This window comes from Anabrus simplex, chromosome 1 (genome assembly GCF_040414725.1).
Source record: "Anabrus simplex isolate iqAnaSimp1 chromosome 1, ASM4041472v1, whole genome shotgun sequence".
Taxonomy (NCBI): Eukaryota; Metazoa; Arthropoda; class Insecta; order Orthoptera; family Tettigoniidae; genus Anabrus; species Anabrus simplex.
The window spans coordinates 441,149,546-441,221,634 of record NC_090265.1 but is presented as its reverse complement, the minus strand read 5'-3'; the positions used below and the strand labels follow the sequence as shown (position 1 = coordinate 441,221,634).

General features: G+C 39.3%; 1 protein-coding gene across 1 annotated transcript; it reads left to right on the top strand.

The window, feature by feature from the left end:
• The first annotated feature begins 33,424 nt into the window (after positions 1 to 33,424).
• Positions 33,425 to 70,311, top strand: ND-B17 (NADH dehydrogenase (ubiquinone) B17 subunit). The gene is made up of 3 exons (XM_067144199.2): positions 33,425 to 33,843; positions 33,953 to 34,054; positions 70,064 to 70,311. The coding sequence occupies exons 1-3, from the start codon at positions 33,598 to 33,600 to the stop codon at positions 70,202 to 70,204; spliced, it is 489 nt and encodes a 162-aa protein (XP_067000300.1). The 5' UTR covers positions 33,425 to 33,597; the 3' UTR covers positions 70,205 to 70,311.
• The last annotated feature ends 1,778 nt before the right edge of the window (positions 70,312 to 72,089 follow it).

Sequence of the window (72,089 nt, the reverse complement as noted above, 5' to 3'; positions counted from 1 at the left end):
CCTGATGATGAGCAGAAAGCAAAGCGGCACACTCAGATACAGTTCCCACAGGTTCTAATCCCCGAACTCCCAGTTCATACAGCAACTCAGACTTGCGAAGATGATGAGGATAGATTACCGGTCGGGCCATCAAGAAAGACATATGAAACAAAAGCAATTCAAGGATGAGATAAGATGGTTGAACTTCTTTTACAGGAGCATTTTACACATTTTACCACACTGTTCTTCCTTCAATTAGTTAGCACCTGATACCAGACAGTAAATAAAAGATCAAGAGCATACAATCAACCAACGGGTAGATACGAGCCAATGGTACACGAATCAGATAACCACACAGCTCTGTCTAGCACTTTACTGTTCGGTTACGCAGACAAACACACAACCACTAGGATAACGGCAGTAAAATTAATGAACTAAACTAGCTGGTACACAAATGAGCTAGTTTCAAAAGGCTAAACAGGAAGCGTAAGCAGACACCCACAAACATCATCAAAACAAACTAGAAAGAAACTTACCTGAACTGATGGAAGAGTGTCTCATCAAAACCCGTGGAAATTTATAAAAGTAGGCCTACCTGGTATCAAATTGCCAACTATTTAAAAGAAGAACAACATATCTTTTGAAAAGAAAGTAAATAGGATATATTTAGTAAATAAAATTATTAGAAAAAGTAACAGGGAACGCGTCAACGCAGGAAAATTAAAAAAGTCAAAATTAAGTTAAGTTAGCATATCAAGGAAAAGTTTAATATGATATATCGTGGTCGACCACCGCAAAAGGAAAATGAACTAATCATAGCATAAATTAGGCCTCAACATACCAGAGAAAATGGGAAATAAAATAATAATACTTGTTTATTATTTTTCTTTGTAATTACTTTCGTAACCACAGAGTTGTCACCAAGGGGAAGGGTTACCGGCAGTCCAGACAGAATAAACACAGCGACTCTTCACACCGGTAGCAATTAAAACAGAATATTAAAATAAAATAGCTCCAATGCGGGCTCAAAATTTCATTAAAGTAAGGGGAAAACAAACAATAATTAGAATCGTCACACAAAATAGGAAGTCTCCGAGAAAGCAGAAAACATCATCCTCCTTCACTTTATTTATCATCAACAATCCTAATAATCACCCGTCGTCATAGTAACGCACAAACGCCATGTACCAAGCATAACCAAAGGTTACCACAGAAACAGTAGCCCGAACAAGGAAGGAGAAAAGCCATAATATTACACCAAAAGAACAAGAATGAACCAAGAAAATTAAAATAAGGACAGAGAAAAAATTAAATAAAATTACCGTCCTCTTGGTTAGAACCACTGTTCTCTATACATGGATCGCTGATGGCAGGTCTCCGCTGCAGGAGAAAGTACGCCAAGTTGAACGCGCGGTTCGCCATGTTGGCGTACCAAACCTCGAGCTCTCCTTATGGGGAAGCAATGATAATATAGTCAATTTTAAGTCGCAATTAATGGCGCATTGGAATAATTAAAAATATAGAGACATGTTCACTCAAAGCATAAGGACATTGGGATCACTGACACGTCATTCCGACGTCAGTAAATCTCCGGGAGAGCAATAAAAATGAGTGTATAATAACGGTCGGCAAATATTAACTTAGGTGCTGAATACATGCAATTAGCGATCAGTAACACAATACGAGTGAAAACCAGTTTCTGGAAACATTGCTGTAAATTGTATATATGTAAGCCACGAAATTATGCATTCTTAAAATGATGTACCTATAAACGTAGGTCAATATACAGGCCTAGATTCGACATATCGTAATCGGTGCTTGATAATTAATTTCTGTTTACTGTTTCCAAGAAATAACGCGCATATTATCAAATTAAAATATCATTGAAGCAAATGTACACATTTATAAAACCAGCAAATATTCAAAACTAGTCAATATATCACATTACCTGCAGCTTAATGTACTATTACAGACCTCTAATTAAATTCAGCTAGCAAAGCGATATTGATAGTCATCATCAGAAATATGTAACACCAGTTAAAAGAGTCCCAAATACCACGAATAGTATAATGGAATAGCCCCAAACACCCACCACTCCAGTGTCTGAAACCCATAATTATTACTGATGTAAATAAGGTCTAGAATTCCTCCAGACTTCATTTTCTAAGATTGTTATAAGGTCACGTCAATTATTTCATCGAAACCGTCAGTTTAATTATGAGAAATAAAAAAAGTAAATCTTTACTTGCAGTTAATGTTCAGCAAAATTGAAAATAGTTGGCTGTACATCACTTCTAAGGTGTACAGTTTGTCCATTTCTATCAAAACAGTCTTCCTCTAAGTGATCCGAGCAGAGAACAGCTGTTTTAGAAGGCTCCCAATTCTCCCGCCTGATACTCCTAATCGATGATCTTAGATGTTCGGGTATCGAGAAAGGAAACTTACAAAAATTAATTGCCATTTTGCTCCCGGAATATGCGAAATAAGATACAATAAACCTAAAAGTCAAAACACTACCCTAGGAAGATTCTTATGTACAGTATAAAACTCCCCGAGCCGGGCTGAGTGGCTCAGACGGTTAAGGCGCTGGCCTTCTAACCACAACTTGGCAGGTTCGATCCTGGCTCAGTCCGGTGGTATTTGAAGGTGCTCAAATACGACAGCCCCGTGTCGGTAGATTTACTGGCACGTAAAAGAACTCCTGCGGGACTAAATTCCTGCGCCTCGGCGTCTCCGAAGACCTTAAAAAAATAGTTAGTGGGACGTAAAGCAAATAACATTATTATTAAAGCTCCCCGATGAAATGATTTCTCCTTCTGCTGATCGGTTCTGTTTGTACATCCATAAGCTGAATACTGCGGTATGTTAATACCCCGTAGAATGTTTCTTCATTCATATTTCAGATAAACACATACATATTTAAATTTAATCTTGTAATTCACAAGCATACTACAAGGCAACGAACCTAAATTCATAAAATACACTACTATTTACTTTGCAATAACACAGCACAGAACACTCGTGAAACTACAATCAAGAGGCCTGGCGTCACTGAACTAAGCATAAACAAAGCAAGCGCGCTCCTCGTGGTCTATTGCACCATGCGCTCGCTGCCATCTTACGACGCCAGTCATCTTCTATTCGGCTTACTGCTACCCAAGCTACCAGCCATCCAGGTATAGAGATCAGTGGTTAGAACTCAAATGGTTTAAAACTCAACCTAGTTGGGGTGATTTGATAAAGATAAATAATTTAAACATTACAAGGTCTTCAAAAATTTTCTACATGATTAATTTGATAGTTTAGCTTCACCCCAGATCTATATAGAAAACAATAAATCAATAACCCGAAATGTTACATTGTCAGTATTAATTCAGTTTTTTTGAAAAGCCGATATCATTACGACGGAAAGCAACTTAATAGTCCAACACGCCACCCAATAGTTTCTCAAAATTGATGAAAGCTGACAGGAGACCAAGTTCTTTAAGGTGCCGAAAAAATTCCACTGGATAGAGGTGACGCCATAGCGCCATTTTATTACTCACATAGATGAAGAATCTTAAAGAAAAATGTCAAAAACGTACAGTCTGGCGACGCTCCCAAGATGAAGATTACATGAAAAACATTTTGAAGGCAAGAGAAGGATCGCTTCCACTGTTTCCTTCAGCCGTAGTCCATGACGCACGCCGAAATCCTGCCGATCATGAGACACGCGGAACACAGGTCCATTTCCTACTACTCACAACACTATAATGGCCGCTCTCACCCTGAACAACGATCGACAAGGAAAAGCCTGCTCGGCAGAGAGCTCTAATTGGTTAGGGGGCGGAGCATCGTAGTACGAACACTCCGTGTAGAGTTCAGCACGTACAAGGTCCTTTACTTCCCGTAGGTTCAATGAATCTAATGAGCGCAATGCTCAAAGTACATGCGTTTTAAATTAAACAGGAGTGGGAAAGCAAAGGAAATGAAGAGTTTGACACTAATTTCAGCGGCGGTTAGCCCACAACCAAAACGTTGGGAGGAGGGGAAGTAGAATAAATAAGGACACCACGGGGTCAGCACTCATAAATAAGTCGAACTCAATCACTAGCAGTATGACTCACACGATCATAAACCAGGGTCTCGCGTAGGACAGAGCAGCGTCAATGGCGCGCACAATTACCAGCAGGATAATACAGACTCAGTAGTCACACATAAAAACCATCATCTCACGCGCTGCGTACAACACGAATAGATCTCCGCGTCGACACGCAGGGTGTGCATTCATCGACGGCTAGACACAATACCATGAAGTGCACGAAAATAATCAACCAGAGACCCAGTTATTAGTACATCGCAGTCACATCAACCACAGACACACGGCCTATTCATGCAGTAGAGCACAAGGATGCACATCAACCGGCCGTCATTACTAAAAGGCGAAGGGCACAATTTAGGCATAGTAATAATATAAATACAAGGTGTACGGTACCTGCCATATCAATACTCAAAATATCAAGAAGACAGGTAGTACGGATCAAGATTAAATCTGTTAAAGATCCATTTGTGGCACAAAAACGCCACTCCAATAGGCATGGGGGTCCATGTTTACATTTCACGCTCGTAACAAGGCAAGGTAGACCTGCAAAGAGATAGAACTACTCTCTCGCCGAAAGAATGATCTCCCGTGCTCACGACCGAGGGAGCTGCCCTCTCTGATACAAACATGGAAACACTTAAGTGAATTGAGGCAAGGGCGATACAAGTTCTTTGTAATACGGGAAACAAGGTCTCAATGAACATGCTATATTAGCATGGTTTATATTCTAGTATTCTTTGGTTCTCATTTAGTCAACATCTGGGGCCTGTTTCAGAAATTTACAAGTCTACACGCGTACAAATTGTAGTTACAAATGGATGTACCTACACTTGTAGGAAATTTTTATTTCATAAACCAAATTTCTACAATTGTAAGGTTGGCACATTTCACAACAAGTCTTACAAGTCAGCTGACTTCTGTGAGATAGCCAAGTGGAATCAAATATAAATAATCATAAACAGCAACAATTTGCAAATAAAATGTTAATCCTGAATAAAATCAGGGATGAAAGGAAATTTTGTTTGGAGCTTTCTCCACTTCACCCACGAAAGAGGAAAAAGTTAAAGGGTGGAGGAATATTAATAACATTGCCTTAATTCTGGAAGAGAATTTTCCTTGAGGCTTCAGCTCACCCCACGGATTATCTGGAAATTGAAAGGAGAAAAAATGTAGCCCTTCAGAATGAACTGTTGGAAGTAAAATTTATAAATCAAAATCGGAAGGTTTGAAACTTGAGAGACTTGCGCCTACCCAAGCCTCAGTACACAAAGAACCTTACAAAGTGTGATGAGAATGTAAAAGTCGGGGAGGTATATTATATTTTAAGAAATTAAGTGGCTGAGAATTTAATGTAAGAGTTTGATTTCATATTTCATTATTTTCGCTGTATATTAAACATTAACATTAACGGAGTTTGTCTGTGTAAATAACTGACTTTTATATGACACCAGGAAATGTACCCGTGTTTCGCTACGGTATTCTACATTGTATACGGATATCGAAGTAAATTACTGTACATGAAGTGCATAATATTTTTAAATTGCTTCTTGGCGTTATCCGAGAAACTGCACAGGGAGATCAACAGGCGATGTTTCAGATCTAAAGTGCAACTTGAGGAGTTGTGATGATAACGGCAGGTCCACTTGTCTACTGCAATTCACAAAGGAATTGAGAATTTTCACTTAACGGCAGGCCCCATTGCCTACTGCGCGGCCACAATCGATTTGGGGAGTTTTCGTTACAATGGGAGGCCCCATTTCCTACTTTCAGACAGATTATAGTGGAGGAATTTTATTATAATGGCAGGCACCTTCTCCACTGACAGTCGAAATTGAGCTGTGTTGTTATCAATATATTGACAGACCAGTTTTCCTAATGCCAGTCTGCTTACTGCCAGTCACGCCTATTTGGTGAGATTCCATTACAGTAGCAGGCACCTATGCTTAACGTCAGTCACATTTTGGATGGGTACTTTTGTTTATAATGGGAGACACCCTTGCCTACTGACAAATATAATCCGGTAAAGCTGTTTTCAAAAAATGCACATTCCCTTGCCTTCTGCTAGTCAAATCGAGACGAAACTTTTTCATTATAATTGTACACACGACTTGCAGAGGACCCTATTCCTACTGCTAGTCATTGTCAATATAGGGAGTACTGATTAAAATAGCAGACGCCCTTCTGCTGACAATCACGATCGATTTGTAAAGTATTAATTACAATGGCAGACACACCCTTTCTGGATCGCTACAAATCGACTTCTATTAATAAATATCGATCGACATACTGAAGTATTAGGATGTTTCCCATCAACCACCATAACTCATGGGACCATTTGACAACGAAAAACTACCCCGACTGGGTCATGAACACATGGGAAAACGCGAAAAAGAGATCAACAGTTAAGGGACCTTTTCTATCTAGTGACAAATGCCACCTCATCTGGATTGAAACGAGTAATCCGAACTCATGAAATAACAAACGCCCTTACAAGAGTGCGAAGTCAACCGCACCTCTTCGGTTCTGAGGTGCGAGCACAAGCCTCCCAGGGCCACAGGTCGTCCGTGGCTACCAAATATAACAAACTTAAATCTAGCTTACAGACATAAATAAACGGAAGAGATTAGGATGCATTCTTAGCAAATGAAAATGAAAACCTACGACCTGTTTTCCAGTCATTGACTGGGTCAGGGATGGAATGAATGAAACAGATATAGGCTATTAGTACGATGGGGTCGCCACTCCCAAAGTGATTTATTAATGACTAATAGATGCTATGAAATGATAATGGAGACTGTTGCTGGAATGAAAGATGACAGGGAAAACCGGAGTACCCGGAGAAAAACCTGTCCCACCTCCGCTTTGTCCAGCACAAATCTCACATGGAGAGACCGGGATTTGAACCACGGTATCCAGTGGTGAGAAGCCGACGCGCTGCCGTCTGAGCCACGGAGGCTCTTCTTAGCAAATATTAGCAAAACATAAAGTTTTAACCGGTTTAATTAACTCTCGTTAAAACACATAATCGAAATTTTATAACCCTGATAAATAAAGTACATTAATTTAAATATTTTTAACACTCAATGGAGCAACGGAGGGCCAACTCCGTGCTATCAAAACCAGATAAAGTACAGATGGCACCTTCACGAATGTCCTTACTTGGATTATTAAGTTCATGGTTTCAACAATCAATTAACTATGGAATAATCCACTCATTCGTTAATTATGTACATGACTGTTTCTTCTTTCAATTATAACTGATAAGAAAAAGTTGAAATGCTTTTCAAGTTCAAATGTCAAATATAGCGCAATAAAATTATACACAAAACGTAAGGTAAAAGAAAAGATAAAAACACACCCCATATGATTACGATATATAATTCACGAATAACACAAATAAACTGAAACACGGTGAATAAAATAACCACGTCTGATGACCAACTGTACAAAAGTCAAGAGGATCATAACCTCTTCACATCAACAAAACTATAAATGAATCTCACGAAGCCTAATTTCAACAAAGAAATATTTATATTTTAAAAATACACAGACACGTATAACACCTGGAAAAGAAAACACATTACACAAACATTGGCTGTATTCTTGTATTAACTCGTTGCTGTGTGACTGGTAATCCTCATGTGCCATGGTATTCGAACTAGTGGCCTCGATATCACCATCAGTAAGGAATCCTGAAAAACCCTAGCTATTGCCTCAATGGGGGTAATAAATAGTTATTCAGACATTAATTTAATCATATCTTGTTACAAATACGGAAACCAAGTGGAATTGCATCTCATGCTAAGAGCTGGAAATTGTGTGTAGGAACGCGGCCTCTTAACAACAATACCTTCACGAATGTCCTTACTTGGATTATTAAGTTCATGGTTTCAACAATCAATTAGCTATGGATTAATACATTCATTCGTTAATTATGTACATGACTGTTTCTTCTTTCAATTATAACTGATAAGAAAAAGTAGAAATGCTTTTCAAGTTCATATTGTCAAATATAGCGCAATAAAATTATACACAAAACGTAAGATAAAGAAAAAGATAAAAACACATCCCATGTGATTACGATATATAATCCACGAATAATACAAATAAACTGAATCACGGTGAATAAATATCACCACGTTTGATGACCAACAGTACAAAAGTCAAGAGGATCATAAACTCTTCACATCAACAAAACTATAAATGAATCTCACGAAGCCTAACACCTTGTTCGCTTGACAATTTCTTCGCCAAATCTCCTAGTTCACCAGGCCATCGGCCATAAATCCTTGCCTGGCCGCGCCTATGGCACGAGCGAGATTCGTTACTTCAAATCAAGCTTCTATACAAATAAATACATTTTCAATGCATCTTCCGCGGCTAACTATTCAATACAATAACATTGATGCATCTCTCAAAATGCTCAAATCAGCTCGTGCGTCTACTACACTCTTAAAATATCTCTCAGTATCATGCCGTTATATCATTTTGAATCACCTCAAATTCACATACGGCCGGGGTTCAGACACATCGGAGAGTTAACTACGGTTTCCCCTTGTCCACAAGCTAAAAATGTATCATTACCTCTAACAAAGGTATGAGTCTGTAAAAATGAAACGAAATGAATATTCTTTAAATAAAATACAGCATCTAATCTCAAATAAATAAAATACACACGGGCCTAGCTACTTTTGGGACGACGGACATTCGAATCCAGGCACGTCGTCTTCTTCACACAAAGGTTATATAGCCTTTACTTAATCTATCATGCAATGCACACTACACATTTATATTATGAATAGAGTGCCTTTTGTATCTCCGCATTTAAGATACTGTCTACAGCCAGAGGTGAAGACTCTGTTGTCATGATATCCTGAATCACCTTCAAAAATTATCTCGGAGGAAAGCTACTACATTAAACTAACACCAATATCCTGAACAATTTTCTTGCTCTTGTATGTTCCTTCCTTGTTATTTACTTGAAGTTTTATTGATAATGGTTACGTAATTTGTTCCTCAAATTAGGTGGATGGCATGTTGGTGATGCGATCTGAGACTGATACATGTCCTTTGGATTGTTTTTTATTTTATATGCATCTTGTTATTCTTATGTTTTACGTGAAAATATACACGTCTCTGCATAAAAAAACCTGGCATTCTTGAAGTATTTCTCCCCATACACTAAAATTATCCACAATTTCCTCGACATGAGAAAATATAAATAATTAATTCGATGGGTAAATGAGATAGTTGAGTGAGTTATTATATTCTGGTGGACTTGTTAGGACTGTAAACGGACTGCCTTTTTCCTCTTGTGTATTAAATAAAATGGCGTGTGGCTTTTAGTGTCGGGAGTGTCCTAGGACAAGTTGGCTCGCCAGATGTAGTTATTTTGATTTGACACTCGTAAGGTGACCTGTGCGTCGTGATGATGATGAAAAGACGACGCATACACCCAGACTCCGTGCCAGCGAAATTAACCAATTCTGGTTAATTTTCTGCCGGGAAAAGAACCCGCGACCCCAGTGACCAAAGGTCACCACTCCTCTGTATTTTTTTGCAGAGAACCAAGACATGCTGTAAAATCTGTCACTTTGCTTGCAATATCCCCACAGAAGGGATGAATAACATTAATTTTTGAACTCGTGAATGGTAATATCTGTTCATCTGCGCAACTTGATAATAGTGGCTGATCAGAGGTAAGTTTCCTGTGGTTTTCCTGAGCTGTACTTATGATTTTGGCATTCTCACTGAGAACTGCTTTTGCCATGGCTCTAATCTGACTGAAAAATAATGTTAAGGGTACTACCACTTAAAGGCAGATCTTGACGTGAGATAGCCTTCGATCACTTTGAGAATAGAGTGGGAACTTTTGGAAGTGAAAAAAAAGTTTTTAATTCGAATGTTTATCGTCACCCGACTTGCAACCCGGGACATAGGAAATTGTAGGCAAATTCACATGCGTTATTAAATTGACGCATATGCCAAAGTATACGTCCTACTTCTCAGGTGCTTAATCTTTTTCACTTTTCAGGACACGAAAAGAAATTTTGCTCGTATAAAACGGAAGAACGTATAAAAGTACCGAAAAAGACCACAAACTGTTTACATAATTCCACATTAAGCCGACAAAAAGCTCGTACTTGGACTTTCATTGGACGGCAGCGATGCAGGTGGCGGAGAACATGTATACCGAATCTGTTAACATGTGATTCAGAGCATCGCCTTCTTCTATGACTGCAGTCATAGTAGAGGGCGATGGTCAGAGGGAGTCGTCATACTATTCAGTTCTATTGGTCCTGCCCTAGTGCTGAATCGGTAGACCTCGGCAGTCTTCGAGATTCATACTGGCAACCTTTTTAATACAAATTATATATCGCGTGTGCATGGCTGTGCGACATCTGGCGTACACTCTATGGACTATTACTGTTGTTTACACAGGAAAGCCAAAACCCAAATTACAGAATTCATGCTAGGAACAAGATTCGTATCGAGAAATGTTATATAATATTATATTAATCTGTGTGTGACATAGTTGTTGGCGTAAGGTAATAACGGTTTAGAAATTTCATCTCGATCGACCATGTTATCGATTCAGAATCATTTTCTTTTCTGTCGTATTTTACTTGCCGATCGTTTTCCCTTAGGATTTTAGGGTGTGTTCCTACGGATGTTTTCTCTTTAAGTTCTCGCGAATCACACCGCTCAGATTTAGTTTTGTTTAGTGTCTTCTCGTGTTTTCATAAGAGATTGATTTGTTCGGCATCTGTTTCCTGGGGTGGTAGGAGTTTGTTATTATTGGTATCATGGATTTCTCCTATGGTTCCGAGCAATCTTGTTCCTTGCGTTACACACTTTTCATTTAAAATAACATTTATCCCTCCACCAATCTTTGAATCAAGCTGCGAGTTAAAATATTTAAGACGTAATTCTATCTTTTGGTCAATTTCAGTTTCTATTTGAGTCCCAGTTTTCTCATCTTCCTTATTTGTTTATTTCAAACTGTTTTTCAGGTCTTTAGCATCCGTATTTATGAGTGTCTTGCACTGAATACACAACCACAACAGACAGCACGATTTTCGTTTTAAAATGTCTAATTTGCCATTGGATATCCCAGCACAATCCTTATGAAACCATGAGTTACATGGTCCATTGCATCCTACAACGATCTCTGTCTCTTTCAGGTCTTTCTTGCAAACTCCACAGTGTGTGTCGTTGTCAGCGCTGCTGTTTTGCTTGCATGGTCAGGTGGGTGAAGGTATATTTGGAGACGCTTTACGCGCTCTCTTTATTTAATGATACGATGAATAAATCTTCACTGTGCTAATCTGGGTTGTATATCTTATCTCTCATGACACATGCCGTATTTCACCATCTGGATTATTTGAAATTACTTTCGCTGAGTTCGCACACGAGTAATTCTATTGTAGGATGGGTTCCTCACTTGTGTTTCGTGCGAGTAATCTTTTACTACTGCTTTCTCGGTTAAGATACAGTAAACTGTAACTCGCTGAAGAGAGAAAAAATAAGTAATTACTGAAAAGAAATGTCACTCTGATTTCCTAATAAACTGTTTAATTGAGGGCTATACTAAACTTAAGTTTATACCAAGATCGACAAAATTATAGAACTCAAAACGAAACAAATTATTAGAGGAAATTGATAGATGGCTGTTGTTTACTGTCAAGCAAAGAAAATTATTCTTTCTTTCTACGTACATAAAATACCATCAGTGAAAAGTACTTGACTAGCAGAGATCTTTCCAACGCTTTTCAATCCTTCGATGTTCCATGGTAGGACGGTCAGCTTTTGGATTGTACCCATTTTATTATCCTCTGATGAGCGGGACACCGTGATGTTGTGAGGGGAGAATTCGATATCTTCGCACTGTGACGTCTTTTGGCCAGAAGGAGGGTTCATGAGCTTTTTCCTTTTCCTGAACGCTGCGCACAACGGTGCAAGTGCCATAGATCTAGTGTTTATCAAGGGAAGATCACTAAGCTCTCTATCACAAGGTGGACTCTGCTTGTCGGCCAACATACCGCTCAGGAAGCACATTCCCTTTAAGGCATGAATTGAAATTAAATCAACAGTAAAGGAAACACCAAAGACCAACACGGCACCCACACTGGCGAGAAAAATATCTGAAAACAGGACGGAGAACTTACGGAAGGGTGCGGAGGAAACGGTGCACCCCCTTAAAACCAACAACCTGGATCTGGCTGTAAAAACCATAGAAGACAGAATTCGGCAGTCACTATCCCCTATAAGAAAAAAACGCGAAGCCATGGTTTGACAGGGAATGCTATGAACTAAGACGTATAACACTGCCAGCCCTCCATAAAGCGAGACATAGCGAAGAAACAGAGGACATTAAACAATACTCAATGAAACGAAAAAAGTACCAACTCACCCTAAAAGATAAAAAACGGCATCATCAGGAACAAGAAGCAGAAACATTAGTTGAAGAGGCGAACAGAGACACGTTCGTTGTCTTAAAAACGGAACAAAATCCAGCAAACCGCGGCAATACAAATGGACGTGTGGGAAATCCATTTCAATAACATCCTCAACCTGAAGTGCACCACTGCAACCACAAGTATATCAACACGAACAGGAAGTCAATCAAAGTTGCACCCAATCCCAATAACGACTCATGAGGTGAAACAAGCCATATCAAAAGCCAAAATTAGGAAAGCTGATGGTCCTGAAGGGATCTACAATGAACTTATCACGGCAACCGAAAACGTACTCCTAGAAGTGTGGACTGAGTTATTTAACGCGTGTCTATACACCGCACAAATACCTGAATCTTGAAGGAGGACCATGATAAAAATAATCTATAAAGGAAAAGGAGACAACATGGACCAAATCTCATTTCGAGGCATCGTCCTAGAAAACAATGCTTTCAAGATCTTTATGACAATAATCACGGACCGATTAGTGAGGGAAACCGATCAACTTCCCCCTGAATGTCAGTATGGCTTCAGAAATCATCACTTGGCACTGTAGGCAATAACGAACCTAGTAAGTGAAATAGAACGGGCCTTAAGATTTCCAAAAGGAAAATACTACGCGGTATTCATCGACTACACATAAGCCTTCGACACCCTAAACAGAAAAGTAGTGATTGAGAAACTAGCACAAATGATTGGAGAAAAACACTGCATTACAGTCCTTCTTAATAACATCCTAGAATACAACATAGTTAACATATGTGATGGCATCTCTCTTTCTCAAGATATTTACCAGACCAATGGAGTAATGCAGGGAGACCCAATTAGTCCAATACTATTCAACATTGCAACTGCAGACGTATCGAAAATAGTAGAATTCAGTGAAACAGTATCACAACACATATATGCTGACGACATCGTAATTGGGTCATCCAATCTGGAAGACCTTCAGGAAGTAGTGAACAAGCTGGAAACATGGGCAGAAGAAAGTGATCTGCAGATAAACGAATCAAAGACAGTAATGATGATCTTCAGAAAAGGAGGAAGAGCTGCAACAAAGGACAAATGTAAACTTCAGAACAGAAACCGAAACATAACGAATTCCTTCAAATACCTTGGAATAACCTGTCAAACGACAATCAACTCCTACAGAATGCACATAAAGGAAAGGGTAACAACAGCCATCAAAGCGATATACAGAATTAAATACTTCGAAAAACTTTATTTTAAACAGCATTGGAGCTATTTCATGCTGCAATAAGCAAAATTGCCTCCTATGGCATTAAAATTATTTGAGAAAAGTTATCTCTGGCTGACCTTAGAGCTCTACAGGAACTAAAAGCCAGATTTCTAAAGCGAGTATTAGGTGTGCCTACGTACACGAAGTCCAGACTAATGTACGAACTTTGTAAAGAGCGATTTTTTATTGAGGATCTAAGAATCAATCTAGTTCTGCCATTCACAAGACAAAGTGCAAAGATAATTGAAGTGAGAAGAATGAAACAAGCCCAAATTGAGCTCAAATTCTATGACACCAACGCCATGCCGGAGTGAAAATGGACAGAAGCGAACTACCAACAGCGACATGTAGTTACAAGAATGGTAGTTCATGGCTGCCACCATAAGCTGTGTGCGACTAAGCGATTCCATGAGTTGATCGCCGAGTGTGTGTGCTCTCTATGCGAGGATGTGCGTGATCGCTACCACATACTTAAGGGCAAAAAAACAACATCAATCAACGAGTACAGTGAAGACAAATTGCTATTAAACTCTTTGCACAATTGTGCGCATTTCACTTATTATTTTATTATCGATTCAATGGGAGACAATCGTTGCTTTACGTCCGTAGGTATAACCTTAAATTACTTTAACCTTAATTGGTTAATTCCAATGGCACGGGGACTGGTGTGTGTGCTGTCTTCATCATCATTTCAACCTCATCACGACGCGCAGGTCACCTACGGGTGTCAAATAGAAAGACCTGCACCTGGCGAGCCGAACCCGTCCTGGGATATCCCGGCACTAAAAGCCATACGACATTTCATTTCACCTTAAATTACCCTACATGTGTATCCAGGGTGGTGCTAAGTTAGCAACGAAATTGGCTGCTGGACCTTAAGCTCTGCTTAACGGACATCCCAGCAAATAGAGGATACATTAAAGTTCGACTATAATGACGGAAAATTATTCCAATTAAAACGGCTCTTTTCAGAGCCAAACAAAGGACATAGGGCCCACTTTTAAGGTCCTACAACTGAATGTTGAGCGTATAAGCCGAAGCAAAAGCGACTACCTCTTAAAACTTCTTAACGACAACCATGTAGATGTCATACTACTTCAAGAAACACATTGCGAGAATGAAAAACAACTTCACTTCAGATGTAAACTACCAGGATTCAATAGTGTTGCAGCTACTTTCCATAAAACCCATGGCATCTCTACGCACATTCCAAATAATATTGAGCTGGTCAAATTTCTTGACATTAGCTCTGATAACATTTTCACCACCAGGATTAAAGTTGCATTTACAAACCACCGTCTCAACCTTGGTCTCATGAAGCCATCAAGGATGTAAGCCATCCGGCAGCCATCATGGGAGATTTCAACAGTAGGAATACTTCCTGGGGGTATGAAGATACTAATTCAGATGGTCTTGGTGTATTAGAATGGTCTGAAACAGAAGATGTTTTCCTTATGTACGATGCAAAAGAGAGAGGTTCCTTTCACTCAGGAAGATGGAAGAGGGACACCAACCCAGACCTCTGTTTTGTTTCAAGGAACGAGCACGGAAGACCTTTACAGTGCAGCAGGAAAGTACTGAACAATTTTCCCCGATTCAGCATAGACGAATTCTTCTAAAAATTGGCATTGAAGTCCCAATAATAAGATCAAAACCAGTACCTCGCTGGAATTTTGAAAGAGCAAAATGGGAAGCGTTTACTAATGAGTTGGATCACAATATCCAGTGGATTCCACCCAAACTGGACAACTATAAGCGATTTGTTAGTTTAACATGCTCCATAGCAAAGAAACACAATCCTAGAGGATTTAGAAAATAATATATCCCCGGATGGAATAGAAGATGTGATGAGCTGTACAAAGAATACCGAATCAGCAATAGAGCAGAAGTCGCTTATGAAGTATTGCTCTGCCTAGATTCTGCCAGAAAAGACAAATGGAACTCATTGACAGCAAGCATGAATTTCCAATACTCAAGCCGAAAGGCATGGCCTCTTCTTAGATAAATTGGTAGTTGTACTCCCAAATATATTAATAAGAGCTCAGAGGTATCTCCAGTAGATGTAGCTAAAAGAATCATCAAACTATCCAAAATACCAGAAAATGTCAATAAAGATGAATAAAAAACTCAAGAAAGAGCTAAAAACTTGGCTATCCTCGACTGAATCAAGCCCCCTATTCTCAGGGGAATTCACAACTGCATAAATCTCAACAGTCCTAAAAGAAATAAAACCTGGCAAAGCAGCAGGAGTGAATGGTGCAGCGTTATTTACAAAATACGCTCGTTATGGCATATACTTTGAACAATCAACTGTCTACACGACACTTATTAAATTGTGTGATCTATCCGCACAAGTGACAGTTTGTAGATTAAGCATCTTACTGTTGGACACTGCTTTATTGCTAATGTGCCGATATCGCCATTGATAATTTTGTCATTATCTATTTGGAACTGGAATTCTACACCATTTGTAGTATGGGATGACTAAAACCTTGTATCTGGTAAACTTGGGTTAATTAATTCATGACCGCTCTGAACTGTTTGAATATTGGTCATCTATTCTATCTAATCCTGGCAATGGTGACTTTTCGTCACGTAGTTTTCTGTTTGTGTAGCGCTTATACAAGGTATCATTACAAGGTGTACAGATACATGGACCTCCGTGCCATCTATGAGTGTGCTTAGCCACTTCTCTGTGTGGTTCGGGGGTCTCCGCCAGAGCGTGTAGCAATGTTGAGACTGTGTCGCGCCATGTGGCCTAGTATGAAGTGTATCTTTTGGCTGTGGGACTTGCTCGAGACTGGAAGCTAATCGCCATGGCTAACGGGTACGCTGCTACTCAAATTATTATTATGACTGAACCGATTGGAATCGGTTAATAAAGGAGGGCATACCTCGCCTGGCGAGGAAGACTAATATTGTGTACAGTATTTTAATAATATTTGTGTTTATTATGTAAGTTTTTTCTTATTTTTATTTGTGGGTGCAGTAGTAATTAGGTATAACACGAGTAGGTTACCTGAGCATAATTGATCACCACGAAGGTAAGCCATTGGTTTAATTACTGTGTACGGTATATAACTTTCTTGGTGTGATTTATTGTATTCTATAAGTGTTTATATTGTAAGTGAAATTAGGCCACTGTTGTGTGATGGCGTTCATACTTGAAGTGTGTGAAGTGTAAAGGCGTAGTGCATTATTTGCTCTAGGTAACCGTCAAAATTCGTTCTTGCTTTTTCCAAATTTTGTATTTCACTGTGGTTTATTCTAATTTCTGGTGTATCTGCGCGTGTTTTCCCTGTGTTTTTGGTACGTGTGCTGTTTCTATTTGTATATTTCATGTTCATATTGCGGTGTTCATTGTGGTGCACATTATCGCCTTTTCTCTGATGTTGCGATTCTCATATTATTGTTTGGTGCTTTGTTTCATGTTCGTTTCGGCCTCCTGTTACTCGTGTTTCTGACCGAATTACTACCTTTGCACTGAACACCACCCCTTTCTTAAAACTATGTTATTATTATTATTATTAGTTGAATATTTCGTAGATTATTATTCGATTGATACGTATAGTTAGGGAATACGATTGTATATTTCTGCATTACTGCGGGTGGTTTAATTTGATTATTACCTTATGATATGGGGATAGCCACATTTATTTCGAAGATGTAATTTCTTAACAATGTATAGTTTGGAGTTTTAACTGAGGGTTCTGGGGACCCCTAGTGTGGAGCGATCGTAGCTTGTTTGCGAACACTTAGTAGTAACTTGTTGTTGCTTATCTTATCGTCGTGTGGCAGTTACGCAACTGAAATTGGGCATTATTGCCTCGTGGGGTTTGTGTACGCCGGTGTATGCCGCTGTGAATATTATGAGGAATTGTTTTGCGGTATTGAGACGAGATCGTATGTTTGCTTTCTTGTGATGTGTGTCCTGCCTCATTACATTATGTATTTCGGCTCGTGTTTTTGTTAATTACCACATCTACTATGTGGGGTGATTTAATTCATAAATTATTAGTGCTGATATTATTCTAATTTCTTTGCGATATGTGTTTTCTTATTGGTCTGTTGTTGTGTGGAGTTCCTTTATTTTTTCGTGCATTGTTTGATTTTTGTTATGTGGGTTTTTCGGGGAATGATCCTTCCACTAGTGTGTGTCGGAAGCCTTCTATTAAATAATTTGTTGTTAATTTTATTAAAATTTTAAGTTTGTTTGCGAACACTTAGTAGTAACTTGTTAAGAGTAAGCTGTCTGGTGCACAAGGATTTTCTTTTTAAAATGAGGAAACCATTTTATTTTAAAGAATACTAATTATATTTATATCTAGATTATTTATTTTACCCAATTTTCATGGGTGCCATTTTGATTTTCATTCCTTATTATTCATTTTATTTATCGGGGTCTAAAGAGTTCTCTTGTTTGATAATATGTAAAAATGAATTTGCTTTCAAGTATATATTTACTTTATGAAATTTTAATGTTGGTGTCATTTGAGCGATGTCCGTCTCAATTCCTTGTGATCCCCTCCTCTAATCTCATTTAATGGGTGAGGTCCTGCACTCTTCCTTATTTCCTTTCTTCCTTATTTACATTTTGAGGTGTTATTTACTGTTTTTCTTCCTTTGTTCCTTTGTTTTTATTTTGACTTGTTCGCACTTCCCTATGGCGTTCTCTTCAGAACGTTATTCACCCATCATTATTAGTGGTTGTTGCAATGGGATATATCCAGAATGTCTAAAACATTGCGGACCTAGAACTCTGCACTGGTTACTTACGTTCTTTAATAAAACCAGGCAAAGCAGCAGGAGTGAATGGGATATATCCAGAATGTCTGAAACATTGTAGACCTAGAACTCTACACTGGTTACTTATGTTTTTTAATGACATCTTAATAAGTGGTAGGCTTCCATCCTTGGTTAAGAGAACTAAAATAGTAGCCATTCTAAAGGACGGAAAAAAGTGGAGATTGTCCTGAAGATTACAGGCGAATAGCACTCTTAAGTATTTGCTACAAGTTAATGGAAAGAATGATTTACAACAGAATCTCAACCACAGCCTTCCAACACATATCAACTGAACAAGCAGAATTCCGACCAAACCGAAGCTGCTGTGACCAGGTCTTGGCACGCACCAGCCACACCGAGAACGGATTTCAAGACAAGAAGAAGACCATCGCTGTTTTTGTGGACTTGACATCAGCTTATTACACAGTATGGCGACAAGGGTGTATTTTGAAATTCTTGAAGATCATTCCCTGCAAGAAGCTTTCAACACTGCTGAACAACATCCTATGCAGTAGAGTGTTCGAAATACATTTAAACGGCAATAAGAGTAAGCCCTATATACTAAACGATGGTTTACCCCAAGGATCAGTTCTTGCTCTTCTACTGTTCAGCATCTATACTGCAGATATTCCAGAAACTACTTCCAGGAAATTCATATACACAGATGACATAGCTCTGGCTGCCCAATCGAGTGACTTCAAATCAGCAGAAGCTACACTCACAAAGGATCTCCATAACCTGAACAAATATTTCAGTACATGGCGACTCAAACCTAACTTGAACAAAACTGAAGTAATTTGCTTCAACCTAGACAACCAAAAAGCCAACTATATGCCTCAGGTCGATTTCAAAGGCCAAAAACTTAAGTATAACCCATATTCAAAGTAACTGGGCGTCACAATGGATCAGACACTTTCATACAAGCAACACCTCTCTAACACTGCAGCCAAAAAAAAAACAAGGAACAACCTATTACACAAGCTCAGTGGAACAGGTTGGGAGCAAACGCGACAGGACTACGGACATCAGCTCTTGCCTTGATCTATCCAGTTGCAGAATACTTCTGCCCTGTGTGGCTTAACAGTGTATATACTTCAAAAGTTGATACACAACTGCATGATACCATGAGGACAATATCAGACACCATCAAATCGACACTCTTAAAATGGTTACCTGTTTTTTTTTCAACATCAATCCCCCTCATATACGAAGAGAACTGGCTATTGTAAGAGAGGCAGAAATGTCGCAGTAATCCTCAACTGCCCTTATATCATGAGTGCAACCCTCAGAAACCGCAGAGATTAAAGTCCAGAAACCCATCATGGAAGATGGGCGAGAAGCTCCTGGAAACACATTTTGGTCCTGATGAGATCTGGCATGAAGAATGGACTTCCTCAAATCCTGACCACCTGGGTTTAATCCACCATCCTTGTGGAGCTCCACCTGGTTTCAACTTACCGAGAATGGAATTGACATCTCTAAACAGAATCAGGACAAACCATGGAAGGTGTAAATTCTGGCTTCACAAGGGGGGAAAATCTGAAGACCCATTCTGCGACTGTGATAATGTGCTTCAGACCATCCAGCACGCTGTTATGGTCTGCCCAAAGAGAAGATTCAATGGGTCTGTTCAAGAATTACATAGTGCCTCTACAGAAGCAGTGGACTGGCTGAAAAGTCTGGACATTATGTTTTGAATGCTGACCTGTAAATTACGTACCGGTACTTATTTAAGAAAGTGCTCCAGGACACAATCCTTGAGGGCGGTAGAGGTGTGATCCCTCACTGAGTCCGAGGGAAAACCGACCCTGGAAGGTGACCGGATGAAGAAAGAAGAAAATTAAATTCGTTCTGACTGTCTGTTAGGTCATCAGCCCAGAGGCTGGTTGGATCATCAAATAGCATCACCAAAAGCTATGCAGTTATAGGGAAACCATAAAAACCAATGGCAGTACCAAATGAGGCGTACTAGGCAAGACAAAGAGTGAGGTAGTTTGCCATTGCTTTCCTCACTGGGCCAGACAGTGCTATTGTAGCACAACTAACCCTATGAGCAACACCTTTCATGACACTCAGACACACTGGTTGTGCTCTGAATGTCATTAATCAGCACCACCCATACCCCAGCAGCTTCCATATTGTCACAGCCATGGATGAGACTGGGACTTCAGTGGAAGCTACACATTGCTCTGGCCGTTGCCAAGAGATGGATGCAAAAGTATTGTAACCATCAAGAAATGACAGCAGGCAGAAATTCGTTCTAACAGGAATAAAGCTCCTAAATGACCAATTTTAGCATGCTTTTCAATTTTGTTCGCTTTTTTTTGGTCAAGTTCAGATACCGTAAACTTTTTTTTTCTTATTTCATTACCCGTATCCTACTTCTAAATTTACAGATTGCTTTTCTGTAATCTGGTATTTAATTTTCTCATCCGTATATATATATTTTTTAGATTTAACAGAGATACTCGTAGACTTTCCTGATATTGAAACGAGACTTGTACACCTTTTTCGTTTGTGGCTGACGTATGAAGATATGATATGTTAATCGTGATCTGAATCGGAACTTTTACTAAATTTTGAAGAACCGCTCGAGTTGGCCGTGCGGTTAGGGGCGCGCGTCTGTGAGCTTGCATCCGGGAGATAGTGGGTTCGAATCCCACTGTCGGCAGCCCTGAAGATGGTTTTCCGTGGTTTACCATTTTCACAGCAGCCATAAGACCTATCTGTGTCGGTGCGACGTAAAGCCACTAGCAAAAAAAAATTATGGTAATACATCATTCTTGGGAGATGGACGCTTCCTGCGTTTGACATTTTCCTGTTTGTGAACAGGATACACAATGAAAACCAGTAGCGTAGCCAGGATTTCAGTTTGGGGGGCCCATTAATCCTGAATTTTATTTTGATAGGTGTCCAAACTTCCATAGTTTAGGTGGTGTAGAATACCGAAAAAGGAAATGGGTGTCCTTGGATCCAAGTAAGAGTGGTGAATTCGTGCGGATTCCGGAAGCTAATAGTAATTTTCTTCTTCTTGCTCCTCTTCTTCTTTTCCCACATAATATAGTAGGTATGATATTATCACCTTGCCTAGAAATGGTTTGCTTCCATTTCCGCAGTAAACCGCACTCGGAAGGGAAACTATGGAACGTCAATTTTCATGCTTTTTAGTGTCATCCGAAATACAGAGAGGTACACAACAGTGCACCTACTTCTCAACCTCACAGACACTTACCGACAGAAACAATATCTATATATATAAAATAAGAGTTTTGTCTGTACATTATTCAGAATTTGAAAAAAATGGTATTCCTGTATCGTTCATGTCCACAGTAACAAGGAAACGCACTTTTTTCTTTTTCCGTAATTTCTGTCTGTCTGTCTGTCTGTCTGTCTGTATGTACGTATGTATGTACACGCATCACTTGAAAACGGCTGAAGAGAATTTAATGAAAATCGGTATGTAAAGTCGGGGGATGAGCCACTACAATCTAGGCTATAAATCATTTTATTCACGCTGAGTAAAATAGTAGTAATGGGGAAGGCCTAAAATTCAATTCTGAAATATTTATATTTTAAGTGGTCCTGTCGATAAATACTACATAACTAAAGTTACATAGAATTAAATTTCCGATCATTTATGTCATACAATTTTACCGTACCGGCTATGATAACACAGATATTCATGAATTTCGATTTTTGTTGCTAAGTCCACATCAACGCCGAGCCACGAGATAATGGGTGAACAGAATTTAATGAAAATCGGTATATGGAGTCGGGAAAGAAAAAACTGTAGTCTAAGCTATAAACAATTTTACTGAACCTGGGTGAAATGGTAGTTTAGTGGTAGGCGCCTGGAAAATTTTTAAATACCTTCTTTATTGCTTCTACATAAAAGTACTACATAACAAAAGTTATAGAGAATACAATTTCCGATCATTTACGTTTTATTCAGTTTTACCGTACCGACTGTGTTAAGAGTAGTATTTTAAAGGCGGAAGAAAACTAAATGCGAAGGCCTACAATACGGAGAGTGCATGACATTAATCAACAATAACATTACATTGACCATTGTTTGTTGTGATGTACTTTGCCTCTTATCGTGCCCTCAACTCCGATAGATGGGATTACTGTTGCGTACCGAGTATAACAGCCTGACTCAATATTGGCGGGAAAGAGCTGGGGAGTTAGAAGACTGTTTTCTTTAGTATGCCATTCCTCTGGTTCATACATTGTCTGATACTGCTGGTACGTAACACACTGGTTCATCAGTATTCCAGTTATTCGCTCCCTACTCTGACGCGCTGTTTTGAATGAGCAGTTTCCAGATTTGGCAGAAGCTCACTTAGTAATAGTAGTATGACCTAGTCTGGAATTACAATTTAAGCCTATTCCAAATTATAGCACTACAATTCATTAGAATTTTCAAAATTCAACCCTAAAAATGGACGTTACTTAAGAAAAGCCCTCTTCACTTTTATTAAATTTACATTCATTTTGTTCCAAATTAGCAGTGAAGGGGGGTTTTCTCCTCTGGCTTCGAAAAAAATTAGCAAACGGGCATAGATTTGTCCTCCTGGGACTCTCCACTATTCGACACTCCTCCCCCCCCCCGACGAGAAAAGACGAAGAGTGTTCACGGATCAAGGCTGTGCGGCTTGGCCATTCCAGCTCTGGAACTTTGGACTGTTAGATCGCCAGCGTAGTACTGTTCGTAAAAAATGAGAAAATGTGTGGTTTTTCATTTGATCGAGTATTTCATATTGCTTTTAATCGCGCCATTCCTACTGACGTCATTGTAATGACATATGTTCATTTCACTTGAGAAAATCACTAAGGCAGTCTTTCTGAGAATGTAAAAAAGCAGGTGGAGAGTGAGTGTCTGCCATTATAATGAAAACTCCCCAACGTGATTGTGACAGGATAGGCAAGCAGACCTACAATCACAATGAAAATTCCCTAACCCAGTCTTCATATGAGAAAAGACGTTTGGTGACTTCCCCGTCGTGTTTGCAGGGTAACGTTGCTATGCAATATAATACAATCTTGCTCACAAGGTGTACACTACTTAATATAGAATTCTGTATACAATGTAGAATTCCGCAGCGAAGCATGGGTACACCAGCTAGTTCACAATAAATTGCACAAAATCAACACAGCATCACAATTACTCCGCATATCAGAATGTTAAAGTCCGCCAGGAACAGAACGGAAACCTGACATCTAGCGGCCAAACTGTGAACACGGTCGGGCCGCTTTTTCAGCAACAAATTAGTAGCTATGTCCCGGGCTAGTACATCTCGTAGGCACCGCCGTCTCAATCCTCGTCTCAATCCTATATACTGCCTGCTCTATGCTATGCGGTTAACAAGCTTCTCAGCGTGAGCTCTTAGTGTCACGAACCTCCGCTAGGGGCGCCAGCTAACGCACCCAACTTATCTCCGTAATCACGTTATTGTGTTCCAGTGCTTTTGCATCGAGCATTTATGTGTTTGTCTCTGGTTGCAAAATAATGAATTGTTGTGTTCCTCTCTGGATATCATAGCAAGGAATCCAAATTCTTCAGGTGTGAGGATTTCTGAAATCCCCTTCGAATTTCCTCCATTATCTTTAAACCACAAAAATAGCTCCACAAAAGACCAGACAGAGACAAGATATTTCTTCGGAAGAAATCTGTGATGAAACAAGCTCTTCATCTGCAGGAAATACATTGGATGACGAGTACGAAATTCATTTGAACAACGATGTATAAATCCAAGTCAATAATCGAACGGGTAAAAATGACAGCAGTGATCAGAAAATCAGACATTAGAGGCTCCGATCACGAATTCTGAGACTGCGATAACAGCTGATGACTAACCCTCATGAAGTTAAAAGGCTACAGAGGAAATTCAAAGACAACACAGAAATTGATCGTCTGAATAAAGTAAAGGAAGCAACCAAATATAAAGGAATAAACGACCGTTTTTAAAAATCAAATCCACAATTTTCGCAAGACAAAATCCGGGCAGTCAGAACAACTCACGCGGTACTATCTGGCGTGGGAAATAGTATACCGAACGATTACGAATATTGCAGGACTCCTGGTCTAGTGTCAGCTCCGTCACAACGTACTCTGGACAGGTAGCTAAATGGAAAATGTTGATAGTGTTTGTCGAGATCTCTCAATTAGTGAAGGAAAGACTTCGATCTGAATGTACAGAAAACTCTCAGACCAACAGAGAGGAGAATAGCCGAATAAATGCTAATTAAGTACGGCTCCTCTACGAACCAGTGACAAGTACGTTTGCGTGGTCAATCTTGAAGGTGTATGCGGCTCAGGTATAGTAAAATCTCCTGCTCTCGCGAATAAACTGTTGTGTTTTCTTGTAATCTGACTTTCAAAAAAGTTCTCTTGTCCTGCTGCCTACTTCCTCGTTAAGGCTTAGAAGTCTCCGATCTATCCCTTTTAGTTCAGAAATTATTACTGTAATGCCTTTCGGCAAAAACAATCCAGATTTTGTGCATTTCTATTTACTAGCAGATAAAATACTTACAATGGTTGAATGATGATTTCATCGAGTACGTTAAAATAATTCGGTTGGAATCAAAACGTGAAAAACTGAAGTGTCTGACGGCAGATGCTGTCTCGCTAACTGCGAAATCTATAGTGGAATGTGCGTCTTATCTGTTACAAAATCGGTTATTTTATGTTCTCACTAGATGATTTTCTGGAGACGCATTAGAAGCTCTGTTTAGTGCAGTGAGATTGGGTGGTGTATTTAATGACATGACGAACGTATCCTGAAAACTGGTCATGAATAAAAGGGCCAGCGAAATAGTGATAGAAATATTTTGACGTCCACCACTGGTAAATAACAGTAAGAAAAGGACTCAAAAGGTTCACCGTTACTCGTGTCGAGACAATTCTGAAATTTGTATGTTCCACGCAGCAGTTGGGATGATCCTAATGTATCTACTGTAAGTGGTGAGATTTTATACATTTTATGTATCTATATCTTAAGCCAAACTCACATGTGAAATGTAAGTCTCTTTATGTGCATTATCTTCTCAATTAGTAACATTTTAATGATTATTTTTCATTCGATATTGGTGTTACGGACCAACTCTCATTTAACCAACATGTGCTCTGGGTGCGGTAAGTGCTGCCATCTGCAATGTCGCCGTAAACGCAATTCTTGCGGGACAGAGCAGGCAGTATATAGAGATTGAGACGGTGGTGCTCGTAGGCCAGGGGGGTGTATTCCGGCTTCCCGCGCATTTGAAGGCCAACGAGTCAATTCTAAAGTGACGTCCTTGGGAAGATGCGGTGAGCCCTCGTACGCAACGCTAATACTTACGAGGAGAAAGAGAAGTAGAGTCTGTCTCCCCATTTAAACCTAATATTATTCGTAGTCATGTGTTACCATACTAATCTGTGTCATATGACGTGATTCAATATACTCCTACTATTATTTATTCTAAAGAATCATCCTTTGCTATGCTCCCTTACCGGCTTTCATATTTTTCTCTATATTCTAAAAAGGTTCGTATCTCACCCACTAATGCATGTACCAACATTTATACTGATGGATCCAAAAATTCTTGTGGTGTTGGAGCTGCTTTTTACTACGAACAAACTCAGTATGCTGAATTATTTCATTTATCGTCACATTTTTCTATTTTTTCTGCAGAACTCCTTGCCATACGACAAACATTACTGTACATAAAAAAAAGTCATCCATACAATCTGCTAATATATTTACTGACTCTCTCCCCGTGCTCCAAACACTAAAATCTAACAAGTTTACGCTGAACTGGTATGTATATAACGTAAAGCACATCCTACTTACTTTAAACCAATTAGGTGTCCAAGTTACACTAATTTGGATACCGGCACATAAAAATATACCGGGTAATGAAAAGGTTGATAGATTAGCGAAAGAGGCTTCACTATTATCTACAAACCCAGCTACATTTTCTGTTCCCGCAACCAATTTCATATCTCTGTTAAAATCACAACAAAAACAATGATGGCAACACACATGGACAACATCTGCACGTGAGAAGGGCAATTTCTATCATAATCTACAACCACTATTACCTACTACTTTCTGGTATCAACACGCAACCTACACTCGTCGGCATAGCATCAATATCTTACGCCTTCGCTTTAATCATGCTCTTACACCACTCTATAATTTTAGATTTCGTTTACAACAACATCCCTTATGTCATTGTGGATCCCTAGATGCCGATATCAATCATCTCTTTTTCAATGTCCGCTGTGTAACTCCTCTAGACCCTGCTTGTACTCAAGGTTAATTCATTTCAATTTTTTTCCCCACGTCAATTGCATGTCTCGTATACAAGCCCTCTCACACAATAATAAATATATTAAACCAGTTCTTAGATCACTCTAATTTACAACTCTAATCCCTCATTACCACAATACATTGACATCACTTCATAATATTCTCATTTGACTCACGTCCTCTCTACCACCTGCTTTTAAATCAAGCCACATAGCTACCGTATATTATCATCTATCCCCCTCCACCTATCGCGGATAGTCTTTCATTGCCGTCATATCATCACACTGTCACGCTTCTTAGTTTTTTGTTTACGATCTCAATAACACTTTCCGCTCTCTAAGTCCCCCATATACGTTGATCAGATATTAACTTCCCTCTGTCCAAAGTCCCACATTCTCATATATCTTCACCCCTCAGTAGTTCCACTGCACTGGCCGATATGCGAGACCACGTGACCCCCCGAAGGGGGGTCGCGTGGTTTTTGTTTTGATCTTTTTGGGACCGCCGACCTTCTCAGGTCCTTTGTCCCATGCCTACTGGGGTGTAATTGTGCTTGGTGCAACTTGATTGTCTTTTACTTATTTTAATTTTATTCGCTCGTTATTGAGCATGTTTCAACAGTTATATTTTGTGTATTAGTTTGCTGGGTATGTGTAGTCCAACTGGTCTTTACTTTAACTAATTGACTTAACTAAATATTATATTTACAGGATTAATACTAGTTTTGTCTATTTACATTTATATTTACATTATGTACATTTCTTACTAGTGATCTACAGAGGATCTTGTCTTATATGTTTGCCCTTGTTACACACATACGTGCGTCCGTTCCGATTTAGTGTAATAGTAATGTCTTCGGGTGTTTGATTTTATAGTAAACCTGTTCATCCATATCGTGGATCTCCTGGATGAGTGGGTTATTAATTCCTGCCTGTTTGGCGTAGAACTGTTTAGCTGCCTTTTGGATTTCTTCTTTGAGTGTGGGTGTGCTTAACATTTGTCTAATAGTCCCGTTACTGATATGATATGGGACATCGGCTATCATCGTTAGTAGTTTATTTTGCTGTATTTGTAGTTTTTCCAGGTATGTGTCCCGCACTGTTCCCCAGGCCGGGGCAGCATACATTGTCACGCTCCTGATGAGTGTTTTATATAACAAGAGTTTATTTGTTCTGTTTAATTTGGATTTACGGGACAGCAGACATTATAGAGGTTGAGCTGCCTGCTTTGTTTTGGTTATGACTGATTCTACTTGGCTCTTGAAGGTCAGTTTTTTGTCCAGTATGACGCCAAGATACTTTCCTTCAAGTGACCATGGTATTTCAGTTCCGCTGAGCTGAATGTTAACTGTTTGTTTATGGTCATATCGTAGCGTATGTAGTACGGCTACCGTCTTGCTAGCGTTTAGTTTGATTCGCCATGTTTCCATCCAGTCATGGACTTTGTTGAGTGCTCCTTGCACTTTAGCCACTGCGATTTCTACTTTAAAGGAATCTGCCGTAATTAATTTGTCATCTGCGTAAAGTGCAATTTTCGTTCCTTCCGTGTGTGGAATATCGGCTGTAAATAGGACATAGAGCAGGGGGCCTAAGATACTGCCCTGTGGCACGCCTGCCCTGATGTCCTTATGCATCGAATTTTTCCCGTTTAGGGAGACGAAGAATTTCCTGCTAGTGAGGTAATCCGCTAGGAGCCTCCAGTACGTGTCATCTAGGTTTAGCCTTCGTAGTTTTAAGAGTAGTCCTGCAATCCATACCCTATCGAAGGCTTCGGCTACGTCAAGGTATACCACTGGCCTAGCTCTCCTGTGGTTTAGTGATTTAGTGATAATGTTAATTATTCTGATTAGTTGCTGTACCGTGGAATGTTCTGCTCTGAATCCAAACTGTTCATTTGGGATGGCCTTCCTGATACTTTCGGTTTCTAGTAGTCTGAGTTGTATGAGTTTTTCGAATAGCTTAGCTAATGCATCCAACAGGCTAATGGGTCGATAGTTGTCTGGGTTGCTGTGATCCTTATTTGGTTTAGCAAGCGTGATGACTTTCGCTAGTTTCCACTTAGTTGGGAAATAGCCTATTTGTAATGCTGCATTGTATATATCTACTAAATGCTGTAGCGCTGTTATAGGAAGCTCCTTCAGCGCTCTGTTTGCGATCTGGTCAGGGCCTGGGGCTTTCTGATTTTTCAGTTTTTGAATGATGTTACTGATTTCTGTGATCGTGGTGAGTCGAGGCGTTCCTTGAAGGTTTTTGTTATAATGTAGCTTCATATCGTTTTCCACTTGTTGGTCATATTCGACTTTTTGTGGATGTGAGGGGTTAGGTTGGAACCTGTGTTCTAGAGTGGCCGCTAGCAGTTCTGCTTTCTCTTGGTCTGTTTGTGCGACCTGGTTATTTTTCTTAAGTACTGGGATGTTATGACTGCTTCTTTTTAGAGCTCTCGTCATTTCCCATATACTTTTGTCCTGGGTCTGCAGTGTTTTTATTTTATCTTCCCAAGTCTTGTTGCTATGGGCTCTGATTTCTTCTGTACAGCGCTTTGCGAGCCTGTTATATTCTGTTTTGTCAGCTTGTAGGCGGTACGTTTGCCATCTTTTCCTCACTTGCCGTTTGAGTTTTAATAGGTCCTTAATCTGGTCCGGTATGTCCGTAGAAGGGCGTGCTTCAGGAGGCAGTCTAGCATGTTTAGCTGCCGACACTATACTTGCAGTTAAATTTTCTATGGCTTGGTCTATTTCATCAGCCGTATTAGGTTTAGTCGGGGGGTTGCTATAGTATTCCTCCATGATGTCCCTGTACTTTTTCCAATCCACACTTCTCCAATTAATGGTCTGTGCATGGTGTTTGGTTGTCTTGTCTCCTATGGTGAGAAGTACCGGGTTGTGGTCCGAGTCTGTGGCTACCACAGTATCGATTTCGACCGAGCAGCTGATATCTTTACATATGGCAATGTCAAGTACGTCAGGCTGGTGGTTGTCATTTTCTGGTATATGTGTCGGTTCTGTGGGTCCAATGGCATAGACGTTATTATTATTCACATAGTCTAGGAGTACTCTGCCTGCCGGGTTTTCAACTCTTGAATTCCAGGTCCCGTGTTTGCTATTTAAGTCCCCAGCTATTATTATTGGTGTTCTATAGCTGAGTAGCAGGTCCAGGTCACCTGTTTTAAGAGGCTTTTTTGGTGACTTGTATACTGATATTAAGGTCAACGGTCCATTATGCGTGAAGGCTTTTACTGCTGTGGCCTCGAGTACTTCAAGCGCTGGTGTGGCCATTTGTTCGTGTTTGATGTGCTTTTTGATTATGATTGCCGTTCCTCCCCTGACACCTTGGCGGTCAGTTCTGTAGACCACGTACCCTGGAATCCGGAGCTTGTGGTGTGGTTTTAAAAAGGTTTCCTGGAGAAGTACAATATCTATATTGTATTCCTCTAGTAGATAGTTCAGTTCTAGTAGTTTAGGCCTTAGGCCTTGTGCATTCCAGACAAAGCAACGTGTACTGCGGGGTACATGTAAATTATTCTGTCTGTTGTTGGCCATGGTCAATCATGATGTATTCGAGTGCTACTTGGAGCGCTGTCTGTCCTTCCTTGGGGTATAAGATATTAAAAAGCATATTATTAATTTGTGCTGCAATACCTGATGTGTGCAATTTTTCTGATAGTAGGTGAAACTGTTCATGCGTTGGCAGTTTGCTTAACTGACGAGCGGCTTCAGACCTGTCTTCTGACAGTGTGATATTTCTGCGGGCAGGTATTAGGGTCTGCGTGGAATGTGGCCTTTTCACTGTCACTCTGGTGTCATTTTGAGTAACAGCTACTGGGTCTACCACATTTTCTTCTGACTGGGGGAGCGGGGGGAAGTCAGTCCTGCTGTTTATGTTAATGGCAGGTTGCGTGGCCTCCTTTCTCTTCTGTTCCCTTTGTTTTGCTTTGGCTTTGGCCGTCTTAAGGGTTTCGCATCCTCTGTAGTTTGCTGTATGCGTGCCACTGCAGTTATAGCATTTGAAGTCTTTCCAGGTGTTGATGGGACACTCCTCAGTTGCGTGTCGGCAGGGCATTTGACGCATCTGGGTGCCAGGTGGCAATTCTTTTGTGTATGGCCCGGCCTTTGGCACCTTTTACATTGTGGTGGCCCGGCCGGCCTCCTGTAGCGTTCTACAGTAATGAAATGGCCTAGGATATTCGTTTCGTTGTGTACGTTCTTTCCTGCTGCAGTATTGTCAAGTGTTACTACATACAATGGTATTGGACGTCTCACCCTCTCTGGTGGCTCCTCAGGATTTGCACTTTCTACTGGGTAGGGCTTAGCCAATTGAATGACAGCTCTAACTGGGTAGCCCTTTTCCCTTAGTGCTGCATGTAGTTCTTCGGTTGGCGTGTCAATAGGTAGTTTTCTTATAACTACCTGTATGGTTTTAGGTGGGTCCGTGCTATACGTGTAATATTTAACATCTTCTTTGCTGAGCAGTTCTATGAGGTTCCTATAGTCCCTCATCGTATTTAAAAAATATTTGATTGCTCCCTTGGGTAGCAGGCGAGCAGTGTAGTTGTCTTTTACGTGTTTCTGCAGGAATTTTCGCCTCTCAGATGACGTGATCGGGTCCTTCTGGATTGTTATTGGTGGAGGTCGCACCCTCGTCTCAGAATTGGTCGCGGCGTTCCTCTCCTCAGTCAGTACCCGGTACTGGTTTGTTGTAGGTACCTGTGCACTAGGCTGGGAGGTGGGTACCTTGGCAGCGTGCTTTTTTCCGACAGGAATAAATCCTTCGTCATCTTCTTGTTTCTTTGTCTTCTTGTCGATTTGTTTTTCCCTCGATGGCGGGGTGAGATTTTCTGCCGTTCTCTTTGGAGTTTGAGATTTTACTGTAGTGGGGGTTCCCTCAACTTCCTTACGGTACTGCTTATTGGCAAGTCTTGGGTCCTTCGGGTAGGCCTTGTTGATGAGTTCCTCGGCTGATGTCCTTTCTTGTGGAGTGATAATGCTGGCTGCAGCGGTGTAATTCTTCGCAGGTAGTTTCTGCTCGGGTAGTTTTGTACCCGTGTCCTTCCTCTTCGGCAATTTTTCTTCCAGATTTTTCAATGTGTTCTTTTTCTGGAATGACGTTTTGCTACTACCCTGGGTAGGGTTGTGAGTGCCTGAACCTTCCCCGTCCGAAGCTACTCGATCCACCCCAGAACGGTTGGATTCAGGCATAGGGCGTGTGTGAGTGCCGTTACTTGACATGGCGGCAGTGTTTACTTGTGTGTGTGTGTGTGTGCCCAGGGGTGTGTCAGACATGTGTGCCCTACCTACCTAGCTGCACCAAGCTATACAAGCCAAGGGCCCGAAGGCCGGCCGATGGGGTAGGGGGGTAGGTCTAACGCCCGTAGGCGGACCGCCGAACGAGGTTTGGGGTCCCAGCACACAGGTACCATTGCTTTAGGCGTACGTTTTTTAAGTGGTGCCTCCCACGGCAGAAAGCAAGCGAGTAGTCTGGGTGAGGGTTGGTCCGATGGACGGCGGACCGGCAGGACAAATTTGCTCTCCAAATGTTCCAGGTGACACACCGAGAAACAGTGTACCGACCCAGTAGTAGGAGTGTTGGCCCCTACCAGGAGTCAGTGCTTCCTCGCCGCTGGTGAGTAGTCCGCGCTCCCCGTGAGCGCTCCCAAGATGTCGCCGGGACCGTACTGTGCCCAGGCTAGGCTAGCCAGTGCGGGCGCAGTGAGCGATGTTCCGTTGATATGCCTAGCCTTGCCAGTGCGATGAGTCAGAGCTGCTGCGCTTCTTCGCTCTCCCTTCTCCTCTCTCTCCAAGCGTGCTGCTCCGTGGACTGCCGACGAGTGTGTTCGTGTTCGAGTGTGACCTCAGTAGTTCCACTGCCCTCTCCTACTTACCCCTTATATGTTGACCCGGTGTTGTTTGTTTTGTAGAAGTCGTTGAGACGGATCACTCTAGCGTGAAGATTAGTATACCTTGTGTCCCTGTGCTTTTCCTATATCACCTAGGCCCGGTTTCTTCAACGAATGTTAAGTGTTGACTCTGCTGTTAAGGAGACTTAACACATCATTTAACAAAATTGTCGTCTCACCAAGAATTGTTAACTGTAACAAATTTTTAATCATCATCATAATCATCATCATCTGTTTACTCTCCAGGTTCGGCTTTTCCCTCGGACTCAGCGAGGGATGCCACCTCTACCGCCTCAAGTGCAGTGTCCTGGAGCTTCAGACTCTTGGTCGGGGATACAACTGGGGAGAATGACCAGTACCTCGCCCTCAAATTAATATATAGTCCGCCTCGGTGGTGTAGTGGTTAGCGTGATTAGCTGCCATCCCCGTGGTCCGGGTTCGATTCCTGGCTCTGCCACGAAACTCATTTTAAACATATCACCATGTTAAGTCACTGGTAACTACCTATCTAGAGATAACTGTCATTTCAGAAACCGGCCATCAGTCTTCAAGTACTTATCAATCAGAGCAAATTGCGAACTGCATTGGTGTCCTACTTTATCGGAATTGTGTGCGAGTGTAGAACTAGTACAAATAAAGTATCGTGTCTGGGTGAAATAACGAGCCCAAATCCACTTCAAGGACAAGAACAAGAAGTAATAAGAAGAATTGCAGTTGGGTCTTCTGGCAGGGTACTGGTGGAGTACATTCTGTTTGGTGGAGTACGTTAGTACGGATTGGTACTTCGCAGCAATATAGTAAAATTTCAGTTGGGAGAACGGGAGAAGTGTTGCGAATAGAGGCTCATTATTTGGTAGCCACTTGCCCGTAAAAATGGCTTCAGATACAAGTGGAGTTAAGCCTATGGCCATTGAGGGCCGGATGGCTCGAGAAAGGGAAAGACTTCTTGGTATGACAGATGCTGAACGAGCGTGGAGGAAACAATGGCTAAAGGATTTGGAATTGGCACCTAATGAACCGAAACATGTCCCAGAATATTACAAAGAGCGCCTTAATCCTATAAGGAGGGCTTATCGCTTTCCTTTGGATGTGACTTTTAAAGCTTTAGAGCCAGTTTTGGTAATGGTTCTTAATTTGGGCATTTCTTTTAAATTTTTTTTTTTTTTTTTTAAATATGTTATGTGTTTGATGTTATGGTGTTGTGCAGTAAAGAAACTTTTCGTTACAGGGTGAACGAAGAGCATTCGTAGCCCGTTACCTCACTGGAAAATTTTTGATGATTGCAGCTGGAATCTATGGAATGACTTACTATTTCAAGTATAGTGCTAATGTAAGTTACAGCAGCTATAACTCACACAACGTTCCCTCATTTATTTAAATCTTGCGGTTTTAAGGCTATGCCTGAAGTATGTAACTTGGACTGACCTTAGTTGGCTTAGGATTTGAATTTCTGCCCATGATTTAGCCAATTTCCAATATAGTTGTTCCTATTTTATTTTTTTCTTCCCAGAGGGTGTACCATACATAGGAAGGGCAAAGGTTGCATCAATTTCACATTGGTTGGTGTATTAAAAGTAGGCCTATAAAGAAACTGTCCAACCTATATTAGATTTGGAAACTGAACCTTCTTTGTATTATTTAAAAACCACCACCACCACCTTTTTTTCTCTTTCTTTGATTGGTTGTTTTTTTGCACTGGATATTGAGAAAATTCTGTGTGTGGTGCACCCGGTATTCTCCTGAAGCTGCCCATCTCGACCAACAGTTACTGCACACACTAGTGTTAGTGAAATTCTATGCTTAATAGGGTCTTAAGTAGATCATAATGGTTTTAAGCTATATAAGCTATTTGGACAGAAAACATGATGTATTTACATCCCCATTACTATTTTGCTGCACACACTTGATTTATTCACTGGCTCTGCCCTTTAACTTTTTATCTTTTGAGATTCTGGGCTCGTATAAAAGAATATCTACAAAGTCTATCTTGGCACTTCCTGGCTGAGTGTGTCAGACGGTTGAGACGCTGGCCTTCTAACACCATCTTGTCATTTTCGATCTGGCTCAGTCTGATGGTATTTGAAGGTGCTGAAATATGTCAGCTCATGTCTGTAGATTTATTGGCATGTAAAAGAACTCGTGCGGGACTAAATTCCGGCACCCCGGCTTCTCCAAAGACCGTAAAAGTAGTTAATGGACGTAAAGCAAATAACATACTATCTGCGCACTTTTAGTGATAGATTTACACCCTAGTGCTGAAGTGGTCGACTTCGGTTATCTTCGAGATTCGTATTGGCAACCTTTGAAACACAAACTAAGAATCGCTTATCGCTGTGTGACATCTGGCGTACACTTTAAGTACTCATACTGTTGTTGTTTACACAGCAAAGCCAAACTATAGAATTCATGCTAGGAACACGTTTCGCAACGGGAAATGTTATATAGTATTACATATTGTGTGTGTGACACAGTTGTTTGCTTAAAATAATAAAGGTTTATAAAATTCATATCGATCGATCATATTATCGATTCAATTCAGATTTCATTTCCATTCAGTTGGCAGTATTAACGGAACCCTTCTTACTTCTCCAACGAGTACAAAAATCTATCACTAAAAAGTGCGCAGATAGCAATTATCTTGGCACTGTGCTTTGTGTCGTCTTTTGTTTCGTGCTGAGGTCCAGGGCTTTTGCAAAAGAATGTGGAGTATTGTGTCTGTGAAGTCTGAATATCTTTGGTGGCATTATGCAAAGCTGTGTACTTTGGGTGCAGTGGGGGGCAAGTTTCACCATTCACACAAAAGACTAATCCGCAGCAGAAATGTAATCTACCTGATTACTGGTGCTTGGATGACCAGCCAAGCTGAAGGCTGCTCGTTAAGGCTTAAACTCTAAGCGAAGGGGATGGGAGTAATGAACTCTAAATTGCACCCCGAAATACATCAATGAATTCACGTGGCTCAGAAAAAAAAAGTGGCCTGGACCAATAGTACGAGTAATTAACAAATTATAGATAGCCCTGGACCAATAATTTTAGTAGTTAACATATTATGGCTAGCTCTGGAACAGTATGAGCAATTAAATTATGGGTATGTCCTATTAAAGGGGCCGATGACTGAAATTTCATGATTTCCTTTCAGAAAAATTAATTTTTATAATAATATTGTTAAATATAACACTATCATCATTTCCAATTATCCAACTGTTGACGGGTAGGGGCAAATACAGTTCGTCTCCACTTTCTTCTGTCTTTCCACCACTCCTCCAACACTGTGTCCCAGTCCAGGTTTATTTCTCTAACACTGCACTGGATTGTGTCCTTCCATCTTGGTCATGGTCGTCCGCGGTCTCTCCTTCCTTGCATTTGCATTTCTATCACTTTTTTTTTTTTTTTGGCATTCTTTCATTACTCATTCGCTTTATGTGCCCAAATCATCTTGACCGGCTCTTCTCTATTCTATCATTAATTTTTTTCCACTCCAATTTCTTCCTAAATTTTCTCATTCCTTATTTAGTCTCTTCTACTCCTCTGTATTATACACCTCAAGAACTTCATTTCGGCTGCCTGTATTCGACTCTCATCCTTCTTCGTCATTGTCCAAGTTTCTGCTCTGTAAGTTGTTATGGGTACGTAATTCATCTTGTACATAGTTTCCTTTGCTTCCAATGGCACATCTTTATCCCATACGTATTTCGTACACTATGATATAAGCAACTTCCAGCTTGAATCCTCTTACTAATTTCAGCATCCAGCCGAGCATTCTCCATTAATTCACTCCTCAGGTATTCAAACGTCTCCACTACGTCCAGGGGCATGTCTGCAAGTGTAATCTGACCTTTCCCTTTGTTCTCCCCTCTAGTCATAACAAGAGTTTTACTCTTTTCTATAGTTATTTTCAATCCACATTCTTCGATCTTCCCATTCACCACATCCAACTGTTCTTGAACATCCATGTTGTCTTCTCCCCAAATCACAATATCATCTGCAAATAACATGATGTTCATTTCTCTTCCTCCGTATGGTGCTCTTGCTGTTTTCATGGTGTCATCCATTACTATTGTAAACAGGATTGATGATAGAACACTTCCCTCTCTCAGCCCACTAGTGATTTTGAACCAACTTGTCCTGCCAACTTGTGTTTGCACGCAACTACAACATTCCAATCCTTCTGTATTCAGAAAATGGCAGAATATTTCAAGGTCTGCCATTTTTAAGGTTGTACAGACATTTTAATGGGCCACGCCCACCTCACACTTGTGGCACTTTACCGCATATCTTGCCGTTTCCGTTTGAATTTGGCTCCAATGTTTGACGAATGACAGTGGTATGGTGTCAGCGCTTTACAGTGTTCCACTGTTTACCTCATAATCTTCAAAAAATAACAAGTGCATCCAAAACTTCTGACGCCTTTTTCTCACCTTTCATTTTTTCATATCTTTGCTTCATGTGAAAAGCTCCATGTGCTGCAGTTCTTGTTTGATTGGTATGAAAATTTATGGAGTTATAGTAATATCTTCAATTAACAAGACATACTTATAAATAATTTTATTTGTTTGTTGGAAGCAGTGTTACATGCTCTTGAATACGACAGTATATTATTTTCCTATAGAAATCAGCAAACCAGAAATTCGAAAATTTCTAGGCTGATACATATTTCAGGAGAAATACATTTTTAAGTAAGTTTATATATATATATAAACACAATTCTCAAATTTTGAAATCATGGAAACGGAAATTTTTTCAGTAACTCATAACTATCAAAAAAATAATTGAAGAATCACGAACCTACTACGCTGGCGTAGCAGAGGGAGAGGTGATACTCCCATGTGGTGCGTCCAATGTTGCGGATAGAGGGGTCCTAACCGGCTTGCTGGCGGATTTGGGGGAAATAAAATACCTCTCGCGAACCAAACACACAACCTCCTGTGGGCGGGGGACGCAGACGAAGAATACACCCAGGGTATCCCCTGCCTGTCGTAAGAGGCAACTAAAAGGGGCGACCAAGGGATGATTGTATTGGAACCATGAAACTGCTTGTGATTAGTACCACCACATGGGGAACACCATGGGTCGCTTTTACTAGCGCGTAGTACCACTATGTTCGATACCAAATAGGTTTGTGATTAGTATCAAAAAGTGCGCTGCCGACTCTTACAGTACCTGTGATTAGTACCCACTATATGAGGAACACCACGGGATAGTGAGAGTCCGTGTGGTTAGTACACTTATGTGATGAACCTCATAGGTTTGCGTTGCCAGTAAATGGCACCACAATGTGCGAAACACCATAGGTCTGTATTACATGTATGAATTTCATTACCTGTAAGTAGTACCATAATGTGTGGAATACCGCGAGTCTACGCTACTTTTGATTAGTAACGCAACATGACAAATAAGGTGGTTCTTCTTTCTTAGTGATAAGTACCATTATTTATAAATTAATAGGAAAAGTACCCAAAAGGGCATATACAATATGATTGCATCAAATTTGAAATTATTCTTTGCTAATTTGCATGATGCTTTTGGTCCTTTTTGAACATAACACAATATGGTATTTTTCGCAGCACTTTCCACAGAGCGAACATATGCAATTCCCGTTTGGTAGGTGGTATTTCTTATTGCTACATAACTTGTGGTGGTAGCCATGAATGGCTAGTCTTGTGATTGTGTGTCTTTGTTCTTCGTTAGCATTTGTCCATGATCTGTCTTGCATAGCATCGGTACTGTAAAATTCCAAGTCTATGTCCATTCGTTTCCTTTGTCTAGCAGCTAGAAGTGCCTGGTAAGCGTCAGTAGATGGTAGGCTGAGCTTATACCTGATATCCTCTATGAAGGAGGTCTCTCTTGCTAATTCATAGGCAAGTCTCGATGGTGCATACTTCCCTATTCGCAGGCAATGCTTTATGAATCTTGCTTTCACCTTTTCAGTTCTCTCGAGGTTCTTGTACGTTAGATTTTCCCATATTAGTTCTATGCCATATGTTATTATTGGTGTTATTGTGGCATCGAAAAGAGTCATAGCTGTATTCAGCGATAAGCGATGAAGGTTTTTTGAGTCCATATATGTATTTAATAGCCGTTGTTGTTCTTTCTTCCACATGGTAGCTGAATGATCGACCTGTTGTCTGCAGGGTGATGCCTAGGTATTTAAATTTATTAACCACTTCCATCTCTTCATTGTTCAATAACAGCGTGTCCTTTGGTGATGCTGTTCCCCCTTTCCTGAATGTCATCTGTGCTGATTTCTTCATGTTTATCTCGAAACCATTCTCCAGTGCCCATTTTGCCAGGGCGTTTAATGTCATCTGTAATTCCTTTGTTGGGGCCCGCTATGACCATATCGTCGGCATACATCAGGAGGGTCGTCTCCATTGTATTTCGAAGGATATTGGTGATGTTCGCGGTGGCTATATTAAACAGTGTTGGGCTAATGGGGTCCCCTTGTAGTACACCATTTGTCTGTCTGATTTTGTTAGATGTTGTGATTCCATCATCTACTACAATGTCGTATGTCAAGATGTCTTCTATTATTTTACTAATGTAGTGTCTTTCCAATCATGTTTTCGATGTTTTGTAGTAGTTTTCTGTCTACAAGATCAAAAGTCTTTTTGTAATCAATGAAGACTGCGTAGTATTTTCCCTTGGGTATTCTTAGTGCAGATTCTATCTCGTCCAGAAGAAATTTTACAGCTTGTGTTGTGTTTCTACCCTTCCTGAACCCGAATTGGCATTCTGGTATTTTTGGGTCTACTTCCTGTTCAAGTCTTCTCGTTAGTATTTTAGTATAGATTTTGAAGATGTTATTCTCCAGTGCTATTCCTCTGTTTGAATTTGTCATTTGTTTCCCCTTTACCTTTGTATAGCATTTTAATCTTCGCAGTTCTCCAGCTTTCCGGTATTGTCCCTGATTGCAGGCATTTGTTGAAGAGATTGGTCCATAAAGGAAGTAGTGTTTCCAGTGAGTCTTTTAAGATTTCCATACAAATATTATCTGGCCCAGGGGCTTTCCTACTTTTTGCTTTAGTGATGACTTCTGTAATCTCTTCTGGTGTTATCGGTGGTGGATTTTGAGTCCGTTCCTCAGTTATGCTTCTGCACACAGCTACATTAATGTTCTGTTGATTTAGTATTTTCTTGAAGTGTTCTTCCCATTCTTTCATCGGTATAACTGTGGCTTATGTTACATTTCGTTTCCTCAGGGCAATGAATGGGTCTTTCTTTGTTGCTTCTGCGATTCTATTTGCTTCTTCTTCCATGAATGCAGTTTTCGTTTCCTTCAAAAGGTGCTTGTAATTTCTCCTCTTAGTTGCATAGGTTTTAAGATCTTCATCTCTTCCTGCCGTTTTGGCTACGTATAATGCTTCTAGTGTTTCTTGGTGGAATAAGAGCTTGTTGAAGTATGTTATTTATTAGTTCTAATGCTCCAGTTGTGTTGCCCTCATCTATGAGCTGCACTGAAGTTTCTATTTGTGTCTTGTTTTGTTTGAGGATATTTATATCAATCTTTCTTGATGATCTGTCGTTGGTGGTCTTAGTAATGTATTTTGTCTGCATATTTTCTATTTCAAATGTAGTTTCAATGGGAATATGTTTTCTGAATGGTGCTGCAGAAGACGACCATAAACCTTCCTTGGGCCAGATTTCGGACATATTTTCTTCTATAAAATACTAAATCAATTGAACTGGTGCTGTTGTGTTTTAAGTATGTTTTGAGTTCTGGCTCGTTTACAAGTTTGAAGCCTTCCTCGCTGAGTGTTTCCAGAATCAGTTCAGTCTTGTTACTGATTTTATCTATTCTGCAGTTAAGATCTCCTGCTAAAAGGACTGACTCATCATGTTTCACCTCCGTCAATGCTTTCATTAGATGTTCTATTGCATCTTCCGTTGTCCAGTGTGGAGGCATGTACAGGCCTACTGTTGTGAGAAGTGTTGTTCTTGTAATTAGCAAATTGTCTTCTTTCGTGGTGCTGGTTATCTTTCCAATAGTCGGTTTGAAGAAACATGAAACACCTCCCTCCGGCCTACCGTCGGTAGACTTTGCGAATGAATGTGTACTGTAAAATCCTTGGATGTGTACTGGTTCTAAGAGGAAAGTCTCTGTTGCAATTATATTATCTATGTTTACAAGTGTTTCGTGGGGAATATGTATCAAGGCATTTCTTGCACCTTCCGTGTTCCATAGCAGTAGTTTTAGCTGTGTAGTTTTATTAGTGTTGGGGCAGAAATTCCCATTCATTTCTTCCTTGGCTTCGCCTGAAGCAAAATCTTCAGAATATTATATTCTGTGGCCAGAAGTCTGCAGTATATACAAGATCCATATATTTGTATGGTATCCCTACCTTGAAGGATTTCCTGTTGCCAACCGTTCTGAATTCTTCACATTCTGTCTCCCCTTCTATTTTGTTTTTCTCTAGATATTTCTTTATTGATTCTGTTGAAGTTCCCTTGCTTGCTTTACCAATAAATAGCCAGACTTTTCGTTTCGCAGCCCTTAGCTCGTAGCTATCATCCGGTTTAGTTCCTGTGGATTCATCTGCTTTCCATTTCTGTCTCCTTCGCATCTCGGCCCTTTCTTCTACAGTGTCCCGGTTATTCTTCCGTTGTGTAGAGATGTCCTGAATCAGTTCACTTTGATTCATATCATCTTCTTTGTCTTGATCATTGGGTAATTAAACGATGTCTCTTCTCTCTTTGTCTGTGCTTTCACCATTTTGATTTTCTACATTTGGACTAGGTTTGGCGTTTCTAGTCGGTTCTTCATTCTCCACCCAGTTTGGTATGTTTGGTGCTTTCCGTCTTGCAGTTACTCTTGGGAGGCATTGGTCAAATTCTGTCTTTATTGCTATTTGGATCTCTTCTCTCATTATTACTCCAATATTTGCGATCATGTTGTTCATTACGTCTTGGATTTTTTGCATTAGTTTCGTCATTATTGATTGCTCTATATCTTTCCTTTTTATAGTCCGTGGTTTGCAATCCATACAAATCCATGTGAGCTTGCAATGCTCCCTCTGCATGATGTTGAATTCCCCTCTCGTTAGTCCACTACATTCAAGGTGTTGCCATCTATCGCATTCTTCGCATTCTATTGATTCTTCATTGGAGCGAACTTCCTTCGCACAGGTGGCGCAGTTTACCACTTTCTCCATGTCGACACTCTGGTCAGTTGCCTGGTCGTCTGGAATATCTATGTATCTATGTACTCTGGGTCCCAAAATGGCGGATCTTTACGTATGTTCAGTGAATGATGTATTCCTTACCACTTCAACTTTCTATTGACTCACTGCACTAAACTTTACAATCACTATCACTTTATAATACTATATCTACACTTGGTATATTGATTTGTCACTTTGGTGTTAGGGCACTTCGATCGTCTTTCCTTCGATCCTGTAGGCCGTGATTTCAAATAGTAAACTGTCACTATCGATATACTTGTTCAAATCAACAATGGCACACGCAGATTTTTAAATTGGTTTTCTGTGATGTAAGGATATTCGCACTAAGTCGTACACACTTATCGCGAATAAATAAAATAATACCTTAAATTAATTTATCCCCGTATCTACAAAACTGAACACTTGAATAAGGAGTAACTCTCTTGTAGTTTCCAAATGATCACTTCATCAGATGAAACACACGGTTAGATCGATGGATAACCACAGATCACATTAAATTTTAGGACATTGAGTACGTCAGCATCACATGCACCAATCACAGATTTCACACTGCTCTTGCACATTTATATTTATATTCCCAGATTATAATTAACTTACTATATACAACACAGAACACTATAACACAACATCATGTCTTAACTATAGGCCTTTCATTCCTACTTTTTTGTGGTTCTGTATCCTCTTTGGTGTTCAATCTCACGTATCCTACACTGCTTATAATGGCAATAATATTGTTAAATAAATCAACGATGAATATACACCAATCTTCATAAAGTACATTCAAAATTAACACACACAATCCAATCAAGATTAGCACACGGTTTATTACACTATCGTGCTATTGTGGTAGTCCCTTGGTCAGTAATACTATTTTTTTACGCCAGCTTCTGTGCATGTGAGGCATTGTGGGTTGGTTCCACTGATTGTTTTAAATTCATATCCATGCATTCATTCTTCGTCCTCATGTTTTGAATTCTGGTCATTGGGGGATTTTGGACTTTTAATTTGTCATTTCATTTCATCTCATTTCGTACCATTAGGGGCCGATGACGTAGATGTTAGGCCCGTTTAAACAACAAGCATCATCATCATAATTGAAGAAGATTGAATCTGCTCAGTGCTTTGAAACTTGGTATAATAGGTAATATTTACTTCATGAATGTGCTCGCAAAATTTCATGCTGATATCTGCAAAATTGTAGAAGTTGAAAATTTCAGTCATCGGTCTCCTTAAGCCTTGCATGTTGTCATTTCAAGAATCTGTTAACAAAACTAAAACAAAGAACTTCATAAGAGATGGACACGACATCTTACGAAATTTATATCAAAAGACATGATGATGTGCAGTGCTGTAATAGAGAGAATTGTCATGATATAGGCATATGTTTTCATCTTCATATAAAATTATTACTAATGGTTACCCAAATTTACTCTTCTTTTAGCTTAAAACCTTGATCTATTTAAGACACAAATAAGCATAAATTTCTCTAACATTAATGTGTACTGTAAAGGCCGGTCTCTGCTGATTAGCTTATCAATATGTTAAATTCGACATGTTAGAATTGACATTCATGTTGTCGTTGCGTCTTCCAGTTGACTTTGCATGTTAACTCAGAATGCTGAGGTTAACACTTTTAACATGTTGGCGTGTTTTCTGCTGCAAGTGGAAAACTTGTCAAATCAATTCATTATTCGTGAGATGTCGGCACAGCTTCGGCAACTTCCGTGAGTTGGCGACCATTGGTGCCCTTAGCTGAGTCATGGCATTGCTTCCACTTACTTGTGCCAGTCTCCTTACTTTCACCTCTCCTATCCGACCTCTCTTGGTCAACTCGTGTTCTTTTCTGACCCTGACGCCATTATGTATGGAGACCTAAGGAATCGTTCATTTTCATGCCCTTTGTGGCTCTCGTCTTTCTTTGGCCAGTACCTTAATTTTTCGAAGTGTTGGACCCCTTCCCATTTTTTCTCTCCGATAAGCGTTATATAGAGAATGGTTGCCTAGTTGTACTTCCTCTAAAACTATAACAACAATCACAACAAGCAACTTTGGGAGTGGTCAGTACTTGGGTGGGTAGCCTCGTGTTCACTGCAGGAGGAGTGGAAAGAAACTAGCCACCTTACCATAAGTAAACTCTGACTTCAGCATGCCTGATCATTGGTCCTTGACCTAGCTAGGTGTACTGAATAGGTTTCCAACATCTAGGTGTGAATAAGGCACTTGGAGTGTTTTCAGTATCACATCATCTTTGTCTTTTACAAATCTAGTGTTTGTGTTTTTACTCTTTCTAATTCCTACAGTTGTAGCCTATGTATCAGTCTTTATCCACAGTTCAAATTATTTCTCATCTTGATGGTGGTTCGTATAGGACTCTTTAAATCTGTAAGAAACATAATCTTCAGGGAGTGATTTGTCCAACAGGTTGGAATATTCTACCTTCCTCTTCCTTAAACAGTTTACTTGCTTCAGTCTACCTCTTCTTTGAGTATTTATTTTATATTCTCTCCTCTTTTTAAACTTTTCAGTCTGTCATTCCCCTGTGGTGTCACCTGCTGGTCTATCATCATCTACCCTATGTACTTTCTGCTCTGCCCACAGGTGCCTTTTCAACTTTCCTTTCTCCTTTATCATTTTCACTCCTCATCCTTGGTATTATTTTTGTTCCTTCCATCTGTTTATCTTACGTCTTTCACACACTTATTCTCCTCTATCTTATTTTCTGTAATTGTATGTACTGTATTTTATCATTGCTCTATGGCGGTCATCCAAACAGTGCTCCCAGCACAGTAACACACCAGCACGCAAGAGTTGTTCAAGTCAGCCTATCTCTCTGTTTCTGTCTTGCTTACCTCGCATTTGCTCAGTGGACACAGACAGTGCAATAGCCATACGAGGAAAACATAGGGCCAATTGCAGAAACAATGACTAGTTTTAAGCCTTAGACAACGTCTACCTAAACGACGTCTAAATCGAGCATGATCTTCCATTTCATAAACAATGTTCAGTCGATGTTTAACTACACATCGCTTAAAGTTTCAATTTTGGTTTGAAAATGGAGACAGAAGTATCTTTCATGCAACTCTTTGCTTGTCGCAACCAATGAAATTTGTCTGTGCACGCACTGAACGTTAGTCAGCCGTTTGTCTTCCTACACATTACTCAAATATGGCTAAGCATGAGCATGACGTGCCCACAGATAAGAGTATCACTTTTGGTGCAGTTGTCAGCATTAAGGAACAAATAGCCATCTCGAAGTACTGGTGCAGCATGCTGGTGACTGCATTTGGCCCCATCATAATGACTACAGATTCTGGCATCGCACATAATGCCAAAAGTGCCAGCTTTGAAAGGCAAAAGGAAATAGATAGGACCTAACTTTTTTTTTTTTTTTTTGCGAGGGGCTTAACGTCGCACCGACACAGATAGGTCTTATGGCGACGATGGGATAGGAATGGCCTAGGAGTTGGAAGGAAGCGGCCGTGGCCTTAATTAAGGTACAGCCCCAGCATTTGCCTGGTGTGAAAATGGGAAACCACGGAAAACCATCTTCAGGGCTGCCGACAGTGGGATTCGAACCCCCTATCTTCCGGATACAAGCTCACAACCGTGCGCCTCTACGCGCACAGCCAACTCGCCCGGTAGGACCTAACTAAAGACCGTTTGATGGTATCGATTCTTACTGTGCCATATCAAATGAGTAGTGACATTTTCCTTGGTAGGAAAATGGAGAATGAGGTGCAGGAGGAATATCACGATCTTCCATTTCATTTCTGGTACTCTTGACAGTTTTCTTAAAAATATATTTTTTCATCACTGTCTCAAGATGCTGTCTCGTTCCTTCATTTACTCTTTTTCTTCCCCTGAGGAAAGTGTTATGTTTCTAACAGTAATATAGCGGCTCTCACATTTCTTACATAGATTGTCGCCATTGGCTTTGATATTTTCATATGAGGACAAAGTGTTTTCTATTAGGTAGAAAGTCTTTTCAGTGAGACTGGACACAGTTCATTTTGTTTGCAACACTCTTCATACTAGTGGTATACTTTATTTAACCTTTGAAATCAAAGAAGGCAGAAGCTTATTTTGTAGTGATTGCGTGTCTGCCTGGAAGAAATAATACATTTTGGATTGCATGATTTCTTATGAAACTCGCCGCGCTTTGTGTATCTTCAGATGAGCGTCTTTGCTGATAGGGTAAGACGTGTATTTCCATGCAGCTTATCACTACACCTTCCTTCAAGAATATTTTTCTGAGTCTCTTGTAGTGCATTTTTATATACAATGACTAAATGGGTAAGCATTTTCACAGACTGAAGTCCCACATACCTTAAATGCACTTCTAGTACATTGTGTATCCTTCTGCACTTTCCGTTATGTCAAAACAATTGATGAACCAATCAAGCACATGAAATTGCATCTGTCAAAGAATAACAAGATCCAGTAGATTGAGATTGTTTTTATAATAATCAAGACTCTTTCTTCACACAGTTGCTTGTACTCATCAAAAGAAAATTCATCACTGCATTGATTCCCCATTTAAATCTGTTTACAACTGCACCTCACCTTTAAAACTAGTTTATCTTTTGGTCTTCATCAGCATGAGATTTTTCAAAACCAAAGTCAGTTCTTCGAACTTCAGTATTGTCTGTTCTAGGTAGACTTAAATTGTCAATAGTGTTAATTTTTGTCCTATAAGAAATTATGCAACAATCATTTTTAGACTATTTATACGATCCGGCTATCCATATGCATGAACAGTCATAAAAACAAATGTATGTATGTATGTATGTATGTATGTATTAAACAACTGACATGTGAAGTAGTGGAATATCAGAAAGAACATATTACATTCACAGTGTCTCCTTGATTATATTCACTTTCACTACTGAAATTGAAATGTGAAGAAAAGTAATCATTATAAACTTCCTGGATATTAGCATCACTAGGAACTAAGGAAAGAGTTACAGATAACTACAACTATCATTTTTGCTCGATATCTCCGTTAGCAGTAGTGATGTAACGAAAGCACCTGCACCGTGCTTTGACACCGGTGCCAGAGACGGCACGGTGCCACGATTTAAAATGAACCAGTGCCAGTGGCACTGCCATAAGAATAAATCTGTGAAACGTTTACAAGAATAAAAAGGTTTGTGACGCGAATATTGACCTTACTTATACCGTTAATAAGGACAATAACACACATCAAGCAAGTCTGCTTTTTCATGAGTACATCGAACAGTATGGCGGGTACTGGCAGCTGGCACTGTTGCCGAATGAAGCACTATTGTGTGTGGCCACGTGACTGCCTCGTGCCGGCGGCACGGCACGTACAGGCCAGTGCTTCTCAGATCCGTGCCGGTGTCAGTGCCAGTGCGCCAGGACAGATTGCTTCCACAGTACCTACTTGGTCACCCCATCCTACCCAGTGCTGCCGGACTGTGCCACGCTATTCTTTATTCTCTTTCGTTATATTATCGATTGTCTTGAATTCCGTGTCAATGGCAGATAGACGAAAATCTAGCCCTTTGTGGAGTTATTTCACTTCAGATGATACAAACCAGTACATAGCAGTGTGAGATATTTGTAAATCTTGTATATCGTTCAAATCGACTAAAACATGTTTAAAACGCCATATGCTTCATCGTACCTGGAAGACCCCTTAATAGCTAGGCAGACAGATTTGTTAAAATGGTGGTTGGGAAGAAAGCTTCAGTATCCCAACCTTTACTATTTAGCTGTCCGGAAGTTGTTTGTTGTAGCAACATCCGCGCCTGCCCAAGGTGCATTTTCGAAAGCTGGCGAAATTTTTGCTAACAGACTGTCAACGAATGAAGCGAAAAAAATACTGTTCTTGAATGTGAATGGAAAACTTATTTGAGGGCTATTTTGTAGTATTTTGCATATAAATATTAATTACGGTATATCTATGTGTATTTCCTTTTTTGTCAATACATGAAGCATAAATGTTTTTATACGAGTCCAATGAATACGTAATCATTGTGGCACTGACAGTGCCGCGGTACCGGTGTTTTGGCACGGTGACGCACTGGCACTGTGCACACCAGTGTCAGCAGAGGCACTGGAATTTGCACCACTAGTTAGCAGTAGTGGATAATATCGGTTATGTTAGAAATAAACTGGGAATTCCCTTACCTCACAACACTATGACCGGGCTCCTGTGTAGCCAGTCCATCTATATATATATAAAATAAGAGTTTTGTCTGTACATTACTCAGAATTTGAAAAGAATGGTATTTCTGTGTCGGTTATGTCCACAGTGACAACGAAATGCATTTTTTACTTTTCCGTAATTTCTGTCTGTATGTATGTACACGTATCACGATAAAACGGCTGAAGAGAATTTAATGAAAATCGGTATGCAATGACGGGTGATGAACCACTGCAGTCTAGGCTACAAATTATTTTATTCACACTGAGTGAAATGGTAGTTTAGTGGAAGGTCTGAAATGTAATTCTCAAATAAGTTATTTATGTTATTAGTGGTCGTATCGATAAATACTACGTAACCAACCTAACTTTAGTTATGTCGTAAGTTAGTAGTAGTTATGTAAGAAGTTATTAAATTTCCGATCACTTATGTCTTATACATTGTTACCATACCGCATATAATCGGAGATATTCATGAATTTTGATTTTTATTATTAAGTCCATTTAAGCGCCGAGTCACGAGAAAATGGGTAAACAGAATTTAGTGAAAATCGGTATGTAAAGTCTGATAATAAGGAACTACAGTCTACGATATAAATAATTTTGTAAGACACCCTAATATCACAGAGTCGAAAGAAAACTAATGTAAAGGCCTGCAATATAGAAAGCTCATAAACTTTATCAACAATAACACTACATTGACCATTGTTTGTTGTGATGTGCTTTTTGTCTTCTCTTTCCTCTCATCCCCGATATAGGATTACTGCAGCGTACCGAGGTTTTTTTAATTTGCTTGACGTCACACCGACACAGGTAGGTCTTACGGCGACGATGGGATAGGAATTGAATAGTGGTGTGAAGGAAGCGGCCTTGGCTTTAAGGTACAACCTGGTGTGACTGGTGTGAAAATGGGAAACCACGGAGAACCATCGTCAGGGCTGCCGACAGTGGGGCTCGAACCCACCATCTCCCGAATATCATCTTCATGGTTGCCGGCAGTGGGGTTTGAATCCACTATCTCCCGGATGCAAACTCACAGCTGCGCGCCCCTAACCACACGGCCAACTCGCTTGGTCGTATCGACTGTAACAGCCTGCCTGTATATTGGTGGGAAGTAGCTGGGGTGTAAGATAACTTTCTTCTTTAGCATGCCATTCCTCTGGTTCATACATTTTCTGATATATCTGGTACGTAACACACTGGTTCATCATAGTATTCGAGCTATACAATCCCTACTCTGAGCCACTGATTGGAATGAGTAGTGTGCATATTTAACGGAATAATGACAGAGGAGTGTTCACGGCGGTCTGCGGCCTGGTTATTCCAGCTCTAGAACTTTGGACTCTTAGATCGGCACCGTAGTACTGTTCGTTGAAAGTGAGAAAGTGTGCGGTTTTTCATTTGATCGAGTATTTTATATCATAACATTGCTTTCAATCACTACATTCCTACTGACGTTTTTGTAATGACCTATGTTGAGTTCAGTTAGGAAAACCACCAAGTCAGTCTTTCTGAGAATCCCGTAGCGAAGCACGGGTACATCAGCTAGTCTTAGTTAAAATTACCAGTTACAAAATATGCAGCTCAATAAATCAAGTCTGTAATACTTGACGCACAAGCTTGTTATTTCATATTCTGGTACAAGAAGACATTGCAGGAACTTCATTTAGGAAACCGTACCTTAAGTCACCAATGTTGAATTCCCATTATGACTTAACATGATCAGCCCAACAGTAATAGAGTTCCCAAAATTCCGACTTGCGTCACCAGTGGCACACAATGTGGTTCGAGATACATGTTGCCTTATATTGCAGTCAGCGTTTTGTGCAAGGAAATAGAGTAGTGCTTCGGCTTTATTAGGATTGTATATATTGTATACCACTGGTTGTACATGATATAACAAAAGTTGGTGCACAAAAAGCTTGTAAATAATTGTCATTCAGTAACCTCCTTCAATTATGAAAACATAGCATTTTATCTACTTAAACAAGTTCTAAGATTACAAAATTAGATGCAGTTATAAGTTTGGCTTATTAAATTCCAATGCAAATTGACTTTCACAGTGTAAGAGCACACAGGTTTTGATTTTTCTAGGGTGTAGTTCAACAATGGTTGGTTCCTCATTATTATGGAAATCATTTCAGCAGGGTGTCAAATATGTAATAATTTTCTTTAAAACCTCATTTCCATACATAGCATTATTAGACCAGTACAGTTTTTTGGGGGAAGAGGTCAAATGCCCTGGATCATAAGAACTCCAAGCAGCTTCTTCATTTCTTCTTTAATGCGGCCTTCCATTTAGTCATTGGTGAGCATCTTTTTACTCTTCTAGAGGCAATGTATTGCCGTGCATATGAGGTTTCCTAAAAAGTTACATCTAAGAATTTATCATCTGAAAATTACTTGTAATCTGTAAAAGGGTCTGTGTTACGTCCAAATTATACTGCAGCCCTGGTTATCCAAAAAAAGGAAATTCCCCACGCGAGGTTTTCAAGTCGGTCCACTGCAAAATATTGTTTGTGATCATTACGAATAGCACTTACTACCGTTTGCACTGGACCACCGTCACTCCATTCTGCATCATTTTCTTCTACCACACATGGTGATAGTTCCCAAAATTCTGACGTGCGTCACAGGTGGCACACAATGTGGTTCGAGATACATGTTGCTTTATATTGCAGTCAGCGTTTTGTGCAAGGAAATAGAGTAATGCTTTGGCTTTATTAGGATTGTATTTGATGATAAATATTCACTTCCAGACGCTGATATGTCTTAAGTTCAGACACACCTGTACTTTAATTTAAAACTGCTTCAATCTCATCAGGATACATAATAAATATTTAGGCGTACCACAAATTAAAATAGGAATGGGGTTTTACTCTTTCTAAAACAGCGTTAGCAAAAAGTACCATTTTATACAAGAGCCTTACGAAAACTATTTGAACCGCAAACAGTTAACTGTGAATTGTTTCAGTATTGCCGAACATGGGAGGTTCACAGATACACTGAAAGAGTGCTCTTCCAAAATTGAAAATCTCTAAAATCTACATCAATGACCATGAAATTGCGTGTAGCACCAGTGGCACATGATGGCATGAGATTGCCTCATGATTACCAAATGCAGTCGTGCACCACTGGTGGTGGACAAAATAGTGTGTAAAATGTCTGTAAAACTGTTATAATATGAAAACTGACCATTGATCAAGGTGTTTCATGCGAAAAACAATGTTTGTATAAAAAATCCGATGTCTTTTAAGGAATGCAGTGTTAAATACAATACGTTCCAGTTGACTAGAAAATGAATAGAAATCACAAGAATATGTCTCAAAGTGGTAGCCTGTACTCATGGAAACGAACAGATATACGCGAGAAATAGAACGTTATGGGGACGGAAATGCATTGTATGTCAGAACTAACAAATATTTATGAATAGTTTTTGGTTCGATAAGGTGTTAACAGTTTCGTAACTAATTTAAATGAGCGTGTTATTCAAGCGGAGCAGATGCGTATCGCCTCCAAGTCCCACCCAAAGCGTGACGTCATCAGAGGTACAGTACAGCCTGTATATCACGAAGGCAGTGGCACTACATTGTAATCTGTGTATGACACTCTAGAATTTTCATGAAGATATTTTTTGTAATGTAACTTTCTAGAAGCTTGGCCAGGCACCTATATAAAGAGACGATCTTGACGGTGAAGTTAGTTATGTCTAAAGATATAACATTTTTAAAGCAATGTTTAAAACTAAAATTGATCCCAAAATTTTTGAAACCTACACAAAGAAAGAACTTAACCGTCCCAAGTATGAACAAAGTCCAAGATAAAGTAAATGTAATATGGTTAAGGAATGAAATTAAGTCACTATACAAGAAGAAATCCCAATTGAACTTACAACTATATAAAATTCATTTAACGGTAGCTCAGACATTAACCCCATTAGAATGGAATTCTTTCCAATTTCACGTAGACTACAAATTGATGGTTTTACTCGACAAGAAGCAGGCCACTTTAGACAAGAAATTATCACATTTAAAAGAATCTCAAACACTATCCATTGTACAGAATACAGATAAACAGAGAACAATTACTTCAAATGTTCACACACCCACAATTGTTAATTTAACCAACGTGCAGTTTTCTGGAACAGAAATGGAACTCCTGAATAAAGGTCCAAAGTATAACTGGCCTAGTGAAAAAAAGGACTTAGATATTATTACCACAGTGGCTGAGGTAGAAGCTAATATCTCTAAACTCCCCTTTGAAGTTCAAAATGACATTAGATTTGACATAAAAAAGAAATTACCTACACTAGCTAAAGAACTTAATGCTAAATCCGACTCTAATAAAAAATCTTTACTAAGTAATTTGAGAACGAAAATAGAAAACAACATCATAGTCACAATAGCTGACAAGGGAGGGTCTATGGTGTTAATGGATAAGGACCATTACATAAATAAAACTGAAGAATTTTTTAAGGATAAGATTTATACAGTAGTTAGCAAAGATCCTATCGTAAGAATACAACGTAATTTAAAATCTCTAATTAAGAACTCCACATTCCTTCTCAATGAACAGGAACAACAGAGACTGATCAACATGAACCCCAGCATTCCAATAGCCAGAGCCCTACCTAAAATCCACAAAAACAACATTCCCGTACGTCCGATTATTAACTGCCGTAATAGCCCTACCTATAAAGTTTCCAAATATATCCACGGTTTTCTCAAACAACATTACAAGTTTAATAATAAACTTCCTTTAAAGAATTCAATCAAATTTTGCGATATTTTAAGTAAATTTGACTTACAACCTAACCATATAATGTGTTCCTATGATGTCATAAACATGTACCCAAATATACCTACTAAAGAAACAGTCAAAATTATCTATGACAATATTTCAAAACATAGCAGCCTGAGTAAGCTGGAAATTGATGAATTTATGAAGATCCTGAATTTTGTATTGAATAACAACTTTTTTTCCTTTAATGGCAAGATTTATCAACAGACTGGCTTAGCCATGGGTGACCCTTTGTCCGGCATCTTGGCCGATATTTACATGGACTCAATAGAATACACGAAAATTAAAGAACATATAAAAGGTATATGTTTATGGCTGAGATTTGTTGACGACACTTTTGTAGTTATTGACAAAAATATTACTAACAGCGACGAAGTTTTAGAGATTTTAAATAAAATTGATCCTAATGTAAAATTCACTAAAGAAGACGAAGTTAAACAGTCCTTAAATTTTTTAGATATAACGATCACGCGCGCCAATAATACTTTCGATTTTCAAATCTACAGAAAACCCACACAGTCTCCTATAACCATAAATAATTCCTCTTTACATCCTAAATCTCAAAAACAAGCGTCATTCTATAATTTAATACACAGAGCCTTAAAAATCCCACTATCCCCTAACAACTTAAAAATAGAATTAAACTACATAAGGAACTTGGCCAAGCTTAATGGGTTTAAGGTTGAAATGAAGTAAAGTTAAATACAAACTATCCACGAATCTCATTCCGGATAAACCTAAAAAAACTAGTTTCGCTACGTTTACATACAATAACCCAGCCATCCACCAGATCGCCAACACACTGAAGAAATACGACACTAATATTGCTTTCAGAACAGTCAATACAAATCAAGGTATATTTTTCAATCATAATAAAGTCAATTATAAAAACAGCCGTTTTTCGAGATCTGGTATCTACAGACTCACTTGTGCTCAGTGTGGATTTAGTTATGTTGGACAGACTGGGCGCAGCTTTCATACGAGATATATGGAGCATTATAATGCCTTAAAGCACAACAAATATTCAGCGATGAGCTCACACATGAGTGAAACAGGACATCAGTTCACATCAATTGATAAAGATCTCACTATTCTAAAATGCATAGGCAAAGGAAAACTTATGAATGAATTAGAAAATCTTTACATCTTTTTAGACCAAGCCTATAACAAAGACCATAATCTTAACGATATCACGGAAACAAAAAATCCTTTATATGAGCTAACTCCAAAGTTATTAGGCATGGTGAATTCAAAACATAATACAATCCCGCCAACTTTTAGAACTTCTTGTTCTAAAGCTTCCACCACCTCGTCAAATGATAGGCCCGCCCATCTTGCTCCTAACAGCCCGCCAATAACAACACATGCGCGCAAGGATCCACCCACCATTACCCCCCCTCCATGCCCTTCACTGCCTCAGCCACACCGTTATAATACTAGAAGTCGAAAACCCAGTCAAGCTAGCGTTGCTGTAACAACCTGACGTACTTAATACGCTCCGTACGAGTAAGTACCGCATTAGCCATCTTTGACGTACGGGAAGTCTCTTGTACAGTACGGTATTATTAACATACTTTCTTCTACATTTTGTTTCAGAAAATCCTGAACATTTCTTCCAACACATGTTTCAACGGAATTATATATCAACTAGACTTATCTTTTAGATCCATTCGACTCCCATAATTTCCGAACTCCGCTAGCTTTGACATACGTTTTATCACAAGCATCGCCTCTACAGAAGTTCCATTTTCTTCTTGACTTTCAGATATCCCAATCATATACATTTTAAACTTGTTTATTACATTCACACTTCCGTTTTAAATAACTGAAAGTGATTTTACCACCTTGGATTCAACTTGGGAATTGAAGAAACATCCCCCTTTGATGATTGTTTTTATACTCAAGGCTTTCACAGTCTTAATGATTTTATAAAAATATGGATCCATTTTAGTTTTAGACTCTCAAAATCTCATGTTTAATCACGTTTTAATCTTCAAACTGTTAATTTCACTCTCTTTTAACATACTTTGGTGCATTATCGTTGTTTTAGATGTTATTGTATAATGTTTTACGAAACCATTCTTCAACATTTTAACCTATAATTTATAAGTATATGTATTATTATTATTTTTTAAGATTGATATAGGCTGATGATGCCCCTAAGGAGGGTGAAACATGTACCTTTGACTTTTATGTATTATGTATAAAAAAACATTTGACCATATGAAATAGTGGATCATATTGTATTGTATTGAACAGGTGGACTTATAATATTGTAATAATACTTGAGACAGAAGTTAGTTATGATTCGGAAGTTAGTTATTGAGAGTTGCTGTTAAGTGAGTTGTTGGAAGTTATTGGTTGAAGAATCATGGTGTAGCAAGGTTAAACTTGTGACCACGTGGACGACATGCTTTTAAGCAGTCAACTGTTTTATTTGTGTTACAATGTTGTCATCTCGATGTGCAGCGATTGGCAGTTGTCTATAAATGGCGGTTTGTGATGTGAATGTTTTGTTTTTGACAACAGTGATTAAGGTTGTGTGTGTGTTTTGTAATTACATGTGAATAAAATAATTGTACCAACTGACAGCATCTCGTGTGCATCTTTGTGGATACATTAGTTATTAATTGTGGAATTAAAACAAGTAAAAATCCCTAAAATTGTTCTGAAGAAGAAACCAAAGATCAGGATTTTAGAATTGGAGGAGGATAAAAGAATGGTATTCCAAAATTGGATAAAAAGGAAGTTGCCTAACACGGAAATACGAAGTGGAGAAGAAGAATGGTACAATTTTTAAGACAGACTTTTGTGGAAGAAGCAACTGAGGTTTGTGGAAAAACAAAAACAAAGTTTAAGGGAAAGGAGACATGGTGGTGGACAGACAAAATAAAAAGAGAAATAAAAGAAAGGAACAAGGTGAAGAAAGAAATGCATAAGGAAAAGCAAAAAAACATATCAGAGGTTACATGCGGAATACAAAAGATTGAAACTCCAAGTAAGCAGGAGTATCAGGAAGAAAAGGAGAAATGTTGGTGAGAGTTTACCAACAAAATTGAGCAAGATAGTCGAGGAAATTAGAAACTATTATACAGGGTAATAAAATCGAAAAGAATAAATCAAGAAAAAATCGAAGCATTTGAGGGTGAAGATAGATCCATAGTACATGACGAAAAGGGTCTTCAGAAGGTGATGGTAATTGTTTGAAAACTTTATAATGAGGAGATGACTGCACAGAGGAAGGAGGAGACAAGAAAATGGAAATAATAGATTGAGAAAAAGAAGAGAACCAGATTAACATGGTTGGAACTTGAAAGGGCAGTGAAAGCAATGACCAAAGGTAAAGCAAGAGGAAAAGACTAATTCAATGCTGATATGATTAAGGAAGCATTGGACTACAGTGGCTATACCGAGCCTTAAATGCCATATGGTAGGATGAAAGGATACCTGAAGATTGGCAACAAGGAAGCATTATACCATTGTTCAAAAAAGGAAATACGAAGAAATGTGAAAATTATAGTTATAACCCTATTATCACATGGGCTAAAATTAATGGAGTAAGTCATAGACAAGACTGAGGGATATAATCAGGGGTAGAAGAAAATAAAAATAATTCAGTAGCCAGCTCCTTTTTATCAGGAGCCAGCACATTTTTTTGCAAATATACATTATGAAAACCACAGGTTAGACTAAGATAAAGCTACGTATTGGTTTTGAAATTTAGTATAGTCTCAGTCCATATAAGAATGGAAATTTATATTTTAAGAGATACTGACCCAAATAATCACCAGTCACCTTCAAGGTCAGCATCTTTTAAAATTGCACTACATGTGCCTGTTTGATTTCCCACCAAAACGCCAACGATCTATACATTTTGTTGCATCAAAGTCCTTTAAAGATGGTCCATTCAAAGATATCATGAGATCACTTAAGTTCTTGTCGACGAGCTTGGTTTGCAGTTTGTGTTTAATAATATTCATCGTTCTGAACCCTCGCTCACATGATGAGTCGATACAGGAATTGTTGCCACTATATACTAAGGAGCTTATCGGAAATCGTCCTTTCACAGACAGCGATTTTTCAAGTAGATCATTCATTGGAAGACCTTTCCCGACTACGTTGAACGCGTACCACCCGCTCAGTACGTCTTCTACGTTGTTCACCTCAATTTGAAGGTTTTTTGAAAAATGAGTGGCAAGAAGCTGTATTTCACTATTGCCATAATTTTCCAGTTGTTTTCCTGATGGCCAGAAATATGTGTCAGTAACACCAGTGGCACTTTGAATGTCCTTATTTTGAAGAAATGTCTCTTTCAGAAAGGTAATCCCACTTGCCAAAGTTCCTTGTCGCCCGTGAAATTCTTATTCGACACACCTGATAACTGTATTCTACTGAAAACTCCTGAAAGTGCTATAGCAGAAAAAACTTTTCTAGCATTGGGCCCTTGGTGTTGTGAAGTTGCTGCAATGAATTAATTTCATTATTTGTATGCACTCTTATCTGACTTAGTCGGAACATGCCTCAGAAATACAAGTGAAAGTCTTTTGAATATACTCAGAAGTCATACAAGAAGGGAATTGATGACAAATTTGAAGTCGTTGATCTTCTTTAGAAGACCTTCAGCCGTGATTGTTTTCACCTTTCCTTTCAGAAATATTATATAAATGCACCACTAGGCATTCCCAGTCTTTGACAACTGCTTGCGAAGCATTTAATTTGCTTGCCACCCATCTAACTTGGTGTAAGTACTCCAATTTGGATATTACACATTCCAGCAACTCCGAAATTTTCTTCAGTTCGCAAAGTCGTTTTGGCGAATGTAGATAAAACATATAGGCCTATAGTTTCCTGAGTATAGAATTAATTTCATCATTGATTTTTAAGTCTCACATTTTTCAGTGAGTGAAGAACAAAGAGTTGGAGATGATGTGCAACACAGTGAACATTTTACAAAGTTATCAATTTTTTCAGATATTTTTGTAACCATACCATTACGGACACCAATCACACATGGTGTTCCATCAGTCCCTATACCTAATAGTTTTGTACCGTAAAGAGTTCTCCAACCCCTAAATGAGGCAGTTCTGTTTTTAGAGCCTCCATATAGCTATCACTTGTTGCATCCTCCAATAACACGATTGAAAGTCACCTTATTTAAAAAAATGAATGTAAAGTATCAGCTCCTCATCATTAGATTTCTGTTGATCCATCGAGTAAGATACTGACATGAACTTTCCTTAATGCCACATAAAAAATCTTCACGAAGATTTGAGGCAATGTATGAAATAAATTCTCTGCATTGTGTATCGTTCACATACATCAGTAACATTCAACTTGCTTAACAATGCAAACAAACCTTCAAAATAGTTTTTTTCTTTTCAGTATGATAAGATGCTATGAACAATGCATTCATATGCTGTAACATATTAGCATTCATGTTCTATACGCACTTCGCTAAAAGTGCACGTTCGGGATTTTTCATGAAACTTTCAGCCTCCTGCCGGCCACGCGGTGTAGCGGTAGCGTGCCTGCCTTTTACCCGGAGGCCCCGGGTTCGATTCCCGGCTATGTTAGGGATTTTTACCTGGACCTGAGGGCTGGTTCGAGGTCCACTCAGCCTACATGATTACAATTGAGGAGCTATCTGACGGTGAGATGGTGGCCCCGGTCAAGAAAGCCAAGGATAATGGCCGAGAGGATTCGTCATGCTGACCGCACGACACCTCATAATCTGCAGGCCTTTGGGCTGAGCAGCGGTCGCTTGGTAGACCAAGGCCCTTTGGGGCTGTTACGCTATTTTTTTCAGCCTCCTAACACTTCGAGTGAGGATAGGATTTTTCGTATGTTTTAAACGTTTCCAGTGTAAATGGTCCTGAAAATTCTGATACAACTTTAGAATGTCTGTCGGCAATACTGCGAAAGTTACTGCATAATTTACACTTAATATATAAGTAATAATAATAACAACATAAACGTTTCCACCTTTTCAATACTAAAATATATTCACAAAATTATAAATTACACGGTACTAGTTTCGACCCATCTAGGGGTCATCATCAGCCTAAACTAGTACCGTGTAATTTATAATTTTGTGAATATATTTTAGTATTGAAAAGGTGGAAACGTTTACGTTGTTATTATTATTACTTATATATTATTCTCAGTTCAATACGGACCAAAAACATGAAATTCATAACCATTAATAATTTACACTTCGCAATTCCTTTCTTCATAGCACAGCCACGGCTGTAATTCAAGCTACGATTCTCTGCATTGTGTATCATTCACATACTTCTCGAATCGGTAACATTCAACTTGCTTAACATTGTAACCAAATCTTCAGAATCAGTGTAAGGTCAGTTATTTTTTGCAATATGATAAGATGTCATGAACAGTGCATTCAAATGCTGTAACATATTAGCATTAATTTTCTTTACGCACTTTGCTAAAAGTGCTGAAATTTCCGTTTGCCTGAAAATTGAAATTTCGGCGGATTTTTAATGTTTGACATATCATTGTCTTGAACACCATAAATGTCACGCTGGTCATTGTCGTCCTGAACCCTATAGTCGGCACTTCCATCAAGTGTTTTCTCACATACACTCGCTTCTGTAACACTTTGTGTTACATTTACGGGCCCTACTTACGAAGAAATCTGAAAGAGTACACTGTTTTTTACTCGCATCAGTCAATTTGTGGGGTTTTGTTCGTTTCATTTTGACGATTTCCTCAAGTATGCCACAGAAACGTAAAATACACCAGCGTTAAATGGCTTCCGAGTTCGCGGGCTTCAATGTCTGATGCTACGTTGCCAATTTTCCATAAACACACAGTAATAAAAACAACCGTATTTATAAAGTGCAAACCGCTCAATACCGAGGTGCTGTAATTAAATTAAAAGTATAAATATTGTTCGGTGAGAATACAAGAATTGATAAACATGTCATTCCGTATGTTCTAAGTGCAAAGAATGAATTCCACAGGAATTTATCAGCACTGCTTTGGCAGCAATAGTTGAGAAACGGCTAGTCACGGGAGGGAAGGTGGTAATGTAGTGTTTGCGGAATTATTTAACGTAGTAGTTCTCTGCAATTTCCACAACTCTGGTCTGATCTTTGTACTCTGCTACCGATAGCCGATAATTTGAAATGGAACTCTATGTGTTACGATATGTCCACATGAAAGGATACTTGTTTGATGGGTTACAGCGACATCTCTCATGACCGCTAGGCAGCTCCCGCGCAGAACTGAAACGTCCAGCTCCAAGGTACGAGGAGCAATTACAGAATTCAAGACTCTGCCAAAAGCACTGAAAATGTTTATTGCGAATATTAGAATATATGAGCTACAGAAAGAAACGTGAACCACCACACGTGTTACTTCGTAAAGTGGTGGGAACGTACATGTAAGGGAACTCCGGATTTCAAAAAATAAATTTTCAAAACCGAATTTGAAAATTCGGGCGCCAGGTAAAAATTTTCAGGCACCATGGCGACAGGGCGCCCGGTATTTTTCGACCCCTGGGGCCTATTCCACAAAAGTATGGTCTTGTACATTACAAGTTACTAGTGTGGGTTCTTGTAATGTATGGAGTTGTACATTTCTGTTCCACAAAAGATTGATAGTCTCTTGTATATTACCAGTGAATTGTTACAAGTTTTACAAGTGACGACATATCAATAAACATACTACGTCATAGCATGAATCAGCTGTTTATCTTCGTATTCCATTCGTTGAATTAGGTTATGCTTGCCTCATTTATCGTAATATCGTATTTTACTGTAACTTATGCAGCAAAGATTGAAAGAACTAATATTCCTGTGAATTTTTTAATGCTACGATGTTATTTTTCAGTTTATTTCTTTGATGATAGGAAATTACTCCGTTATTATCACCCATTCTGTTCTTCCGCGATCCTCGTGTATGTTCTACGAGAGTCTAACACAAAGAGAATGAGGTCTAACATACCTATAGTACCTTGGTCTGTCATTAGGAATCAGATGCCGCTAATAACGATATTCGGCCGCCAAACTTAATTGTTACGAAATTGCAAACTCTCCATGAATTGTTAAAATGATGTCAAGAGAAACAGTTATTCATTTTGAAGGAAATAGAAGGTAGGAAAGATGTTCGTTTCGGTGGATTCAGTGAGAGAGTGAAAAAACAAGACAAAATAAATGGTTGGATGGAAATATTTGACTTGGGAAAAGCTCATGGAGCTTTTGAGGGGAAAAGTTGGACGTATGTAAGAGATATTCTGCTCATTAATGATTCCAGGAATGTCCTTCTTGGAATGTTTTTTTTCAGTATTTTCAGGCCAACACACAATTTGAGGAAATTTTATATCATTTATTGCAGCTACCACAGACCGAAGATTTTGCCATCCCAAGCATATCTGCAGTACCATGGTACTGACCACCATTTCCTAGCCAATGTAATGTTGTTAGTAAATGTTGTTTAGCAGAGAGAGATTTCTGTTCGTAGGATATTTTAAGCTATGGCCAATATCTATCAAAAGTTCTTCCACTATATTGTGCTTAACCTAAAACGTTCATTGTATTCAAATACAGTGTTAAACTGGAAGTTTATTCTTTCCCTGTACAGACGATAGTTTTCATTTTCATCACCATCACTATAACTACTGCTAGACCACATATTTATCAAACTGTATCCAAAATAAGCGTATTTAAATAGCACTAGTACATTTATATATTATTGTCCTTTCACTGGTAGAGAATTCTTCTCAATTCGCTAGTAAGTTACAAGTACTAGTACTTTTGTGGAACACGCCTATAAAAATTCACTAGTAATTTGTAAGTATGGAGTAGTAAAGTACAACTGTAGAAAATTCTTTTGTGGAACAGAAACTCTGGTATTTGTACAAGTTACTAGAGAATTTACTTGTAATGTACAAGACCATACTTTTGTGGAACAGGCCCCTGGATATAATAGAAGCACAGTTAGAGGAAGAACAATATAGCTTTAGATCAAATAGATCAACAATAGACTTGATATTTACAGTGTGAATGATAATGGAAAAACATCTAGAAAGGAACAAGGAGATCATCGTATATTTGGGTTTGGAAAAAGCTTATGATACAGTTAAGAGAAAACATGTAGGCTTATGGGAATGTCTACAGAAAAGGAATGTACTAAAATCATTAATTAAAAATGTACCGGGCGGTACACCTCCACGCCGCTAATTTAAAATGTGCGCCAGTTGAAACTCCTCTGCTGGAGGAAGTCTGAACCTTATTGACGGTATAAACTTTCAAGTTTCTCAGAAGATGTCACTACCTGGAAATTTTGGAGTTTTTGAACTGTGTCATTTTTGACGTATTTTTGTTTTGCTTGTAGTAAGAAGTATGAACTTTCTCTTCTAGAGGACACTACTGAAGATCAACAATAGTGCAACCTAGTGCGGAGTGAAAGAACTGTTTTTTGGAGAAATTTTTATTTCAAAAGTTTGTTTCTTGTTAAATTTCTTTCTGTTATTGTTTAAGTTGGCTGTATACCCCTCTCTTTCCCCTTGTTTTGTATTTAGCCAATCCCGAATTTCTTTTATTAATTTCTGACCAATCGGATGTATCTTCCCCAACTTGAATAGGTTGCTGTATCCTACCCAATAAAGTGCTTGTGGGAGGGTGTTTTCATTCCCCTAACGCCTCGAACCTTCCGCGAGAGTATATAAGCTGCTGATTTTAGGGTCTCCGGGCCACTTCTGTTCCATCTTTCAGTGTGTAAAGTACATAGCAGGGGGCGGGAAGCGCCTCTTTCTCCGGCAGCGGTCAACAACCAGGTAATGGCCGATTAATTACTTCTTTTCTTGCTTGCTCAGCAGTTTAACTCTCGGGGCGGGTCCGAAGTTTTTCCATTATGTAACCTTCCTTAAAATGTAAAGAAACTTGTATTTATTCTATCTTTTAAACTACATATTGGGATAGAGAGTGCTTAACCCGCTCGAGCTCCCACTCATATTGTTTTGAGGTGAACTTATTTTCTCAACCTATTCTTCTTTAACATTATGTAAATTTGTTTCTTTTCTTAAGTCACCTCCGTAGTATGGGATTAGCCCTTGCATCAGTGGCCTAGAGCCAAATTAGGTTTTGAAACAAATACATTAGGAGTGCAGATCGCCTCCTCTCAAATTGTTATTTTAGAGGTCATGTAATTACCCCTTTTTTTTATCTAATAGACCTCAGTAGGTTGGGTATGTTACCCCTGTGTCTATGTCCTGAGAGGACAACTTGAAGGTGGAGTTTGGTGTGGCCTGTGAGAGGCTTAAAGTTGAGAGCGAGTGGCTCTTTTTCGAAAATTGAGTGTTGTATGCCTCGTGGAGGCTTTGCGGTGTAATTTGGAGCACGTGCTCCTGAGCATGAATGGGTTTTTCTGCCCCTCTGTTAATACTTATTTTGAAGTAAGGTTGGGCTGATTGCCCAAGCATTGTGAAATCGGGGCGCGAAGCCCAAATCCTGTAAATATTGTAACTACCTTTTTGACTTGCTACTCTGTACCTGCCATGCTTGTTATTTCTTTACTTTGAAAAGAAAATATAACCTTGTTAAATTTAAATTAATTTTACTTTCGTAGTTCGAGACCTGTTCACCACCCCGCACCTTCTTTCACGCATAACTACCACAAAAACACGGTAACAAAAAAGATGATAAAGTTGTATCATGAGAGTAAAAGCAGTGTACAGGTGGTGATTGGTGACTCTGAAACATTTTATACAAAAAAAGGTCTCAAGGAAGTGCACTGCCACCATTATTATTTATTGATGGATGAAATCATAAAACTTGTAAAACAGAGTATCAGTAGTGATGAAGTGAATGCTTTGATATTTGGAGATGTGGTGGTTTGGGGAAGGGGAGAAAGGGGAGTACAAAAGAGACTGGACATTTGGAATGAAAATCTGAAGGAGTTTGGAATGGTAATTAGTAAAAGGAAAAAACTAGTCATGCACTGTGAAAAAGAGAAGCCAAGAGAACATAGATGGTGAAAGGTTAGAGAATGTAGAACAGTTTACATACCTGGGTAGCATGATTAATGGAAGCAATGAAATCAAACCTGAAATTAATAAGACTAAATAAAGGTACAACATTTATCAAGTCAGAGAGCTTTTATGGGATGACAAAGTACCCAAGAGAACGAAATTAACATAATATAAACAGTATTTCATACCAATTGTAACATAGAACCAGAAACACTGGTAACTAATAAGAGACAACATAGTAAGATCAAGCAGCAGAAATGAAATTTTTAAGAACATTTATTAAAAAGACAAGAAGAGATAGAATTCAAAATATTAAAATCAGAGAAGAGCTAAATATAGAACTGTTAGTACAGAAGATACAGAAAGCAAGACTGAGATGGTCTGGACATGTAAAAAGAATGGGAAGGGAACGGGCTGCAAGAAGGGAATTGGAAAGAGAATTTAAGGGGAAGAGACCAGTTGGAAGACCAAGAAGAAGGTGGATGGATCAGATTTGGAAGGACATTAGAGAAGCTGGACTGGATGTGGCAGAAGTAGTGGAGCAGGAAAAGTGGAAGGACAGAAAGGAGTGGAGGAGGGCTGTTAACCACACCTGGGCGACTGGAGTGGGACATTGATGATGATGATGACGATAACAAGATCTTACATGCGAGTTCTGGATTTTCCACTGATGTGTATAAATTTCTCTGGTTGTTGACTAGTCAATGAAAGTAAAGACTCTCATAATCTCTGAAAGAAAATGCGAAAATGAGTTCTTTTCTGCAGTTCCCTGCAGTTGTGCATTGTATTAAAGCGGATGCTTCACCTGCTTGGCTAGTTTTGAGGGAGACTTTTGCAGCAAATATTTTAATCGAGGACCTATAACAACATATTTTTCATCCATTAAAATGCCTTTTTTTCCCCCTAACTATTTCCCAATTACTTGGAGTCAGCATTAGATGATGGGAATGTATACACTATCCTTTCACATGTTTATTACCGGGCGAGTTGGCAGTGTTCTACTGGAGTTGACGAGTGCTTTGCACTTTCTTTGTTTCTGGATTGATTCCCAAGTGTCATCCGATATCCATTCTTTCCTCCGTGATTCTCTGTAGCCCACTATCTCTTCACATGTGTCGTGAAAGAGTTCCTTGACTGTGTTCCTTTTAGTATTTACCTCTTCATCTGGTTGTTTGGGGAGGGCTTCAAACCTGTCCTTCAAATGTATCTTAAATTCAGAAAGCAGTAGCAATGGAAAAATACAGGGAGGCCAACAAGGAGGTTAAGAAGAAAGTGAGGAGATATAAACAAGTGTTTATAGACCAACTGGCAACACAAGCAGAAGCAGCAGGAGTCAGCAACAGCAAAGAAGTATATGCCATTACAAGAAAGCTTCTTAGGAGGAACTTTTGAGGGCAAAAACCAGTCAGAGATGCAAACGGAGTAGCCTTGACATCTGAGACACAACAATTTGGAAAGATGGAGACTCAATGGAAGTACTCAATCTTGGTGAGGAAATCAAGAACTGAAGAAGCTGAAACCATTTTGGAGGATCCAGACATCTCGGTAGAGCCACCAACACAAGAGATTGCAGAAGCAGTGAAACAAATGAAGTGGCAAAGCACCAGGTGTAGATAACATTATCCCAGAAGCCCTAAAGGTAGATCCAGATTTAACAGCAGAAATCATGGAACCACTTCTAACATTAATATGGAACAAAGAAGACCTTCCTGAGGAGTGGAAGAAGGGTGTTCTCATCAAGATACCGAAGAAGGGTGACCTCTCAGATTGCAATAACTGGAGGGGAATAATGTTGGTCTCATATGGGGGAAAAGTTATGTCAAGAGTCATACTGAACAGAATAAGCATAGCCATTGACAGGAGACTACGTCAAAAACAGGCAGATTTCCGAGTAGCTTGGTCTACTGTGGATCAGATTAACACACTAAGGCTAATCATTGAACAGTTTGCTGAATATCAGACATCTCTGTATATACTTTTCATTGATTTTGAAAAGGCCTTTGACTCTGTCAATCAGAGGAAAAAAATGGAAGGCTATGGAAAAGTTTGGAATTCCACAAAAGATAGTCCGTCTTACACAGGCAATGTATGATGGATATACTTGTCAAGTAGAACATAAAGGAGAGCTGTCTGAACCTTTTGCTGGAGTAGGACAAGGATGTCTACTGTTGCCAGTCTTGTTTATCATGACACTGGCTTGTATGCTGAGAGAAGCAACAAATAGAAAGCGTGGCATTCAGTGGGGATTAAATAACCGATTGGAAGAACTGGATTATGTGGATGATCTCTTTCTTCTTGCAGAATGTTTTCAGGACATGGAAATCAAACTGAATGACTTAAAAATAGGAGCTAAAGAAGTAGGCTTAAAGGTTAATAACAAAAAACTAAGGAAATGCGCACAAACCATCGTACAAATTGTAGCTTGGTTCTAGATGGAATGGATATAGAAAGGGTAGAGGAATTTTGCTACTTAGGCAGCATGGTAAGCCAGGATAGGGGTGCTTTTAGAGATGTGGTGAGTCGTATAAATAAAGCCAAAGGAGCTTTAACACAGTTACGACCAATATGGAGATCCCCTCACATTCATGTATAAACGAAGCTAAGGATATTCAACTCAAATGTTAAATCTGTGTTACTGTATGGAAGTGAGACCTGGAAAGTGACCAAAGACATTACACAAGGTTACAGACTTTTATAAATCTGTATTTGAGGTACATTATGAGAATATGGTGGCCAAAGACCTTTGGGAGGCCACAAGTCAGTCCCATACAGGAACAGATAATGAGAAGAAATTGGAGATGGATTGGGCACACCCTGAGAAGACCACAAGAATATCACAAGGCAAGCATTGAGTTGGAATCCACAAGGCAGTCGCAGGCAAGGCAGACTGAGGATTACCTGGAAGAGAACCATAGCCGAGGAGATTTCTGGAGTTAACAAGACATGGAGGGAGGTGAAAGCATTGGCGTCAGATAGAACAAGCTGGAGAAATTTTGTTGAGGCCCTATGTTCCACTTGGAATTAAGGGAAATAAGTCAAGAGTTGGCCGTGCGGTTAGAGGCACGCGGCTGTGAGCTTGCATCCGGAAGATAGTGGGTTCGAATCCCACTGTTGACAGCCCTGAAAATGGTTTTCCGTGGTTTCCCATTTCCACACCAGGCTGTACCTTAAGAAAATAAGGCCACGGCCGCTTCCTTCCAATTCCTATCCCACTGTTGCCATAAAACCTATCTGTCGGTGCGACGTAAAACCACTAGCAAAAAAAAAAAAAAACAATGTTTATTACTTCAGATGGTTTAATTTAAATGGAAAAAAATAACTCTTGACTTTTTGCAGGCACACTTCGACTTTAAAACTCTGTAAAATAAAAACTCGCCATCCGATCATAAGTGTCCTTCACAAGTTTCTAAAATGATAGACTTTACAATTTAATTCAGAATCGGTTTCTTAGCACTGCAAAATCTGAAGAAACTGTGCTAGACATTAATGTGAATGCCATAATTACTGCACTTAGAATCAATACTTACAGAAAACTTATGCCTATTTATTGACATTATATTGATTATTTGACAGGAAATGTGAGTTCCAAATGGAGAACAGAGCAACACTCAGGGCAGTATTTAGAGGGCTGTATTTTTTTTTTTTTTTTTTTTTTTTTTTTTTGCTAGGGGCTTTACGTCGCACCGACACAGATAGGTCTTATGGCGACGATGGGATAGGAAAGGCCTAGGAGTTGGAAGGAAGCAGCCGTGGCCTTAATTAAGGTACAGCCCCAGCATTTGCCTGGTGTGAAAATGGGAAACCACGGAAAACCATTTTCAGGGCTGCCTATAGTGGGATTCGAACCTACTATCTCCCGGATGCAAGCTCACAGCCGCGCGCCTCTACGCGCACGGCCAACTCGCCCGGTAGAGGGCTGTATTGCCACGTTCATTGTCTTCTTTGCATTTGGCATTGTATTGTTATTGAAATATTTTATTAACTCTCTGTAAGAAAAGGAAAAATTTGCTAAATATAATCATCAACCACTTGCTCAGCACCTTGGCTGAATGGTCAGTATTGAGTCTGTCTGTTCAGAAGGTCCCAGTTAAGATTTTCAGGTGGGTCAGGGCTTTTAATCGCATCAGGCTAATTCCTCTGACTCGGACTGGGTATTTGTCCAAATATTGTCCTCTTCACACACACATCAACCGCCACATAAGAGTGCAGAAGTGAATACATCAGTCTATTATAGCATTGGTAACAGGAAAGGCATCCAGCTATAAAATAGGCCAAGTCCTCAGGTATGACCCAGTCCGCACCTTTGACTCTATCAGAGTGTGGGTCGAAGTGGAAGGAGGTGGTTGCATCAACATTTTGCATGCAGACTTGGGACCTTCAGTGGGAGGTTTGATGGTGAAGCTGCATTGTGATTTAAGGCATTGTCTTTGCCTTTTCACTCTCAAAATGTTTTTCATCTTTGAGCATGCCCCATCCATTTTTTTGGATTTTTGGTTGTATGTGATATTTGAATCAATCTCTTCAGTTTCAACTCCGTTAATTTATAACTGTTAGCTTCTTCAATCTGCCAAAACTAACTTACTTTTGAACAGATAAATTTATAAACTACCTGAATAAGAAAACACATTATGGTAACAGAATTATACTTAATTATTTTGGTAGGAAACAATGTTCTGCTGGCTCCTGGTATGAACAGATACTGTATCAGAAACTTGGAACATTACTATGCCATTCTATTGCACAAACCTAACACATTATAGCAACCTCAGTAAACTAGGGACAGAACTTACATGATTAGGTATAATGACAGAGCAGATTAAACATGGCCCATAACAAAGATGACAAGAGTACAAAGTATCAAATATTTAAATAATATTATCTCAAGACAAGAATCAGGAAGCACTACATGCAAGGACATAGTTCTAAATTCAGAATGATTATTTGACAGAAATTAAAGTTTTTAATGTTTTTATATCATTTTTAGGAATATCATTCCAAGGTTCTTGTATGTTTTTATTAATTGTGGTGGTGGTGATTATTGTTTTAGAGGAAGTACAACTAGGCAACCATCCTCTATATAGACTTAACACTAATCAGAGAGTAAAAATGGATTCGACCTGACACTTTGAAAAATGAAGATATTGGCCAAAGAAAGACAAGGGCCACGAAGGGTGAGAAAATTAAGGACTCCTAGCCGTTGAATGCTCTAATAGCATTCGGATTGGAAAAGAACAGGAGTTGACCAAGGAAGGTAGATGAAAGTGAGGAGCCTGGCACAAGTAAGTTGAAGCAATGCCAAGACTCAGCTAAGGGCCCATGGTCGCTAACCCATGCTCCCATGTTGAATGCCTCTGGGGCCCCTTTTATTTGCCTCTTATGACAGGATGGGAATACCATGGATGTTATTCGAGAATCCAATGATTTATTGCTTACAACTTCTACGTCAACATAAACTCAGAACATACATATGTGTTTCAACTTCGCACTCTATTATGTGCTTCTGACACTTTTGATATTATTCTAACCATGGTATTATGTTATGGCTGATGACCTCACAATATAGTGGTCGAAACTATTTCCATTAATGAATAAAATATAATTACTTAATTTAAATATATCGAATAGGAGGACCCTTTCCCACTTTAACTTGAGATGTTCCAGAGGACAAGGCAAATTAACAAATAGAAACATGTGGTCAGAAACAAAAATTTGGTAATAGAAATGGACTGAGATGTTTTGAACATTTTAAAGAACAAGGAAGGAATGCCAAAGCGAACTATGGAATTGTAGAAGAAAGGAAAGGAAGACAAATCTCAGCTTACGATTAATATATTGATATAAGAACATAAGACATTGGTACCTACAACCATACTATCAATTATATTATTATAAGGCCCTTAATGTCATAATGTCTGTCATTTTAAAATATTTTTTTGTTGTTGTCAAATGAAGCTTTTACTTACTTCATCACATCAGTTGATGAAAATTTGTGTTAGTGCAATGTTAAATGCTAGCAAGAAAAGTTATTTTCCTTTCTTTCCTCCACTTTTAGTCCAAGAATTAGTTTTCATTTCTGTATTAATGTCAAGTCTCTCTTAATTACTTTTCCTGCTTTTTCATTGTGACTGTTGTATAGTAATTCATATACTTTTATGATCATCCTATGATGATCTTGTTATTATATTTTTATTTTTTTCAGGATTGGACACGGAAAGGTGGTTGGCGTGTTCTTGTTTCTCGTAAAGCAACTGTTCCAGGTGATGAGGGATACCCCAAGCTGTCTGATAGATCCTCCCCTGCAGATTATGCATCTAGAGGGTTCAAAACCTCTCCTATATGAAGCATCTTTCTTCAACTCGAGCTTCCTTTATAGTGAAATATCGTTTCTTTATTTAGATTATGTATAGTGTAAATAAAAAGAGATCTTGTTTAATTTTGTCTCTAGCACATTCAGAAGATTTATTTACTTCCTTGAACCTTTTTTTATTTATTTTTTATTTATTTTTTTTTTCATTTACACATGTTTTTAGACATAGTCAGTGACAATAAGGAAAATAAATGTAATATAGGCAGCATATTTTGTCCTTATTGCCATTGGCTACATCTCAGCTATGTGGTGGTGGTGGTGGTTGTTTTAAGGGAAAGTACAACTTGGCAACCATCCTCTACCAACACTATACAGAAGGAAAACTGGAAGGGGTCCAGCACTTCAAAAAATGAAGATATCAGCCAAAGAAAGAAGTGCCTTGAAGGGCATGAAAATGAAAGACTCCCAAGGCCTCCAAACGTAATACTGTCGAGGTTGGAAAAGAACCAAAGCTGACCAAGAGAGGTTGGATAGGATAGATTAAAGTGATGAGCCTGGCATGAGAAAGTGGAAGCAGTGCCAAGACTCGACTAAGGGCCCTATGGCCGCCTTCCAAGTAAAGAGCCCTGGGGCCCATTTTAGTCGCCTCTTACGACAGGCACTGGTTACTGAGAGTGTTATTCTACCGCCCCCACCTACAGCAGGATCTCGGCTGTATACGCCTTAATCTTAATGAGTACCTTACTAGCTGATGTACCCGTGCTTCACTATGGAATTCTCAGAGGCTGTGGTTTTCTCAACTGAAGTCAACATAGGTCATTACAATGACATCAGTAGAAATGTCGCGATTAAAAGCAATACTATCATATGAAATGCCCGATCAAATGAGAAACCACAGTTTTGCTCACTTTTAACGAACAGTACTACGCTACATGTTACAAATATCATGTTATGGTCCGTACTGAAACGTTCATTAAAAGTCGAAAGGAAAATATGCGAGGTTGAGTAGAGCTTGTGGTGTTATGTCTGAAACAAGAGGAGAGTGAAAATTAAGGCATAAAAATTATTTTTCTTAAATATAACTGTGTTTCTGACAAGTACTTGTCCTTGCTCCTAAGTGCTTTAAGACATTTTGCCATCTTATCTTTTCACATAAGATTAACAACTTCAACAGACAACCAACTTTTGCCAATCAAAACATCAGCCACAGCACAAAGCGTTAACAGTCCTGGGTTCTTCTGTAGTACTTTATTAAGCTTGTCCGGAATTCTATCCCCAGCGAGGCCTAGAGCTAAGCTGATTTTTCACCTCTTCTAACAAATCCAATTGTTCGTAAACAGGTTTCCCGGAAAACTCAAGTGCAGAAATAACAGGGACCAAAAAAGTATAATGGGATCTGATGTAGGCAATTTCTCGAGAAATGGTTACATCCTTTAGAACATTTTTGGCCGAAGTGATGCACATGGCATCTTCATTTAGGGCGAGAACAAAACTTCTGATTGCGTCAAAATGTTTGCTGTAGTACACAATGGCCTGAAGCCAAGTCCCCCAGCACATAAGGATGGGTTCTGGTGGCAGTGGAAGATCAGGTAATTCATTGCGGAACAACTGGATTTGTGTGGGAGCCTTTACAAAAATGTTCTTAGTGGAGGAGATCATCTTGTTGACTCAAGGAAATTCGGCATATATCTGCTCAGCCACGCGATTCATAGCATGAGCAAGACAAGTGATGTGAATCCAAACCAAACCCCATGGCACTACAGACCTTGAAGGGCCTTGGCCTACCAAGCGACCGCTGCTCAACACGACAAATCATCTCTGCTGTTATTCTTGGCTTTCGAGACCGGGGCTGCTATCTCACTGTCAATAGCTCCTCAATTCTAATCACGTAGGCTGAGTGGACCTTGAACCAGCCCTC

Coding starts and splice junctions, on each gene's coding strand:
- ND-B17 (XM_067144199.2), top strand. CDS start 33,598: ATGGCTTCAGATACAAGTGGAGTTAAGCCTATGGCCATTGAGGGCCGG. Junction 33,844..33,952: donor AAGCTTTAGAGCCAGTTTTG/GTAATGGTTCTT, acceptor TTTTCGTTACAG/GGTGAACGAAGAGCATTCGT. Junction 34,055..70,063: donor ATTTCAAGTATAGTGCTAAT/GTAAGTTACAGC, acceptor TATTTTTTTCAG/GATTGGACACGGAAAGGTGG.